Source organism: Eleutherodactylus coqui, chromosome 4 (genome assembly GCF_035609145.1).
Source record: "Eleutherodactylus coqui strain aEleCoq1 chromosome 4, aEleCoq1.hap1, whole genome shotgun sequence".
Classification (NCBI taxonomy): Eukaryota; Metazoa; Chordata; class Amphibia; order Anura; family Eleutherodactylidae; genus Eleutherodactylus; species Eleutherodactylus coqui.
In genome coordinates, this window is record NC_089840.1 from 131,789,029 (window position 1) to 131,861,117 (window position 72,089).

At 46.2% G+C, this 72,089-nt stretch overlaps 1 protein-coding gene across 1 annotated transcript; it reads right to left on the reverse strand.

The window, feature by feature from the left end:
* Nucleotides 1–769: 769 nt before the first annotated feature.
* On the reverse strand, nt 770–49,451 carry LOC136625694 (uncharacterized protein C6orf132 homolog). Its single transcript, XM_066600116.1, has 5 exons — nt 49,187–49,451; nt 10,234–10,337; nt 7,696–7,768; nt 3,237–6,654; nt 770–1,540 (listed from the first exon to the last, which is right to left on the reverse strand). Exons 1-5 carry the CDS (start codon nt 49,311–49,313, stop codon nt 1,447–1,449), a joined length of 3,816 nt encoding a protein of 1,271 aa, XP_066456213.1. The 5' UTR covers nt 49,314–49,451; the 3' UTR covers nt 770–1,446.
* Nucleotides 49,452–72,089: the final 22,638 nt, after the last annotated feature.

Below are 72,089 nucleotides of genomic sequence, written 5' to 3' on the forward strand. Positions count from 1 at the left end.
AAAAACAGACCTTAAAATACTGGGACTTGTCTAAAAAGGCAGAAGAGCAATATTAAAGCATTTTAAAAAACTAGATTGACCCGATGTACGCTGCACGACCATAAAGAGGTTTGGTAGAACGGTTAAATAATTTAGTATGGTGTGATGTTAACCTATTGGAGACACGCATTCGCTTGCAATTATAGGCTCTACGTTGTTGAGCCGAGTATTCAGCTTGAACTGTTCGCCGTCCCTGGCTTGGTCTTCCACGTTTTGGGGACGTGGCAACGGTCAAACTGGTAAGCACTATTCTTTATATTAACGCCGCTTAGCAACGGCTGACTCTCCCTAGCGGTGCTGCTAGGCTTAAAAGGAACTTTGACCTTGCCTGACAGTCACTCCATGTATCAAACACAAATTTTATGATTTTATGGAGGTGGCGAGGATGTCAAATCTGACACCAAAATCATTCAAAGGTCACGCGAAGGAGTCAAAGTGTGGCACAAAAAAAAGCCTGTAGGCTGTTTTACATTACTCTTTTGTGTAAATTCTATATGAAAGTAGTCAAACAGTGATCAAAAGGCGAAGGCGTTTAATTTTCAGCAAATGCAAGTTCAGTTTCGCTGAAATTTGACACAAACCATTTAACATTTTTGTAGCTTTGGTAACAAACTACTGCTTTTTATATTCTAATGACATACTGACAGTTTGTAGCCTGTTGCCATGGAGACCGAGAAGCAACTGACAATCTTAAGCGGAATGCAGCAGATAAAGTCAGAAAATGAAACACTTCGCATTAAAATAGTTTATTGCTGTAAAATAACATTGCAGAAATCGCATGCAAAAGCTTCATGCACCATTTTTAAAAAGCAAATTCAGACATTTTCTCTTGTAACAACTAAATATATATATAAACGGAGGTACATAAAAAGAAGTTATGTCACATATAAATATGCATTGAATATACAAAGAAAAGTGCTTTTTCTAGGGTTTCCTCCTTTGAGCTCCCCATTTTCTCAAACTTATATACATGTTTATACAACAACAACTTTTTTTTAATAGAGGTGTGTATATTTATACAACAAAATTAAGCGTATCAGCAAAATATTCAAAATAAAGGTAATAGGCACATAACAATAACATGTAAAATAAGACAAATAGCAACATTAAAAAAAGAGAAAGTAAAAATATTAAAATATTTGCAATAGCCACATATGATGAAATACACAAAACATATAGAATCCAGCTTGCATGTTCTAGTGGTATAGTTACATTGTTGGCATATCTTCTCAATTGTAGAAAAATGAACCAGCAGGAGGAAAAAAAATAAACTTTGTTTTTTTTGAGTTTACAGATTAGTTCCTTCTGCCATTGAGTCATTTCTAGAATATCAATTCCGATCTTAAAAGCTACTTTATTACAGTTTGTAGGCAAAATGGCAGGAACTTGGCATCCAGGAAGACATGCTTACAGGTAGCCTCCTTGATAAGTCTGAGAAATTGGCTGTCTGGTGCCTGGTCTGACAGTGAACGTCATGCCTTGCTGGTGTTTACTTTGTGACCTGGGGAAACCAGAAAAAAAAAGCTGTTTAAAAGCAGAACGCAATGTTATAACTTGCTAGATGTCAGTGTAACCCTCAGATATTGCTGCTCTTGTTCTCCATAGAGCCATTCTATATAACCCAAGTAGAGAAAAGGAAAATATCCTTCTGTGAATTCTACTCATCCATGTTATAAATAGACCTAAAAGATTACCTAAATATTGAAAGTCCTGAGGCCACATCAGTAAGAATATAGCACAATTATGGAATATCAGTTTATTTATCTGACGAAGGACTGAAAAGTTATACAGCCAGCCTCGCAGTGTATGGGGTGGCAGAAGGGAGAGGCCCGTATGGTGCAACTTCCCTCCTTTCCCTGCAATTTCTTAAAAAAAGAAAAAAAAACGAAAAAAAAAAAAACACACCTTTAAACACAACCCTCCGATTCAGAGCAAGCAAAGATGGCCATACTGCCTGGCCATCTGTTGCCCACTGTGAATTAGCATGCATCATTAGTATAAGACGCTACACCAGCTTTAGGCCTCATGTCCACTGCTTAAATAAAATTTAAAATCCGCAACGTTTCTCCCACAGCGTGATCCGCGCCCCGTAGGGTTGGATTGGACACCCGCAGGTAGTTAAATACCTGCGGATGTCATTTTCCCCTGAGGCGCGGATTAAGTGTGTGGGAAAACACCCCACGGCATGCTCCGTTTTTAGTGCGGCTCTCCTGCGGGGACGGCTCCCGCAGGCTTCTATTGAAGCCTGTGGAAGCCATCCAGGTCCGCGGCACACCCACAACTGAATTTCTGCTCTCTGTTGCAGGAGAGCAGGAGTTCAAAAGAAAAAAAATACAGTGCCCGGCGCATGCGCGCGGCACGCTGCTGGTGTGCCGAGCACATCCGCCGGGCTGAAGAAAGATCCGTCCGCGACAGGGAGAAGATCCGCAGCGTCTGGACAAGTGAGTTCATCTTTTTAGACCCCATGTCCGCGGGAAAGGAGGGACCCGCTGCGGGATTCTGCATGAAGAATCCGAGGCAGGCCTGATTTTCCAAGTGGACATGAGGCCTTAATTGGCCAGCGCCGCTCACGTGAGCAGCAAATATTGTATTAGACTACCGATACATACAGTGTGCAGCATGAAGTCAGAAGCTGTGTGGCCATTAACCCTTTGAGGACCAGGCACACTAAATGCTTGATTGCAGGAACAGGTTGGGTTCTCTGCAGTCAGGACCCGGAGAAGGGGTATTTTAACCGATTCTACCTTCTCCTTTCCTGGGTACATAGCGCTCACCTAAAAAGTGAAAACGGAAGTATTACTTCCACTATGCAACCCGGCGATCACGTGACCGCCGGCAGCACCCTATTATAGCAGAGCAGACCCAGGCCAGCTCTGTTTGTGATTATTACCACTACAGGGGGACATTTTCCCCTGTAACTGGGGCTCCTATGGACGCCCTAGCCACAGTGTAAAAGTGTGAAATTAAAAAAAAAAAAAAAAAAAAGGAGACCTAAGAAAATGACCCACCAACCAAAACAATCACCGTACAGTATGTGCCCTGTAATCTAAAACTACATCTTCTATATATTAAAGCAAAATAAGGAACTGAATTTTAAGTAATGACTGTTAGTTAACAGGTTCAGAACATGAAAGAAACCGTCAAGTAACAACTTTTTGCAACATCTATATGAAATATTTCAATAGAATCACACTAACCTAGCTGATGAGGTTTCCAGTGAAAAATCTGAATTTTGAGATCTGTACTTCATATCCATCATAGACGGTACCATTCGGCTAGCATTCTCAGAGGACACTCTCCTTCCCTGAGGTATGAATCTTGACATAGTGTTGGAACGCCATGAATCTGGAACCATATTCAAGCTAGACTGTGCATGCATACTACTATAAGATAGTGGCATTGTAGAAGACCTCATTGAGCTTGTATTTAGCCCATAGTTCCTTGAACTCTCCGGTTCAGGCATGTACAGTCGTTTCTTAATAAGAGACCCCCTCTGCGAATCTTGAGCTGCCATGCTGTAGTTGTCATTGTAATTGCTAAAGCCACTGTTGCTTGAGGTTGATAGAGAAGCAAAAGGCTGAATAACTGAATTATTTCTGTTGTAGTTTGGAATTACATCAAACTGATGGCTTGCATTGTAATCAAAATTATAGGATCTGTCTTCCTGCGGTATGCTATTCAAATTGCTATTGGAACCTACTGGACTGTTCATGAACTCCTCTGGAGGCGGGATTATTCCATATTCCATTTCATAACTCATCATTTTTGATTTAGGAAAAGGTGAAGGAAAAGAGGAGAGATTAAAAGTAGAGGATTCAGTTGAATTTGGCACAGTGGTAGAAATATGATCATTGACTATTGTTTTTGGCTCCAAGTATTCTTCATGCCTGTCTGTGGTAGACTCTAGTACAGCCGGTGAGTTATAAACATATGGTGTACTGGACTGGTCAACGGAGTTCTCGAAATTTCTATCAAAAGTCCTGCGTATACCAGAATACTGGGGCTCCGCATCTCTCCAGGCTGATGGAATAGAAGTAGAATCTGAACCATGGGATGAATTTGATGTAAAACTCGTAACTTCCTCAGTAAATTGTCCTACATTGTCTTTATTGGGAACAACAACAAATGTATTTACCTTCCTCTCAGTATATGGAGAGGCGGATGAGCTCGTAACAACCCCATTTGTAACAGAAATTTTTGGAAGGTTAGGTCTTTCTAAGGACTTTGCTTTTTGTGCTCGTTTCTGTGCTGCCATTAGTAAAGCCATTGGAGAATTGGCTTCAACTTTTTCTCCAGTAGTAGAAAACTTAATTGAACTTTTGGCTTGAGATGCAAGAGGTTCTTCCTTCATAGAGAGCTCTGAAGTTGCAGTTTCTGTACGTTGAGGAATACTATACAGGTTCATGCCAACATCCGCTTCTGGTTTTGAAGTTACTACTGGCAGTTCATCAAAGATACTACTTTCAGTTGATACCTTTGTTTTACGGTGTGGCTTGTAGGTTGGAATAGAGCTCTCCATGACATCTGCTGTATCGGTGTCTTGAGAGGAGGCAAGTGGGGAAGGAGGAACAGATATCTCAAGAGTTGCCTTTGGAATTTTGTTTTGTACCTCTGAATAGGTTGATTTCTCAGTTTTGAGAATGGGGCTTTTTGGTAAATAGTCTGGCTCAGGAAGCGGAATATCCATGTTATTACTTTTAGGCATCCATTCAGAATTGTCTGAATCAACATCATCATCATCTTTATCAAATTTAGCGGGTAGCAGAGGCACTTTCAACATTAATGAATTCACCAGTTTATTTTCTCCACCCTTCGAGTGTGAAAGATTTCCATTGGAATTCTTATTGACCTCTGGATCAGGACAAGGTTTTTTAAGCTTTTCCCCTCCCTCATCTTTTTTTGGAGAGAATAACGCTTCTAACTCACTCTTTATCTTGCCAACCCTGATTTTCTGCTCATCGCCAATACCCGAGATAGCACTCTTCTGTGCTGGTCTAACCTCTATAGACTTTGGAATATTTCTTAGGGTCTGCTGTTTTGCTTGTAAAGCTTCTAGCAATGGTACTGAACTTGATGGACCAACAGTGCTTGGCAGAGGGGGAGGTGCTGGTGGTGCTATTGGTGGTGGAGGTGCTGGTGGTGCTTTTGGTGGTGGAGGAACAAGAGCTTGCGGTTTTGGAGTGACAGTAATAGTCTTCGGCTTTGGAGAAAGCGCTGGTGAAGTCATAAGTGTTACTGTAGCAGGATTAAAAAGAGGAGCAGGTGGTTGAGCTGTTGAATTAATGACAGATGAAGTCTTTTGTGGTGCACCATTTTGCACAGGCAGTGGAAGAGGAGTTATTGATTGTTGATTTGGTAAAACAATCAGGGTTGGTGGAGGTGGTGGCGCCATCAAAGGTGGTGAGGGAGGACATTCCTTTACATTTTCTAAACTCTTTTCTGGTTTTGGTTTAACTTCATTATCCATTTTAGTCAGCTCCTGAGATAATATATCTGTCTCCTTTCTGGGTATAGAATCCTGTTTAGACCCATTTGGATTTAATAATGAAAGCTCACTTATAATAGGTTTCAGTGAAATAATTTTAACAGTAGGCTTTGAAGTTGGGTGCACTTCCTGTATAAATCCATGTTTTCTGGTTAAAGTATTACGTTCAGTTCCATTCTGGGAATCTTTTTGTTCTTCCTCATGTTTTACAGGAACTGATGTCAGTTCATATGGCTGATTTTCTTGAAATATTGATGCAGGTTCCATTTTATTATTTACAGCATCTTCAGTCTTAATTTGCTTCTTTAACTCTACTTGAGGAATTTGCTTCTTTAACTCTACTTTAGGATTCTGAACATTTGTGCTATCTTTTAGTGAAGAAACAGCCTTAGAGCCTACTGAATCTGTCACATTTGCCGATTTTTCTATTCTTTGATCAGAGTTTTCCATGAAATCAGGAAGATCTTCCATTATCAGCACAGATTTTCTTTTATTCAATGTGTCAAGAGATTGCTCTCCCTGTCTTGCTGCGAAAAGTTTAGCTTGAAAAGTTGGATTAAAGCTAGAGGGTACGGGAGATTGGGGAGGGTCTTTATAGCCAATGTTTAGTGGCTCTTGCGGCTGTATTGAGGATGTCCTGGTTGGAGCTGGAGGAGGTATTTTAAATGACTTTGGTAAAGTGGACCGAGGTTCCATGTCAAAATTGGCCTGCCCCTGAGTATATTGGAAAGCAGCAGGATTTAAGGAAAGTCTATTAGGCAAGGTCATGGGCGAGTCTTTTGATACAGCATTAAGTGCAATCTCAGATTTCCATTTAGCAACATTAGTTTGCTGCTGTTCAGCTGTTGGTCCTGCAAATTGATTTACTAAAAAACTAGGTGGCCTAGGTGCTGAAGAATTTGGAATTGGGGGTATAAAGTCTGGAGGGCTTGGAGATGATGGAGATGAAATAGCGGATGAAGGAGGACTTTTTTTCGGTGGCGGTGGAGGCGCCATGTTTGGAGGAGGTGGTGGCGGCATAGACGGTGGTGCAGGGATCTCCTCAAAATCATCATTATAATAGTTAACTAAATGTAGATCTCCGGCAGAACTACACATTCTGTAGTTTCCATTCAGCTTTGGGCCATTGCCTGGAAATCAAAAGTGAATACTTGTAATTAAAAGCATAAACCTGACAATGTGAGAAAATGAAACTTTGAAAGCAACCCATCTAAAAGCAAGTCAGCATTGAAAAATGTATCCAACAATTTAAAACAATAGTTCAGCATGCCTGCGGAGATTCTGATATTGCATTTCCACTATTTAAAGAGAATGTATCACCCATATATTTGTTTAAAAAAAAAAATTATCAAAAAAAAAAAAAAATAGAGTGTTCAAATCTATTTGCCCAGGCTGCTGCTTTGGTCTGTTGACCATTGTGTGTAACCACCCCACCTATTGTCAGTGGTGGATCCAGGCCTATCCACTGCCCAATTTTGCCTATGATGAAATGACTGCTAAGAAGTGTTTTGTACAGACTAGGAAGTGTCAGTCTATTATGAGGGCAAGTGGTCAGAGGGAAAACTGCAACATTTCAGGGTTTTGTTTTTTAAATTATAAAAACAGTAGCACAAATGGAAAAAAAAAAACTGCTAAAGGATATGGTTACCAAACATTTATGACAGTATTGCATTCCCCATATAACAGCTCTGGTGCAACTGTCTTAACTAACTCTGCATTGTGCCATTGCTCTGTTCTGTTATTCCTACAGCAAATTTACAAACAAGTTGACAACTGTGTGTTATCATTTGGGGTGTGACCCTACACTGTCTGATACAGTCCGATAGGTGTTGACACAGTCAAAGTATTAGGCCATGCCCCTTTGACAAATAGAATGTTAAAACCCAGTTGTCAATTTGCTCATTATCGACAAGTAAAGGAAATACAAGTGAATGTTGCAACACATGTCTAACAAAAGATACTCTAGAAATATTTAATGTAATGGGGAATATAAGCATTTACTACAACAGCCACATTAGCACTCCTAACAGGTACTTTTTAAATTCAATCATCAGTCTACCAATTTAATAAGGTCTTGTACTTCCTTCTTACACTCAGGGAAACTACTTTGCACCAAATCAAAAGTTTTCTACAACAAAATTCGAGTTTGAGAGAAAAAAACAAAATCATACCTATAGAAGCATTATCAGTAAAGCCTAGTGGCACGGAAGGGGTCGGTACAGCCAGCCCTTGTGCATCTGTGTTCTGAAATAAATTAAACAGTCACCAAAATGTAAGATTTAATCCAAGCTTTATACATTTAAAGCGGCAGACATTACATGGCATGTATAAGCAATCTTTCATTTTTCAAGGAAGTGGATATTTAAAAAAAAAAAACACAACCAAACAGCATGATAATTTAGTTTACGGTGAACAGAACTGACCTTTACCTTTAAAAGCTTTTTTTCCACTAGTGACTGCAAGGTTTTAAAATTTGACTTTTGGTTATGCAAAAGACTATTCCATCACATTTACACAATCTGACAACTTCTGTGCTGCCTCTAGTTGCCACTTCATTCAAACTGTATCAATAAGTCAAATATCTAGGCTCTGCTCTTTCTCTTGTCCTATCAGACGCTACCATAAATCCTTGCACCAAGGTAACTACATACATCGCTTATGGGAAATATACGTTGCAGAGTTTGTGGGCACAGAAAGTACAACCATATTTTTGTCACTATACTCCCATCGGAAAGTGGGCAGAAAATGCAGAAATAACTATATTTATCAAAATCATGGTTATCAGACATACATGGCATAGTGTTTAACCCATTTAGGACCAAGCACAGAAGCAGTGCTGGTGTACCTTGATGCCACCGGAAGCGTGGGGTGCGACAGGGCTTTCAGAGAGGGATGGGCCTGTCACACCCCTAGCTCCCAATTGGCTGTGAGTGTGCAGTTCCATCCCCCCAGCTGTGTAATTCACCAAGCAGCCGCTCCGTTGGCTGCTGCTTTCCCTACGTGTGCGGCTCCGTGGGCTGTGCTGCTATTGTGCCTGTTGCTTCGGCTCTTTGTACCGCTCCGTGGGCTGCTGTAGCTGCTGTGTAGGAGCGGTAGCGGGGGAACTTCGGCAGCACAGCTGCTCCGTCGGCTGCTGCTCTGTTGTAGCTGCGGGGTTGTGTCACCAGCACTGCGCTGAGCATCCGCTGGCCTCCTTTGGCAGCACAGCGGGGAGCGCGTGGGAGGCAACAGCACTGAGGAGACCGGAGGAAATCCCCCATCGGCAATTACCTGTCCTGCAGCAGGGGCACATCAATGCTGATTTTTGCTTACCCGGACAACACTGTGAAGGTGTCCCTAGACTTCTTGTACCGCATGGGGGACATGGCCCCACAGACAGCACTACTGATCCGGTGAGTGAGGGGGCCGAGGAGTGTAGCAGTGTTCCAGGGGAACATGGCCGCAGGGACAGCGCTTCCAGCTATTCTTCATGGAAACCCAGAAGCTTCTCAGACAACATCTTGCTGCCAATTGTGAGCTACGGGTGTGACAGGACCAAGCACAGAAGCAGTGCTGGTGTACCTTGATGCCACCGGAAGCTTGGGGTGTGACAGGGCTTTCAGAGAGGGATGGGCCTGTCACACCCCTAGCTCCCAATTGGCTGTGAGTGTGCAGTTCCATCTCCCCAGCTGTGTAATTCACCAAGCAGCCGCTCCGTTGGCTGCTGCTTTCCCTACGTGTGCGGCTCCAGGGGAACATGGCCGCAGGGACAGCGCTTCCAGCTATTCTTCATGGAAACCCAGAAGCTTCTCAGACAACATCTTGCTGCCAATTGTGAGCTACAGGTGTGATAGGGGCGTTCTTCCATGCTATCCCTGTCAAACCCCTCGCTTCTGGTGGCATGAAGATACACCAGTACCCACAGAAGCATTTTTTGGGTTGTCAGCTGTTAGTGACAGGCGAGAACCTGTGGGAGAAGGCAGGAATGGTTTATAACCCTTTCTGCCTTCTTCCTCTAGTACACAGCCCTTATTGAGCACTGTGTACGAAAGAGTGAAAGTGAAAATAGTTCTTCCACTACGCGAGCTGGCTGCCGGGATTCCCCGTCACAGCAGAGCTACAGGGTTCTAGCTTACCCTGATCAGCTGTGCCAGTGACTATTCTCACTACAGGGGATGTTTTCCCCTGTAACTGGGACTCCTATGGATGCCTCAGCTACACTGGAAAAGTGTCAAATAAGACATGAATGTCCCCCTTAGGTCTTACGTCCCCCATGATGTCATATATGTATGTAATTATTTTTAATATCTAAAGTAAAACAAAATTGCAGAATAAAAAAAATAAAAAATGCAATAAGAACGTAACGCAAAGCAGACGCCAAAACTGTCGCTGTATGCGCCCTGTAATCAAAAGCCATACATATGATATAGATCACAAGATCCGAAACAAGGAACATATTTTTATACTTTACTTTAGCGAAAATATACTAAAAAAAAAAAAAAGTTTCAGTGAAAAAAAATATTAAAAAATAAATAACTAGCAATGAAAAAATTAAATAGGGTATTAAAACCACCACATGGGTAAAAGCTCTAAAAGTGTCTGGTCCTTAAGGTACAGCATAGCCTGGTCCTTAAAGGGTTAAGATAGGAAAAGCCTCATTTTGTGACAATGCAAAAGCGGTTGCAAATAGGATTTCAAAATGGCCAAATTTACTGTAAAAAGATACTTACACTAGTAGAAAATTGAAGCATGGGTCTCACTCTGTGACCAGGCCGTGATCTCAAAGTTGCAGTGCCAGAGTCATCCAGGAAAGCAAATGAGCCATGCACGTCATCTATTATGAAAAATAAAGACTATATTAGTGCCAATAAATCTATTTGCCATGTGGCATGCTTCTAGGGTCCAAATGTAGTTAGAAGTATACAGGCCGAGCTCCGAAATAACTTGTAAAACCACACACAAGTGGATGTGATCAAAAGTTATCTGTATTTAAATTGACAGGCAGCAGTTTTTATAGAAACGCATGCCTCAATTACAATAATTCAAATTATAATTCATTTATTGCCATTGGTTCATAAGACTAAACTCATAAAATATGCATAATAAAGAATTTAACATCTAAAATGCCAAATAAACTTCTCGCAGGAGTAGTGGCTTCTCAGAACAACAGGTAAAGGAATGAAAAATAATCAAGTGTTTTAGGAACGAATGACGAACCGGAGCACTACAATCCGAGCGATGGAGTCTGCTTTCTCAATCTCTTGGTTGGAATGTTTCAGCCACCAAGGAACCCATTATTCTTTTGTACTTTTCCTTAGTCAATGTTTAGTACATTTCTGCAAATCTTGTTTGAGACAGCAGCATACAAAAATGGAAGGAGCATACTGTAAAATGAATAAGGAAAATAGAGTGGTTCATTTCACTAAAAATTAGAAAGCTTAATATTGTGTCCCCCTCTGATATTTTTTTTTCTCTCCCATCTCTCTAAAAACTCAAGTACATAATCTTTTGACAGGGGTTGTACCAAGCTGTCACTGTTGCCCCACTGCATTCCCGATATGAAATAACCCGTAAAGAATGCTCAGTCCTGCTAGGACACAATCCAAAGTCTGGCCTTAATTTTTTTTTTTTTTTAAATAAATGATTTTTCTTTAAAGGGGTTGTCCCGCGAAACAAAGTGGGAGTATACACTTCTGTATGGCCATATTAATGCACTTTGTAATGTACATTGTGCATTAATTATGAGCCATACAGAAGTTATTCACTTACCTGTTCCGTTGCTGGCGTCCCCGTCTCCATGGTGCCGTCTAATTTTCAGCGTCTAATCGCCCGATTGGACGCGCTTGCGCAGTCCGGTCTTCTCCCTTCTCTTGGGTCTCGGCAGCAGCGGCGTTCTGGCTCCGCCCCCTTCTACGCGTCATCGCGTAGCTCCGCCCCATCACGTGTGCCGATTCCAGCCAATCAGAAGGCTGGAATCGGCAATGGAACGCACAGAAGACCTGCGGTCCACCGTGGGTGAAGATCCCGGCGGCCATCTTCGCAAGGTAAGTAAGAAGTCACCGGAGCGCGGGGATTCGGGTAAGTACTATCTGTTTTTTTTTTTTCATCCCTGCATTGGGTTTGTCTCGCGCCGAACGGGGGGGGGGGGCTATTGAAAAAAAAAAAAACCCCGTTTCGGCGCGGGACAACCCCTTTAATTTCACAGTTTTTCACTATAACTTGGGCATCTGTAGGAGCCCCAAATACAGGTAAACGCATCCCCCTAGTGTGACAGTCACTGTAAGAGCTGGTCTGGGGTCTGGCATAAGAACAGGGGTTGTGATCTTGGCATAACTTCAACCACTGAAAGTGGAAATTAACAGGGACTGGTTTAACAGAACCACACCACATGCATGTTGCCAACTTTACTATGATCATCAAGTTGTTTGTCTTGCTTCATTATCCAACCCAATTATGCTAAATCAGTTTATTTAAAATGCTCACATGTAACTACTCAGAAAGTGTTCATTTGTCTACAGTATATATTAACCTTTGCAAATTCTTAGGTTAGAGCTCAGTTTTTGGAGGACGTAAAACTGAAATGAACTGATCAGTATTTTTCCACATTGATATAAATAGGTTCTCACCAAAAAAAAAAAAAAAACCACAACACTGAAAATCATTCAGTTTTACATCCTCCGAAAACTGGGCAGAGAGACGGAAATTCTAGACTGAGCCCCAACGCAGCTGTGAAACCACTAAGGCCCTCCCACACGGGAGTTTAGCACAGGCTTTTGCACATGTAAACAGTAACTAACTTTACATTGACAATAGTGCCTTGTGCGCAAAAAGAGAGCATGACATGCACTATCTGGGCGCACATACGGGCCAATATAGTGTGGAGATTTGTCGCCACGAAGCAGTACACAATGTGCTTGGCACTCGCCGTGCGAGAGATAAGCACTGGCGAACGCTCATATTAGAACCCCAATCTGAAATACTTAAATTTACAAATATACTACCAATTCACAGACGTGACTACCACTAAAAACGTATTTTATTAAATATATTAAAAGACATAAACTGGGCACTACAAAGACAACACACAGCAACCAGGTACCTCCAGACACAGATTCGTTATAGGAGGATAAGGACCTGGAGTTATTTGATACTTGATAAGCGATAAAAAAAAAAAAAAAAAAAAAATGTTTTATGATAACAAACAAAAACACTCTACCCAAGATGGATTCAAAAAAGCAAAGGATAATTCAATATAGGAGCCAAAAGAGCTGGTTTATTCTATGTGTAAACAAGGCAGGGTTACCATTTGGACTCTCACTTGTGATGGAACACTATCACTATCAGTGATCAGGACTCGGGCTCCAACAATTGAGCGTCCTGAATTGTTATGGGTGTCGACAAGACAGGATCACCATCTAGGTATTCACTTATGATGATCAGTACTTGAGTAAGCCAGTACAAATACTCAGATCAGTACTTGAGTTGGTCAGTACTTATACTCTACTCGTTTCACCATTAATTTGTTGGATCATCAGGAGATACAGTACTTGAGTCATAGGTTCAAAGGTAGAGGGAATGAGAAATCCCCGAGAGAACATTAATGCCAGATACGATTGGACGTCCTTTAAGGGGACTAGTGCCTTTGTGGATCTTGGGTAAGGCATAGAATATTGCTATTCTAGGTGTAGTTGGGGTCATGAATTTGAATTCTGTATCGCTAATGCATTTAGTTTCTTTAGCTGTACACAGAATTCGATTAAGAGCTGTTTGAAAAGTATTGGTTGGATCATCTCTGAGTATGGCATAGGTGGTTGTGTCGCTCAGAAGGTCCATACACATATCAATATATTTGTTTGTATCCAACAACACCACGTTGCCCCCTTTGTCGGAAGGTTTAATCACGAGCTGCTCATTATTTTCAAGATCCTTCAGTGCTGATTTTTCCGATCTAGTCATGTTTGAAGTTTTAACATATCCAGGCTTGATTTTTTTCAGATCTCTCAGAACAAGTTTTTCAAATAGGTCCAACTAAGGACAGTTAATGACCGGTGGATTTGATTTATTGCGGAGTCTGCAGTTAGTACTAGCCATAGATGTCTCCTCTTCTAAACTCTGAAGAGCTCTAATGGCTGGGATATCTGAGCTGGCTAAACCAAGTTCCTTAGCCAGTTTGTCATCCTTAATGGAAAAATATTTTTTCCACCGGAGTTTTCTGACGAAGAGGGAGATGTCCTTTGCCCACACGAACGGCTGAAAACGGGTTGTCGGGACAAAGGACAGCCCCCTCTTCAGAACTGCAATTTCATGACTCGTAGGTATGTATGCGGACAAATTTATGATCTTCATTTCTTCACTGATTGATGAATCACCGACAATCCCTTGGTGTACTTCAGGATTGTTAAGTAATGTCAGTGATTTGTCTGCTGATCCCTGCGCCCCCGCAAAAAATACTGTGAAATGGGGAGGTCTTGAGGAGGTTGTTGGTTAGAACGTCCTCGACCTCGACCTCGTACTCTATTACGTCCTTGATTATGTCGGGGATAGCTAGGTCTATGGGGGATTCTTGTTCCCTCAGTATCGGATTGATCCGTCTCTGAGGAGCTCAGTTCTGTTCCAGAGTGCCTGTTCTGGCCAAAATATGCCCTGTTTTCCTTAAAATCAGCTAGATCTCTTGTAAACAGGGAGTGTTTTCTGTCCTTAATATGTTGTGTATATTTGGAGATATTATCTTGTAGGTTTTTTTCCAGAGAGGAATACTCTGGATCAGCGAGAAAATTTTTTGATTTTTCTATCCAGTCTTCTAACTGTTTTTGATCTTTTATAAAGGTATTTTTCTCTTCTTCTAGTAGAAGCTTGATGAGTCTAAGAGAGGAGTTAGTCGCTTCAGTCTCCCACTTTTTGAGAAACTCAGTGTTGCGGCAACGGGGTGGGGGCAACACAGAGATCCTCAACCCTCTAGGTACAATTTTATACTCTTCATACTTAGACAACCCTTGTATCTCCCACCAACATCGAACGTACTCCCTGTAAACTTTGGTCAATTCTTTGAAAACGGATCGAATTGAGACGGTTTCTGGGCTGGGGGTATAGCCTTCTTCAGAAAACACAGAATTAGCCTCAGATACCCATTCAGTTGTACGGATATCCCGTGAAAGAAAGCCTGCCATAGGTAGGTAATTAACGACTTCACAGAGGGGGCAGTATAGAGTCAACTAGGAAATATAAGCCCAATTCACAGACGTGACTACCACTAAAAACGTATTTTATTAAATATATTAAAAGACATAAACTGGGCACTACAAAGACAACACACAGCAACCAGGTACCTCCAGACACAGATTCGTTATAGGAGGATAAGGACCTGGAGTTATTTGATACTTGATAAGCGATAAAAAAAAAAATGTTTTATGATAACAAACAAAAACACTCTACCCAAGATGGATTCAAAAAAGCAAAGGATAATTCAATATAGGAGCCAAAAGAGCTGGTTTATTCTATGTGTAAACAAGGCAGGGTTACCATTTGGACTCTCATTTGTGATGGAACACTATCACTATCAGTGATCAGGACTCGGGCTCCAACAATTGAGCGTCCTGAATTGTTATGGGTGTCGACAAGACAGGATCACCATCTAGGTATTCACTTATGATGATCAGTACTTGAGTAAGCCAGTACAAATACTCAGATCAGTACTTGAGTTGGTCAGTACTTATACTCTACGCGTTTCACCATTAATTTGTTGGATCATCAGGAGATACAGTACTTGAGTCATAGGTTCAAAGGTAGAGGGAATGAGAAATCCCCGAGAGAACATCAAACTAATATATAAAAAGCTGTATCTAAGATGAATACAGCAAAACTTGTGTAGTGATCAGTATAAATATCCTTATTATAGGAGAGTTCTATACTCTCAGTTAGGGCATTAAGGTAACTCTTAGGGTTGGGGGCCTGCCAAAAGGTTCCTCTAAACAAGGAAGCTTATCTTGTGTGCTAGCGGTTAATAGCTAGATATATGTAGGTACATAACGAGAGGTGTTTATTTCAAAGTATGCCCGTCAATACATGCACAGAGGTAGAGTAGAGCGTCCCCGAAAATATGGGGGGGCACTGCTCTCAAATATCTGAGCGCTAGAGAGATGGTATAATGCTTGTCATGCACAAGTAGGATACTCAAAGTAGTTAGCGTATCGAGTTAGAATTTAGGTCATCAATATGGGGATAAGGCATAAAATTATGTCCTGATCTCCTGACCCAATTAATTGCACTTAAGCAAACAAGAATAGCTAAAGTGCTAGATTCCAACCCAAAGTGCTCGCATTAGAGGTCATTGGTGTGGAGGTATGACATTAATATAAGTCAAACTCTCCTGACCTAATTGTAGAAGCACTTTTAGATGTCCAAATTGCTTGCATAGAGGTCATTAGTATGGAGGTATGACATTAGTATGAGTCAAACTCTCCTGACCTAGTTGTAGAAACACTTTTAGACGCTGTGCATGCTCTCAAGATAGACAAGCCATAAAGCTAGTTTCCTAGTAGTTAGATTTCAGGCAAGCAACCCCAGCAAACCCCCCAGATATAGGGCTCAAGAGAGAGCAAAGAAAAAGGTATGACCCATCGCCTTGATGGTAGGCTAGGGAATGAAAAATGCCCCATTTGGAGCTGCTTATATATCCATAGACACGCCTCCAAGGGGGCCGGCTTAATCGATACAGCCTATCGTGGCATGTCAGTCCATAAACAGAGGTTATCTGCGGCTAAGAAGCAAAGAAAATCCGGTGTAGTAGTCCCAATCCAGGAATCTGTACCTGAACAGCCCAGGGATAGATTCTGATCCTGGGGTGCAGGCCTTTAGCTTCTGGATCCATCCACCGATTGCCTATGCGGAAGGACAATGTAGCGGTGGGTATCCGGGACGCAAGCCATTACCTAGGTAACGGAATACGGAACAGAAGTCAACACGTAGCTGACGTCACTGCGCACGTAGCGCGCACGTACAGCTTCTTCTGTGGGGATACACCCACTACTTGATGTCGTTGCCTGTACTATGGCGTCCTGAAGGACACGCCCGCACATGCATAAACAAGAAAGGGGAGTGTCAAGGACCGAAGACTTACCGCGGGGCGGGTAGGAGGGACTAGACGGATGCCGGGCCGAACGGACAATCCCGTCGTAACGGAGGGAGCGGTGCCAGATAAATGAGGTCACACAGGAGGCGTGACTGATAGTTAACCAAGCACAATTCTAGAGTATAAAACTCCTAATTAAAACAACATAAAGGACTGATGTCTCCCTTTTTCCTTGTTTAGAGGAACCTTTTGGCAGGCCCCCAACCCTAAGAGTTACCTTAATGCCCTAACTGAGAGTATAGAACTCTCCTATAATAAGGATATTTATCCTGATCACTACACAAGTTTTGCTGTATTCATCTTAGATACAGCTTTTTATATATTAGTTTGATGTTCTCTCGGGGATTTCTCATTCCCTCTACCTTTGAACCTATGACTCAAGTACTGTATCTCCTGATGATCCAACAAATTAATGGTGAAACGCGTAGAGTATAAGTACTGACCAACTCAAGTACTGATCTGAGTATTTGTACTGGCTTACTCAAGTACTGATCATCATAAGTGAATACCTAGATGGTGATCCTGTCTTGTCGACACCCATAACAATTCAGGACGCTCAATTGTTGGAGCCCGAGTCCTGATCACTGATAGTGATAGTGTTCCATCACAAGTGAGAGTCCAAATGGTAACCCTGCCTTGTTTACACATAGAATAAACCAGCTCTTTTGGCTCCTATATTGAATTATCCTTTGCTTTTTTGAATCCATCTTGGGTAGAGTGTTTTTGTTTGTTATCATAAAACATTTTTTTTTTTTTTTTTTTTTATCGCTTATCAAGTATCAAATAACTCCAGGTCCTTATCCTCCTATAACGAATCTGTGTCTGGAGGTACCTGGTTGCTGTGTGTTGTCTTTGTAGTGCCCAGTTTATGTCTTTTAATATATTTAATAAAATACGTTTTTAGTGGTAGTCACGTCTGTGAATTGGGCTTATATTTCCTAGTTGACTCTATACTGCCCCCTCTGTGAAGTAGTTACAAATATACTACAGTTACATAAAAACACAAAATTAAAAAAAAAAAAAAAAAAGGGGGGGGGGGGGGGTGGAAACAAACCACATGCAAATAAGCAAAGATGCTACAAAAAAATAAGAATAAATAAAATAAAAAATAATGAAACCCCCCAATCAGAGATTGGCTGTAATGACCGCTATGAAACTTTGACTAAACAAATGCATTTGTGGGTACACTCGACTCACTTATGGCCATGAAGGTGTTTGATAGCTGTAAGGTTGGCAGCCAGTGAGCTAGAACAGTGGTCCTCAACGTTGGTGTCATTGCACCCTGGGGTGCCAGGGGGGCATTTTGTTTTTGCTTTGTTGATTTTTCTTCGTCTAGTAACTACATTTTTTTAAAATTAGTAGTGATACCTCAGTTTGACGATCACCCGTACGAAAACAATCAATGAAAGCCGAAACTGACGAAAACCGAAGCAGCAATTTCCATATGAATCACTTACATGTAATGCTAGTTGTGTCAGCCTGCACGCCTCTATCATATAATGTATGACTTTTGTTACTACATGACTCCACTACAGAGCCATCACACTTCATAACACTGGGTAACCGTACAGCACAACCTAACCTGCTGTATTCCATAATGCCGCAGATCGGCTGGAACGGCTTCAAACTTCCACCTGTGAGTCTCTGGCAGTCATAGTCTTAGCGGACACAGTATCTTTTCAGAACACTGATTTAAACTACAACTCCCAGAGACCCACACAAATTCAAAGTTCAAGCCAATCAGCGGCATTATGGAATACAGTGGGTTAGGTTTTGCTTTAGGTTATCCAGTGTGATTGATCTGTAGTGGAATCATGGAGTTATAAAAAAAAAGTCAGATTATATGAGAGCGCAACAGTGCATTCTTAAAGCATACTTTATAAAAATGGCCAAGAAGAAATGCCATCAATATTTAAATGAATACTTGAAATACAGATTCATCTCTTCTCTTACAAAACAGACAGTTTCCCTTGTGTCTCGTTTATGAAAAGGCATTTTTTAGTGAAGCTATGAAGCAGTCAAGACTGAGTGATCATCTTGCAAAAATGCATTCAGACAAAGTGGGTAAGCCTATTTCATTTTTCCAAGGTTAAAAGTCAAAGTTTGAGAACCGCAGCACTGTAGGCCAGCTAGTCGGAAAACCTGATCTCAATATTGACAAAGGCCTCCTTGCTTCCTATAAAGTCTTTATTAATAGTGCAATGTGGCAAATCATATGCAGTGTTACCCGCAGAGATTTGTCAGTACAATGCTGGGGCCTCACAAGCGTGTCACAGTGAAATAGATTCCTTTGAGTAATTTCAAGAAGAATTGACGAGATGGCTGCAGATTTGAAAGAAACGCTTTTGGACATGTTAACACAGAATTTGTAATGCAAATTGACGAGTCAACGGTTAGAGACAATGAAGCATTGCTGCTAGCTTACGTTTGTTTCATTAAATCAGAATGAAGAGGTAGTGGAGGAACGGTTTACCAGAAATTTAATCATCGACACAAAAGACTCCTCTATACACAAAAGAGTGGAAGAATTTTTCCACACAAAACAAAAAAAAAAACAAAAACAAAAAAACACACACCATTCCTTTGACAAATGTACTTGCTTGTGCAAGTGACAGCTGTATCCATGATTGGTCGATATCGCGGATTTATAGCCCATTTAAAATCTGCTCTACCTGGCATAATGGTAGTCCACTATGTGATCCATCGGCAGCACCTAAACATTTAGTTGACAGATTGCATGATTCTTTTCGCTATATAAATAACGCTGTTAACAAGATAAAAGCGCACTCTTTGAACGAATGTCTTTTCTGCAAGCTCTGTCAAGACCATGACGTCTACTCCTACACACCGAAGTGAGGCGGTTGTGAAGAGGAAAGTGCCTATGACATTTCTACGAACTTTTTGACAGTCATCGAGTTTCTTTGGCCGATTGACCCACGCCTTTGTGATATAATCGAACTATGACGTCTTGATATTGCCCATCTCAGACATATTTGACATCTCAACTCAATGAGGTCAACACTAAGCTACAAGGAGAAAATGAATTTCATTAAGGCTAAAGGTATAATCTCTTCCTTCATTGCCAAACTAGACCTTTGTATCAATAGCCTGAGTCGATACGAGCGCCGTCAGTTTCCGAGTCTTCAAGAAATTGCACGCGAAGACAGAGACAAACTTCAAAAACGCAGACTTGGACATTTTTTGCTCACACCTCAAACAAGCCAAAGAAGACATCCAAACTAGGTTTCATGATCCACGTACCCTTGAAATACCAACATACATACTCAATCCATTTTCAGCAGATGCAGGAGAATGTCATCCCAGATTACAAGAGTAGCTGATCGACTTGAAACATGATAGCGAAGCCCAAGCACCTTTCCAACAATGTGGCTATGAATGTTTTTGGTTGAAAGTGAAGAATTCCTATCTTATGCTCTGGCAGGAAGTTAAGTTGCTAGTCTTAGCTTTTCCATCTACGTACTTAGTTGAGGGGGGCTTCAGCGTGGTTCAGGAGCTCCTGACAAAAGCGAGAAACAAACTTCAGATGTGTAAGGTGCGACTTGAAACTGCGGTTGATGAAGAGAGAACCAGATATCGCGAAATTGGCGTCCACTCGTCAGGCCCAAGGCAGCCATTAATGACACAGATGGATTGTGGCAAATATTATTGGTCAAATTTAATTGGTCTCCTGACCATTAAGGATTACGGTGTATCGTGCATGTTTCTTTCGAATGCTAATTAAAGTTGGTAGTATTGCTCGCTTCCTCAAAAAAAGTTATCTTCTGCAATAAAACCTACTTTTTCGAAGCTGACGCCGTGGTCCTCCCGGCGGAAATGTTGCGGTTTTTCGCTGCAGCCAAACCGCGACATTTACGTCGGGAATCTGCCGTGTGTGAACCCAGCCTAATAGACATTCATTTTCTGTGCAACTTAAAAAAATCCCAAACACTTAAAGGGGTTGTCCCGCGCCGAAACGTTTTTGGTTTTTTTTCAACTCCCCCCCCCCCCCACAATGCTGTACAGAAGCAATGAGAAATAGAATCCTGTGCCACCGCCATCAGGAGCTGCACACGTGGGCATAGCAATGGGGAACCTATGTGTCACACACTATTCATTCTGTCACGGTGTCTCTGCATGCCCCAGTCAGACTGGTAATATGTACCTTAACAGTAACCGCGTTGGTGGTAATGTGGTGGTGACTGCGGACCTAGTAGCGCGGTTTTATTTTGTTGGTTTTCGGAATGTGGCCAGGATTAAGTGGGCCGTGGCGGGGGGATGGTGGGGGGGGGTCTCTCTTGTAGTGTCGGTAAAGGTGAAATTCTTGGACTGCCACCAGACGAACCAATGCAAAGGCATTTGCCAAGAATGTTTGTTTTCCCTGTTGGAGGAGGAGGGGGATGTTTTTGAGGCACTACGTGTCCTCTACACGTGTCCGTGGTTATATGCACCTTTACAGTAACCGCGTTGGTGGGAAATGGCCTCGCCGCCATCATGTCTTTGGGAAGCCTCTGTTTCCACACCCCAGAGACATACCATTAGCAGCGGTATAGGCAGAGCCCAGAATTCGTAACATTTCAGCCGTAGCATTAGGACAGGCCCCACTAACATATCACTAGCAGCATTATAGCGGGAGCGCAGTCTTCGTTCCATGTCAGCAATAGTAGCACTCAAGACAGGCCCCACTAACATATCACTAGCAGCATTATAGCGGGAGCGCAGTCTTCGTTCCATGTCAGCAATAGTAGCACTCAAGACAGGCCCCAGTAACAATTCCGAAGCAGCATTATAGCGGGAGCGCAGTCTTCGTTCCATGTCAGCAATAGTAGCACTCAAGACAGGCCCCAGTAACAATTCCGAAGCAGCAGTATAGTGGGAGCGCAGTCTTCGTTCCATTTCAGTAGCTGCAGTATAGCCAAGTTACATTTATGTAGCTAAAGTGTAGGCCAACCCCACACACCTTTCTGTACCATGAGTGCAGGTGAAGAACATACAAATTGCTATGATTACACTGTAGGTGATGGCCCCAAAAAATTGGTGTACCAACAGTACTAATGTACCTCAGTAAAAATTGGCCATGCCCAACCAAAATGGCAGGTGAAACCCATTAATCGCTTTGGTTAATGTGGCTTAAGTGGTAACTAGGCCTGGAGGCAGCCCAGTTTAACGAAAAATTGGTTCAAGTTAAAGTTTCAACGCTTTTAAGAGCATTGAAACATATAAAAATTGTTTCGAAAAATTAGATGAGTGAGCCTTGTGGCCCTAAGAAAAATTGCCCGTTCAGCGTGATTACCTGAGGTTTCAGGAGGAGGAGCAGGAGGAGGAGGAGGAATATTAGACACAGATTGATGAAGCAGAAATGTCCCCGTTTTGGATGGTGAGAGAGAACGTAGCTTCCATCCGCGGGTGCATAATACGTATTGCTTAGGTATCGCTGCTGTCCGCTGGTGGAGAAGAGAAGTCTGGGGAAATCCAGGCTTTGTTCATCTTGATGAGTGTTAGCCTGTCGGTTGACAGGCGGGTACGCTTATCTGTGATGATTCCCCCAGCCGCACTAAACACCCTCTCCGACAAGACGCTAGCCGCAGGACAAGCAAGCACCTCCAGGGCATACAGCGCTAGTTCAGGCCACGTGTCCAGCTTCGACACCCAGTAGTTGTAGGGGGCAGAGGCGTCACCGAGGATGGTCGTGCGATCGGCTACGTACTCCCTCACCATCCTTTTACAGTGCTCCCGCCGACTCAGCCTTGACTGGGGAGCGGTGACACAGTCTTGGTGGGGAGCCATAAAGCTGGCCAGGCCCTTAAAGACTGTTGCACTGTCTGGGCTGTACATGCTGCTCGATCTACACACCTCCCCTGCTACATGGCCCTCGGAACTGCGCCTTCTGCCACTAGCGCTGTCGGATGGGAATTTTACCATCAGCTTGTCCGCCAGGGTCCTGTGGTATAGCAACACTCTCGAACCCCTTTCCTCTTCGGGAATGAGACTGGGAAGGTTCTCCTTATAGCGTGGGTCGAGCAGTGTGTACACCCAGTAATCCGTAGTGGCCAGAATGCGTTGAATGCGAGGGTCACGAGAAAGGCATCCTAACATGAAGTCAGCCATGTGTGCCAGGGTACCTGTACGCAACACATGGCTGTCCGCACTAGGAAGATCACTTTCAGGATCCTCCTCCTCCTCCTCCTCCTCCTCCGGCCATACACGCTGAAATGATGACAGGCAAGCAGCATGGGTACCGTCAGCAGTGGGCCAAGCTGTCTCTTCCCCCTCCTCCTCATCCTCCTCCTCCTCCTGAACGCGCTGAGATATAGACAGGAGGGTGCTCTGACTATCCAGCGACATACTGTCTTCCCCCGACTCTGTTTCCGAGCGCAAAGCGGCTGCCTTTATGGTTTGCAGGGAACTTCTCAAGATGCATAGCAGAGGAATGGTGACGCTAATGATTGCAGCATCGCCGCTCACCACCTGGGTAGACTGATCAAAGTTTCGAAGGACCTGGCAGATGTCTGCCAACCAGGCCCACTCTTCTGAAAAGAATTGAGGAGGCTGACTCCCACTGCGCCACCCATGTTGGAGTTGGTATTCCACTATAGCTCTACGCTGCTCATAGAGCCTAGCCAACATGTGGAGCGTAGAGTTCCACCGTGTGGGCACGTCGCACAGCAGTCGGTGCACTGGCAGATTAAAGCGATGTTGCAGGGCGCGCAGGGTGGCAGCGTCCATGTGGGACTTGCGGAAATGTGCGCAGAGCCGGCGCACCTTTACGAGCAGGTCTGACAAGCGTGGGTAGCTTTTCAGAAAGCGCTGAACCACCAAATTAAAGACGTGGGCCAGGCATGGCACGTGCGTGAGGCTGCCGAGCTGCAGAGCCGCCACCAGGTTACGGCCGTTGTCACACACGACCATGCCCGGTTGGAGGCTCAGCGGCGCAAGCCAACGGTCCGTCTGCTCTGTCAGACCCTGCAGCAATTCGTGGGCCGTGTGCCTCCTATCTCCTAAGCTGAGTAGTTTCAGCACAGCCTGCTGACGCTTGCCCACCGCTGTGCTGCCACGCCGCGCGACACCGACTGCTGGCGACGTCCTGCTGCTGCTGACACATCTAGATTGCGAGACAGAGGTTGAGGAGGAGGAGGAGGGTGCTTTAGTGGAAGAAGCATACACCGCCGCAGATACCACCACCGAGCTGGGGCCCGCAATTCTGGGGGTGGGTAGGACGTGAGCGGTCCCAGGCTCTGACTCTGTCCCAGCCTCCACTAAATTCACCCAATGTGCCGTCAGGGAGATGTAGTGGCCCTGCCCGCCTGTGCTTGTCCACGTGTCCGTAGTTAAGTGGACCTTGCCACTAACCGCATTGGTGAGGGCGCGTACAATGTTGCGGGAGACGTGGTCGTGCAGGGCTGGGACGGCACATCGGGAAAAGTAGTGGCGACTGGGAACTGAGTAGCGCGGGGCCGCCGCCGCCATCATAGCTTTGAAGGACTCCGTTTCCACAACCCTATACGGCAGCATCTCAAGGCTGATAAATATGGCTATGTGGACGGTTAACGATTGAGCGTGCGGGTGCGTGGTGGCGTACTTGCGCTTGCGCTCCAACACTTGCACTAGCGACGGCTGGACTGTGCGGTGCGAGACATTGGTGGATGGGGCCGAGGACAGCGGAGGTGAGGGTGTGGGTGCAGGCCATGAGACGGTTGTGCCTGTGTCCTGAGAGGGAGGTTGGATCTCAGTGGCAGGTTGGGGCACAGGGGGAGAGGCAGCGGTGCAAACCGGAGGCGGTGAACGGCCTTCGTCCCACCTTGTGGGGTGCTTGGCCATCATATGTCTGCGCATGCTGGTGGTGGTGAGGCTGTTGGTGGTGGCTCCCCGGCTGATCTTGGCGCGACAAAGGTTGCACACCACTGTTCGTCGGTCGCCAGGCGTGTGTGAAAAACTGCCAGACCTTAGAGCACCTCGGCCTCTGCAGGGTGGCATGGCGCGAGGGTGTGCTTTGGGAAACACTTGGTGGATTATTCGGTCTGGCCCTGCCTCTACCCCTGGCCACCGCACTGCCTCTTGCAACCTGCCCTGCTGATGCCCTTGCCTCCCCCTCTGAAGACCTGTCCTGAGTAGGCGTTGCACACCAGGTGGGGTCAGTCACCTCATCGTCCTGCTGCTCTTCCTCCGAATCCTCTGTGCGCTGCTCCCTTGGACTTACTGCCCTTACTACTACCTCACTGCAAGACAACTGTGTCTCATCGTCATCCTCACCCACAGAAAGTTCTTGAGACAGTTGGCGGAAGTCCCCAGCCTCTTCCCCCGGACCCCGGGAACTTTCGAATGGTTGGGCATCAGTGACGATAAACTCCTCTGGTGGGAGAGGAACCACTGCTGCCCAATCTAAGCAGGGGCCCGAGAACAGTTCCTGGGAGTGTTCCCGCTCCTGAGCAGGTGTCATTGTAGTGGAGTGAGGAGGCTGGGAGGAAGGAGGAGCAGCAGACAGAGGATTCGGATTTGCAGCACTGGACGGCGCAGAACTGTGGGTGGATGATAGCTTGCTCGAAGCACTTTCTGCCATCCAGGACAGGACCTGCTCACACTGCTCATTTTCTAATAAAGGTCTCCCGCGTGGACCCATTAATTGGGCGATAAATGTGGGGACGCCAGAAACGTGCCTCTCTCCTAATCGCGCAGCAGTCGGCTGAGACACACCTGAATCAGGAGCTCGGCCTGTGCCCACACCCTCACTTGGGCCTACGTGTCCTCGGCCACGTCCACGTCCTCTAGGCTTACCCCTACCCCTCAGCATGCTGTATTACCAGTGATTTGATTTCCCAGGCAGGAAATAAATTGGCGCAAGCCTGCAGGCCAAATATAATTTTTTGTCCTTTTTAGCAAAGGGAAGACCCCACTGCGTATATTCAATGAAGAAGAAGTTTAATATCTGTGGTGTGGCCCTCAAAAAGTGTCACACAACTATAGTGTAGCAGAGTTATTAACTCTAGCAGAGCAGGTATTTGCCAGTCAGGAAAGACAATGGCGCAAGCCTGCAGTAAACCGTAGCTGGTTGCGTCTGATTTTTGTACGTTGTCCACGCAGCACACACGTACACGGAGACCTTAGGACTGACACAGGCAGGCCAAATAGAATTTCTTTTCCTTTTTTGCAAAGGGAAGCACCCACTGTGTATATTCAATGAACAAGAAGTTTAATATCTGTGGTGTGGCCCTCAAAAAGTGTCACACAAGTATAGTATAGCAGAGTTATTAATTCTAGCAGAGCAGGTATTTGACAGTCAGGAAAGACAATGGCGCAAGGCTGCACTCAACCGTAGCTGGTTGCGTCTGATTTTTGTACGTTGACCACGCAGCACACACGTACACTGAGACCTTAGGACTGACACAGGCAGGCCAAATATAATTTTTTGTCCTTTTTAGCAAAGGGAAGGACCCACTGCGTATATTCAATGAACAATAACTGTGTTGCGGCCCTGCCTACACAATTCTGTCCCTGTAGTATCAATGGAGGGTGCAATGCTCTGCACAGACGATTTTTAGAAAAAAAAAATATGCAACACTGCTAACAGCAGCCAGCACAGTACTGCACACGCTTCAATTTGGCCCTAGAAAGGACCGTTGAGGTTCTTGAAGGCTACACTCACTCCTAACACTCTCCCTGCCTATACACCACTTCTGTCCCTAATGCCGGGTGCAATGCTCTGCACTGCCGATTTTGAGAAAAAAAAAAAAAAAAAACACTGCTAGCAGCAGCCTGCACACAGGTAGATGTGGCCCTGAGAAGGACCGTTGGGGTTCTTGAAGCCTACACTGACTCCTAACGCTCTCCCTACAGCAGCACCAGCACGATAGTACTTTCCCTCAGCTAACTCACAAGGCATGTGTGGCGAGCCGCGGGAGGGGCCGACTTTTATACTCGGGTGACATCTGATCGCCCCAGCCACTCACAGCAGGGGGGTGGTATAGGGCTTGAACGTCACAGGGGGAAGTTGTAATGCCTTCCCTGTCTTTCAATTGGCCAGAAAAGCGCGCTAACGTCTCAGAGAGGAAACTGAAAGTAACCAGAACACCGCGTGGTGCTCGTTACGAGTAACGAGCATCCCGAACACCCTAATATTCGCACGAATATCAAGCTCGGACGAGTACGTTCGCTCATCTCTAGTCTCTAACAATAATGGCATAAGCACCAATAGTCTGAACTCTAAACAGATAACTACAACCGTAGTAACCTGCACAAGCAGACACCGAATGTAATGAAATAGGCAAGACGACCATTTTTAATGAACTTTTTGTGAATTTCAGGACTGTTAGGGTCGTTTCAAGTGGGCAATAGCAATATCGCTGCAACCAAATCGCATCTGTTTACACTATTTGAGTGTCAGCACTGTTTCTCGCAAAAACATTGCACATTTTTCTTAGTGTGAGATGTGATTAAACAAAGGCTCCATAGGGAAACATGGGTGATTAAAAGAAAGTTGCAATTTTTTTCACATAAAATTGCATGAGTGAAATCACAAATATGAAGGAAACCATTGAAAAGCATGGGTTTCATAATTCTGCGTTTTCACACGCTCTTGCATGGTACAATTTTATTTCCCGTGTGAAACCGGCATTAGAGTGGATTCATATCTGTATCTAAGGTTCCGCTTCCTTGCATGTTCGGGGAGACCTGCCAACAATGGGGTCTATTCGTTTCTGCTCAGCCGTCTGGCTTTTGGATTGGGGGGGGGGGGGGGAGGGGGGGGGTGTTTTTAGGTGGATCTGTAATGGAACCTCTGACTGGAGGAGTTAAGACAATAAGAAGAAATATGGGATCTGTCCCACAGGAAGAGTGGTTCTAAAAGAAGCAGTGGAATTTGAAGTTAAGCGTAAAATTCCATCCCAAAATGCTCACACTTGCATGTAGATTTTGATGCAGGATTGAAAAATCAATTCTGCATCAAAACCCACATTTAGACATGGTGCCGATTTCCGTAATGGCCAATTCCACTGTGTGTTCTGCCAAGATTCTGTTCCACGTGAAAGGTCCCTAAGACAGGTTGCAACACAGACCTGAAGGCGGCGAAGGAACTGGACCTCAAACATTTCATACTTTGAACAGGAATGGTTGAAAGAGGTTTTCTACGGAAAAAACAGGGAAGTGCAGCAAATAATTCATGTGAAACCAGGAAGATCTAGGAGGTAATCATAGAATGGTAGAGTTGGAAGGGACCTCCAGGGTCATCGGGTCCAAACCCCCTGCTCAGTGCAGAATTCAGTAAATCATCACAGACAGATGTCTGTCCAGCCTCTGTTTGAACACTTCTTATTGAAGGAGAACTCACCACCTCCCATGGTAACTTGTTCCACTCATTGATCACCCTCACTGTCAGAAAGTTATTTCTAATATCGAATTTGTGTCTCCTCCCTTTCAGTTTCATCCCATTGCTTCTAGTCTTTTCTTGTACAAATGAGAATAGAGCTGATCCCTCTGCACTGTGACAGCCCTTCAGATATTTGTAGACAGCTATTAAAAGGGGTTGTCCCGCGAAAGCAAGTGGGGTAAAGCACTTCTGTATGGCCATATTAATGCACTTTGTAATATACATCGTGCATTAAATATTGGCCATACAGAAGTTATACACTTACCGCCTCCGGTGTTGGTGTCCCCGTCTCCATGGCGCCGACCGAAGCCTTCTTCTCCCTCGATTAAACGCGCTTGCGCAGTCTGCTCTTCTGTTTTGTTGAATGGGGCCACTCCGGCGTGCTCACGCCGCACAGGTCTTCTGCGCATGCACGACCCCTTTAAGGCTCCTCTCAGCCTTCTTTTTTGCAAACTAAACATTCACAGATCCTTTACCGTCTTGGTAGCTCTTCTCTAAACTTGCTCCAGTTTGTCTTTTTTTAAAGTGGGGTGCCCAGAACTGGACACCATATTCCAGATGAGGTCTGACTAATGAAGAGCAGAGGGGGACAATTGCCTCATGTGATCTAGACTCTATGCTTCTCTTAATACATCCCAGAATTGTGTTAACTTTTTTGTGACTGCTGTTTATAATGTTTGGTTCGATAAGCTATGTATAAGAATTATCAAAGCTACCAAAAAGGAAAAACCCATCCCCCTGCATCTAGATGTGGGACACTCTAAGCTGTAGGTCGCCTGGTCATCTGCTCTTCTAAGTTGATCTCTCAGACAAGTGGTCCTTAGTACTTTGATTGGTCTGAAGAAGTTTAACCCCAGAGCCCCCCCCCCCCCCCCCCCCCCCGAGGTTCATTCCTTCTGCAGGACAAGGAAATTATAGTTGGTCGAACAGAACTCGTTCTACTTTAAACAGCCGTAGCTCCGGTTCCATCAGGGCTACCAACATGGTTTTGAGGGCATTAAAATTTCATGTTCGAAGCCCTTAGGAAATCGCGGCAAAAATAGAGTCTTTGTCCCCGGATTTTTCAGCGATATCGCTGCTTTTTTGTGAGAATAATCTTGCATCACATCACGGCCGCTTGCGATAAAAATCTTGCGTTTTACCATCGTAAAAGTCATTAGGCGTTTCTAAAGTAAAAAAAAAAATAAAATAAAAATTTTTTACCTTGCAACATAGCATCACTGAAAACATCGCTAATGTGAGGGAAACCATTGAAAGGTGTGGGTTTCACAAACATGCATTTTCACACTGTCGCATCACAGGAAAATCGTGCGATTATATCACCCGTGGGAAAGTAGCCCTACAGACCCAGAGCTACAACTGTTTGAAGTGGAGTTGGAATACTGAATTTACAGTGGTCATTCTTAGGATGTCGAGCTAAGAGTGGTTGGAAGGGAAAAACAGCCAGCAGCAAAGAAGCTCTGTGAGCCTCATGTATATCTCCCTGTCAAAGGAGACAAGTGGCATGATGTTCTGCTCATGTCATCAACCCTCCCCACCCCACATACAAGTCAGTCAGCATACATGCTGTCACATGTTTTTTTCTTTTGCTAGAAAAAGGAGGGAAATGAGGATTTGCTTATCTTATCACTCCTATACATCATTTAAAAAAAAAAAAAAAAAGCCTACACATAAGGCCTCATGCCCACGGCATGACGCGCTGGGCTGCGACACGGATTTTCGCACTTCCTCTGCAGTGAGCCATTCCCATTCATTTCAACTTGGCTGTTCACGAGAGTCAAAACACAGCATCAAAACGCTGGGCTTTGACAGCGATGCATATCCTATCTTTGGGTGGTTTCAGCCCTGCGTCATCCATTGACCTGAATGGGCAGCATTAGCAGCACTACTGAAAACGTGGCACAACTTGGTGCAGCATTTTGAGCAGCGCTAAACACAGCGCTAGCCACGAAAAAAAAAAAAGTTATCACTCACCGATGCAGCCGCCATCAGGTCACTGCAGCTGCTTTCCAGGGCTCCGGCACTTGTCAGAGGATCTTTTGCTAGTGACGGAATTTGAAGACCCCGCCTCCAGCAAGAGATTGGCGCTGGATTAGGCAATCGGAGCAATCACAGCCAGCGTTGCATACACAGATCACAGCCATTTAATGAATGGCTGGCTCGCGGCTCAGCCAATCAGAGCAATCTCTTGCTGGAGGCGTGGTCTTGAAACCTTGTTACCAGCAAGAGATGCTCTGCAGGTACAGACAAGTGCCTGGAGGCCTGCAGGGATGGCAGACAGCACCTACTAGGTGAGTATTTGATTTTTTTTTTTTAAAGCTTCCTTGGCTGCCTTATCAGCTGCACTGAAGACACAGCCAACACGCTGGCAATGCATGCCAGCGCTGCTGAAACCGCAGCATTTACTGCCTGTGTGAGGGAGGCTTAAAACTCAATTATATATCTTAATATGGTTGTCCCAACCTCCCCCCCCCTACACACTACAGCTCAGTCAACTGAAAGATGCTCTGGTCCTCTGAAAATGTATATTGTGCAAAAGGGGTTAAACCCAAAACCTATAAATTTGGTGTTGTAGTAAGGACTTGTAGAAGGTAACAATATTTACATCACACTAATGGTGTATTCAGACGACCGTATATCGGCTGGGTTTTCACGCCCAGCCGATATACGGCGTCTCTCTGTGCAGGGGGGAGGAGGCTGGAAGAGCCAGGAGCAGTGCTCTGAGCTCCTGCCCCCTCTCCACCCCTCTGCACTATTTGCAATGAGAGGAGGCGGAACGGAGGCGGGGATAAGTCCCGGGAATTAGCTCCGCCCCGCCTCATTGAAAATTGTGCAGGGTGGTGGAGAGGGGGGCCTTCCAGCCTCCTCCCGCTGCAGAGAGACGCTGTATATCGGCTGGGTGTGAAAACCCAGCCAATATACGGTCGTATGAATGCACCCTGAATGCCATACAAAAACTGCCAGAAAAAAAATATAAATAAATATAAAATAAAATACAAGGTGCCATACAGCTACACTGATGAAATGGAAAAAATATATATATATGACCACTGGAGCACAAAAATGGGATACAGTTAAAGGGGTTTTCCATGGAAATACTATTAGTGACCTATCACCAGGATAGGTCATCAATAGTTAATCGGTCGGGGTCCCGAGTGGCGGACCCTAGCCAATCAGCTGTGTGGTGGTGCATGCTGTAAGCATTGCAACACAGGTAGGAGCAGAAGCCTCCACGCTGACTTCCGTGTAGTGGCCGGTGATCCTAACTGCAGGAACGGCTCTCATTGAAATCAATGGGACTCATGCCTGCAGTTACAAGCGCCAGCCACAACACGGCACATCTGTGCGGAAACTTCCGCTCTAAGTAGCATAGTATGTAAGGCCGAACGAAGACAATGTCCATCTAGTCCAGCCTGTTATCCTCCTGTGTTGTTGATCCAGAGGAAGGCAAAAAAACTTTAAGAGGCAGGAGCCAATTAGCCCTTTTGGGGGGAAAAATTCCTTCCCGACTCCCTAATGACAATCACACTAATCCCTGGATCAACCTCTAATAGTTCCTACCTGCCTGTATACCCGGATTAACAGTTAACCTAAGATTTATATCCTGTAATATCCTTCTGCCCTAGAAAGACATCAAGTCCCCTTTTAAACTCCTCTATGGATTTTGCCATCACCACATCCTCAGGCAGAGAGTTCCACAGTCTAACTGCTCTTACAGTAAAGAACCCTTTTCTGTGTTGGTGATGAAACCCGCTTTCCTCTAATCGTAGCGGATGTCCTCTCGTTACCGTCGCAGTCCTGAGTATAAACAGATCATGGGAGAGATCCTTGTATTGTCCCCTCACGTATGTATACATAGTTATTTGATTGCCCCTAAGATGTCTTTTTTCTAGAGTAAATAATCCCAATTTAGATAGCCTCTCTCTGTATTCCAGTCCCTTCAAGTACACAGATGTTGGAGCGGAAGTACTTCGTTAAAGAGGGGCATGGCCTAAATGCACCATCATGTTCCAAAAATTTGTGCCAATGGCGCAAAACCGGGCACATACTTAGCCAGTCTAAAGAGAAACCAGATTAATCATCCAGCAGTCACTGAGAAATGTGGCACATTTTAGGACTGTCTAGTCTAAAGGCCTCCTTACACTGGACGACAGCTGGGAGCATAAGCGCCTGCCCCTTGCTTTACACAGGTACAATAGTCCTTACAGTGAATGGAGGTGGAGCTAAGTTGGGATAGCTCCGGCCCACCCACCTCCATTCAACGTGAATAGGCCATTGCTCAAACACTAAAGGACTCCGGTTTACAACAAGTGAGAAGCCACTTAGCAGTCGTTCAGTGAGCTGAAAAGGAACGTCTAGCATTATTAACTAGTGCCCGGTCTGTGGCCATGTATACATGGGCTGACAGTTGCACGAAATTGCTCATGTGAGCAACTATCAGCCAGTGTAAGAGGTACCTTCGGTTTGCACTGTAAATATTTGACACTTAGTAAATCCACAACAAAAGGTCAATTTATTTATTTTTTTTATTATAAAACCCAATAAAAATGATTGAAATGAATACTGGGCCATATTTTCAATATGCAAAAAAAAAAGAAAAAAATTATTAAATCATAAAACTGAAAACCACAATAAATTGCAGCGGGCAAAACACAAAAATTTGGTCACGGGTAACATTTACCACTAAATTTAAGTCCAGTGGGGGAAAAAAAAAAACAAAAAAAAAAACGAACATATGACAGCTTTAAGGCAGTTTCAGGGACCTTTCTCACAGATGGAATTAAGCCAAATCCAAGAGGTCTAACAGTATTGGTGCAAAATGTACCTCGGCTTGCGGTGCGTCGTGCCGCCTATTGTATCCCGTGTGAAAGGTCCCTCACACACCGGTTTTTGTGGCAACTAGTGCCAAAGCCTGCAGTACAAGTATAAGGCCATTATATTTCTCATGTCTTTTGAACCCAAGTGTGGAGTTATGTGCATTATTAACGGGTTAATAAAAGGGGGAAAAAAAAGCAAAAAAGTCATTCATTTCATGGCCAAATACAGTTAATACACATGTTATCATGCCTATTTGTGCAATCCCATTTGCTTTAATAGCCTATTTTGGAGCGTAACATGGATCAAAATAAGGCATGCTGTATATTTTTTAAACCACGTGTCAAATACACCCATGAATAACCCCAATTAAATCAATGTTTCCTTCACTGCATATAGCGCAACGTATTTACACCCATGTGAATGAGCCATATGAGAAGTGGGGAGGGGGAAGAAAAAAAAGCAGCAACAGCAGCCAATGTGTGATTGATGCAAACAAAGCTTCATCAGACAGTCTGTCATACACGCCAGAATCACCCAGCACAGGATTTATGATAAAAGGTGCGGCCGCTACACAACATTCACTAGTTTGGAGGTTTCATATAAAATGCCTACTGGCCAACGCCTCGGAAACAATGGCTCATAGCAGGGTGTAGATAGGAACACCTATGGTGCTGAATCGCTCATTATCTTTTACAGTACAGAATATACAATCACTTCTGCACAACACATTCACAGAGTGGCAGAAGCTGAACGCAGTTTACATTAATGCCATAATTTTAAGCCACCATTAGGCCAAGATATTGGAATCTCCGTGTCCAGGGCAAACACAAAACGTAAGGGATGGGGAAAAAGAAACAAAGGCAAGCACTTAAAATATGGCCACCTTTTAAGGCTTTCCCAGACAGAAAAAAATCCCTGTACGAAATCAGAGATGTATAGGGACACATTAAAGCCTTACTTACATATATGGCACCCCTATGACAACACTAAGGGGTGGGGAGGGGTGGTGGGAAAAAGTCATGTGTTTGAGCCTTTGGATATTGGCAGTTTAATAGGGGGTGTCTGGTTTTTGAAAGGTTCTTTGAGAAAAAGCTGATCTACAGGCAGTAAACAAACAGAAGCAAGTGCATGTCACCTGCAGCAACATTACATTGCTGTCATTAAAAAACGGCCATTTGTGTAATGCAGGAATGTGATGGGTTATCCAAAATGAGAGACTTCCTTTGCACTTACTCTTCAGATTAGTATCCTCAATAAGACTCCTTTCTGTTAAATCGCCAACAATTCCCTAATGAGGTCCTTTGAAAGAGAATTGCCAGCAAACCCTTTAGAAAAAGCAGAAAGAACTGCTATGTATGTCAAAATCTGCACCGCAAGTCAGTTTACACGCGGAAAAGAGCGTAGATTTGGTAAATCTCGTCCCTGCTAGCCTAATCAACCGCCCCCTGCAGTCATCCCGATTCAGCCACTATACGGTCTGACCATTGTCTGTGTATAGCATCCCTCACTCTCCACCTCGCCATACCGTGCACATTCCCAGCCCCTTTACCTTCTGTATCACCCCATTATCTGTAGTATGCAAGATTGTTGGAGCAGGACCCTCACCCCTCTGTCTCCATCAATTTATTACTTCATGTAACCGTTGTCTTGTTTTATCTCCCTTGTATTGTAAGCGCTGCATAGTATGTTGGCGCTATATAATTATATTATTACTACTTTATTGGCTGCAGGTTTTCAGAGCGGAAATTCTGTACTTTATACTCAAGGTGTGCATCTAGCGTAGGCCTCCCGCCCACCGCACGCATGGATTACCACTGCAGACCTGTGTGCCAGTGTGGAAGTTTTTTAAATGCTTGCCGGCAAATTGCAAATGTGATCACAGGTGTACTGCAGATCACCCGTGCGGAAAAATACCACAACCCCATCCCCCAGCCTCCCAAGTGATTTGAAACTTCAAATTCAGTGCAGCAGCAATCATATTTTCGATGCACTGCGGATCATCTGTAGCTATTGACTAATATTGAACCCATCCGCATGGAATCTGCACTGAAAGGGAGCATGCTGCGATGTTGGCTGCACCAAACGGTCCGCAAATCAAATCCGCATTCTTAAATTCAGTTGCGGATGCCAATGCTTCTCTATGGGCACTTTAAATTCCGTAAATAAAATATGCCTGTCGACATTGAGCGCAAGTGTATTAAATAAGAAAAAAAAAAAAAAGAAAGAAAAAGCAATGAGGAATTTCCGCAAACGTATAAAAGACACCAATTTTAAAAGTACACGAGAAAACAATCGATATTGTATCAAAATCCTGCCAATCCCGTCCAGAACATGCAGCAGACACATACGTAATCCAGCTGCCGGAGTCACTAGGATGCCAAGCCACAACATAAACACAAGTGGGAATTCAGGCAGCTAATGAAAGCGCAGAGAAACCAGATCCCAGGCAGCAGTAGCACATCCGTGCCTCTCAGCTAACAGGTACAATAGTTACAGTATAAGGTTCAAAAGTGTCAGTCTCAAGCTGGGGCCATGCAAGGGTAACGTCTACACCCAACCAAGGGTCCCATGACCCCAACAGCGATGTAGACCCCATTAGCTTGGGGCATTAGGCCTGCAGTCAAGCTAGAATCATGTCCACGGGCAAAAGAAGAATTAAAATCCGCAGCGGATTTTAACTCTTCTCCTGCACGCGGATCCGCACCCCATAGGGATGCATTGACCACCCGCGGGGTAGATAAATACCCGCGGATGGTCAATAAAAGGGATTTTAAAAACAAAAAGGAGCATGAAAAAAATCTGGACCATGCTCCATTTTTGTGCGGGTCTCCTGCGGGGACGGCTCCCGCCGGCTTCTATTGAAGCCTATGGAAGCCATCCGGAGACAAAAAAAAAAAAACACAACACGGAATTTACTCACCCACTCCGGATCTTCCCTTCGCCGCGGCTCCATCTTCTCTCCGTCGCGGCCGGATCTTTTTTTTCTTCGGGCCGGCGCATGCGCGGGGCACATCACCGACGTGCCCTGCGCATCCACCGGGCCGAAGAAAGAAGATCCGGCCGCGACGGAGAGAAGATGGAGCCGCGGCGAAGGGAAGATCCGGAGCGGGCGACAGGTGAGTTTATTCTTATTTTCAGCCCTCATGTCCGCGGGGCAGGAGGGACCCGCTACGGATTCTTCATGGAGAATCCGTAGCGGGCCTGATTTTCACCGTGGACATGAGGCCTTAATGTAAGTGCAAAAAATGCAACTATTATGAATCTATGAAATGCACTTCGCTGTCAAGGATTAGCATCTGCAATGTAATAGGACAAGTATTATAAATGCCTCAGTACCGTCCTGGTTAAAAAAGTGGTTTCCCCAGGGCAAAAAAAGTTAACGGTTTTAAAAATGAATACTCAACTAATCCTGCGACACAAGCCTGGAAGAAGCGGCAGGCGGTCATGTGCCGTTCATTGTGCACGTGATCACTTAGCTACTCACAGGCTTCAGCGGCCACAAAAGAATCAGCGCCGAAGCCTGTGAGCAGCTGAGCGCTCATGTGCACAACCAATGTTACGTGATCACCGGCTGCTGCTTCAGAATTCTGTGTGGCAGGCATCGGGACTGGAATGGGAGAGTATTCAATTTTTATTCATTTTAACCCCTTTTAATTTCTCCTCTTAGACCCAGAAACCCCTTTAAATGTTGCAAGTGCTTAAAGGGCATGAAATTTAGCATGATAGTAGCTTGCAGAAAATAGGGTAAAGCAGCGGATACCGTCTGCTGCTACTTTGTGCTAGAAAGATACAGAAAATGGACAAATCCATCTGTAATAAACTAGCACACTGGGGCTGCTCGGAGTGTGTTCTGCCGCTGCTCTGTGCTCCCGCTTGTCATCCACTGTCAGACACCGTCCGGCCCCGCCTTTGATGGATATGGGGGGGTGGGTGCTCATGCCACAGCCCCAGGGGTCGCCATGCCAGAGAGGAGCAGGGAAGTTTGATAAGGGCCAAGGCAAGCATCCGAGGGGTGAGTGCAACGAGGCAGGAGGGGAGATAATGGGCTGCCATTCTCCAGCACAGCCAATCAAATTGGGGGAGTTTTCTTGTGGGCGTGCATCTTGTCACCACCCATTTTTCTGGTGGTGAAAAGATACAATAATGCACATCATTGCTAAGCAATGGGCAAGAAATACAAAGGTAAACAAAGGGAGGAAAAAACTAGTACACATGACCACCTGTGTGCCTCTGTGGTCATCCGCAGCACTAGCGTAACTATAGGGGATGCAGTTGCACCTGGGCCCAGGGACCCTTAGGGGGCCCATAAGGCCTCTCTTCATGTAGGGAGCCCAGTACTATGAATAAAGACCTATAGTTGGGGAGAAATTGGGGGGGGGGGGGGGGGGGGGCTGTTACAGGTTTTGCATTTGGGCCCAGGAGCTTCAAGTTATGCCTCTAATCTACAGTACAGTTTTCAATAAGGTATGCAAGGTCACTGGCCAGAAACCGACCATGTGAGCCTGACCTTACAGGGGTTTGACTTTGCGTGACAATTTCTTAAAGACACTTTGACATGGAACAGAATACTGTGTGGGGAGCTGCAGAATATTGTGCGGTTAGAATGCACAGGTGTAAATGTGGGATTGTCAGCGAAATACCGCCATCTTTAACTTTGTATCAGAATCCTCGTGGGATTTTGGTGCAGATTTTTCTGCTCAGTGGAATATTCTCGCTTGTGGACTTCATTTGATTAGGATCCTTCTGTCCTTGCTGTAATGGAAATTTCCTCTCTGCACTGATTTCCTGCAGGGTTTGTGCTTCTACACAGCAGCTAATGTGAACAAGCAAAGCAATAGTTGAGAAGGATTGATCAGAGCCTAAGCTGGGCTCATGCAAACGGACTTGCATTGCATATTACGTGTGCGTAACGTGCAGTAAATGGCGTCAATGAATGTACATTGATTTTCATTGTTACACTCACTTCCATATATTTATTGCGCATGTAAACCCCCACCACCACCACGTTCTGTTTTACCGCACAAGAGCCATATTCTCTATGGGTGCATTCGAAACACAGTGGATACGCAATTGAGGCTTTTTTTTTTTTTTTTAAACACATTGCTAGAAGACATAAGGAAATTGGAGGAAAAACAAAACAAAAAAAGAACACAGGAAGCGGTAGTACAGAACAGCATTTGTAAAATACAAGCGCAAGCATACGTGACCGAAAACGCATCCGTACACAAGGATCTGCAGTTCCCTACATCTGTGAAATGGTGCAATGCACAGTTGTGTGGGCCCAGCCAAATCCTAAAATGTAACACAAGGTGCTTTTTTTTTTTTTAAGACTACCTCAGGCTCCTTATAGACGACTCTATACAGTGTACTGCTGATTTCTAATATAGCAGCTGCAAGAAATAGGCAAGTGGCCAACACTGAAAATACACACTGATTATCATATCTTATATGCTTATTAGAACCGGTCACATCTTCCTTAAAGGGGTGTCCATCTTCCATAGTATGGCATATTTACTTCACTGTGTATGTGTAAGGGGGAGGGTGTCCTCTGCTCAGGACGCCCCTTTCTGAGTGCTGCTGAGGTGGCTAATGAATTGCAGGGGAAATGTCTGACCAGAAACATCTGTTCCCGATTATAACAGGCAATCTTCGCGGGTTAAGGTGGTTTTCCACACAACTTAAAATTGTTCACAGCCACTTTGTACTTCCTGGTGACTGCTGCAGCCAATCACCAGGCTCAGCGGAGACTTTCTATAGGCAGTGTTGGCTATAACAGTCACATGTCCTTTGCAACCAGGAAGTGCAAAGTGCTGCGACGCAATTTTAGGCAGCAGGAAAACCCTTTTAAGCTAGCCTGACCAGCGGTGATCAGATGCATGTCTTTACTTTGTAGGTGAGTCACCCTATGTTGGCACTTTAATTCCAGAAGTCATATTTATGACTCCTGTATTAAGGCACTATAATGTTTTCCATTTGTATATATGGACGTACTTTTTCAAGACAATTGTTTGCTTAAAGGGGTTGTCCCGCGGCAGCAAGTGGGGTTCAGCACTTCTGTATGGCCATATTAATGCACTTTGTAATATACATCGTGCATTAAATATGAGCCATACAGAAGTTATTCACTTACCCAATCCGTTGCTGGCGTCGTCTAATTTCTGTGTCTTCTGGCTGCTTTAGACACGCTTGCGCTGTGCGGTCTTCTGCCTGGTGAATGGAGCCGCTCTGGCGCGCTCGCGCCGGAGAGCTGGTCTGCGCGTCGTCATCATAGCTCCGCCTCCGTCACATGGTGCCCGTCAGCCAATGAGGTGGCTGTATCGGCAGTGGAACGCAAGATAGGAGAAGAAAATCCACGGTGCACCATGGGAGAAGACCCGCGGTGCACCGTGGGAGAAGACCAGCGGCGCCATCTTTAAAAGATGAAATGAAGAAGCTGCAGAACGCTGATGCAGGTAAGCGAAATGCTATTTTTAAAAACTAACAAATGCTTTTTTTTTTTTTTAACAAAAGCATAATACAGGGGTCTATCGAAAAAAAAAAAAATTCGATTTCGCCGCGGGACAACCCCTTTAATTTGCACATCACCGGCAGCATGTTCTCTGTCTCGGCGGTTACCAGACATTATTTATCCCATAGCTTCTTATATATAGTTATTTTCCTGACTGTGATCTCCACCACCGCTGTACTCACCCAGACGGCTGGAAGTATGTTGTCATGGCAATTCATGTATGAAAATTAGTTCAATCTATAGCAATCCGGTATAGCCGGTTATTTTCTACAACAAACTTGAAGATGAAGGAACACGGCTTGAATTTAAGTTCTATTCACATGCAACAAATTTTCTGCAGCCTTTCCATTCATTTGGTGCTCGTTGTATGGGGGAACAAGGGGCAGCCAGGCACTTGCCCTGAAAGTGTGGAGATGGACACAGGATGTTGGTCTCTGGCAGTCCTGCCTCGCACATCCCTCTTCTGTACTGCAGAAGTGAAATTGCAGAGCTGAATCCCGGCACTGTACCATGTAGTAGTACTATACACTGGCCACGTCTTTTGGACACCCCCATGTAGTAGCACATTGGACCTCCTTTGATTTTTAGAATTGCAGCAGTTCGTCGTGGTGGCCAGTATTGGAGGTTGTGGGCAATGTTTTCTTGGCACATTATTCCAGGTCACCAGCCTGAAGTCTTGACAACTGACAGAGGGCTAATCAATTCATGTTGCTGTATACGAATCGCCACCCATATGCAATGTATTGCCTATAGACAGTATGCATACGTGGCCATATAAAGTTTAGGGCTCATGCTGCGTAGTACGCACAGAAACAGCACACAAACGTGAACGGATCAATAAAAGTGTATGTATTGCATCGCAGCCGTAATATGTGCTGAAGTCAAGGTCGTCTGAATGGGCCCTACGGCTTCACAATCCGGATGACTGCTTGCTGTATTTACTCAATGAATGGCATTTAGGTAAATTAGAAAGTAAAGTCTGCGCCTTCCACAACACAAAGATCCGTACTGCAGCCAAGTGCAATGAGGTAATTATATAAACAACCAAATACATCAAGTGATGAGGGAAATTATTTAACCCATTGCTTTACATTAGATATTCTACCTCACCTTAACCACATGTTCACTGGATTAACTGAATCTACAAGCTTCTGATTGTCTAAGCATGTTCCCAACGTCAAGAGATTAAGCACATGCGTCACAGAAGGATGACATGCCGGTTACGTAAAACTATACAAACATGAAGGGCCATCATGGATCACGGGCCGCTGAAGCCTACAACCATACCGCAATATGGTCTGTTCCAGAGGGGCCCTACCTCTTCTGGTCCAAGCGCAACACTGCCATACTGAACCACTTTTGAGGGCTGTAACATTGCTCCAATCTTAGACATTTAGGGTATATCTGAAGAATATGCCATAACAAATTCAAGTTCCACTTCCGGGACCTCCCTCCTATTGGGAGAAGGTGACCCCCATTCTCCCTCAGTCAGCACTTCAGAGAGGAGGAGACAACACCTTTGGCTCTCTCCATTGTAGATGATGCATACCGAGGCAACAACCTGGTATAAAAAGCACATACAGAATGGGAGAATTGAGCTAAGCAGCAGCACATGTGAAAAAGACTTGGGTATACTAATGGATCAGACTGAATATGAGTCAACAATGTGATGCAGCAGGCAAAAAGGGAAACAATTCTGGGATGTATTAAGAGAAGCATAGAGTCTAGATCACATGAGGTCATTATCCCCCTCTACTCTTCCTTAGTCAGAACTCATCTGGAATACTGTGTCCAGTTCTCTGCGTGCACATCATACAGTATGTGAGGAGTGTCCTACTGAAAAAAAGTGGGTCATGCTTTCCAAGCACACAGAAAAAAAAATTTAAAAATGACACGTAGCGATTTTTTATCTCGCAGCATCGCTGTAAGGGAAAACATTGCTCATGTGTACAACTCCATTCAAAAGAATGGAGTTCATATTTGCACAAGTCTTGTACATCTCGAAATGTACAAGCCGCATGCGAGATTCCCGGGCGCATGAATATAACAGTGGAGGGCGAAGACATTCTTTACAGGTCTTAAAACAGTTGCATCTTCAGCCATATTAGTTTACAATCCCTATGAGCTTAGAGTCTGTGCCCTTGGGTGCCAAAATCTGTCTAAACGTGCTTCAGGCGCATGGGCTCATGTCCACGGGCAAAATGAGATTTAAAATCTGCAGCGGATCTCCCGCGCACGGATCCGCACCCCATAGGGATGCATTGACCACCCGCGGGTAGATAAATACCCGCAGATCGTCAATAAAAGTGATTAAAAAAAAAATGGAGCATGAAAAAGTCTGGACCATGCTCCATTTTCATGCGGGTCTCCCGCGGGGACGGCTCCCGCGGGCTTCTATTGAAGCCTATGGAAGCCGTCCGGATCCGCGGGAGACCTAAAATAGGAATTTAAAGCATTTACTCACCCGCAGCGGGCCGCGAAGCTCTGCTCTTCCTCACGGCCGCATCTCCCTTGCTTCGGCTCGGCGGATGTGCCCGGCGCATGCGCGCGGCACGTCGACGTGCCGCCGGCGTCAGGAATTCATCCGCCGGCCGAAAATGAAGATCCGGCCGTGAGGAAGAGCAGAGCTTCGCCGCCCGCTACGGATAGGTAAATGCTTTTAAATTGCTATTTTCAGCGCTCATGTCCGCGGGGCAGGAGGGACCCGCTGCAGATTCTCCATGTAGAATCTGCAGCGGATCTGATTTTCCCCATGGACATGAGGCCTAAGCCAAAGTGCAGACCTCACCCCACTGCCTTTGTCCAGTTCCAACTGAGGCAGAGGGCGGCACAGCACAAGCGCAGAGTTTTACCATCACTTGTACCAACGTCAATGGGAGGCGGACATCCGGTGGAAGCGACACGCTTTAGTTAAACTCCTGGCTTATAGAATACTACTACTTTGACATCTAAAACTTGTCTCATGACTTAGCAGGGGATCCGTGGCAAAAGATGAGCATTGTATAGTGTGTAAAATTACTTTTTTGTTCACACTCGGATACGAACTGTGTATTCCGCGAGTGGAGAAGGGAAACAAATTAAAACGGAGCATGCCCTGTTTTGCCACAGATTACGGTCAGACGGCCTCGATGGAAGTCAATGGGAGTCGTCTGACTCATAGGCCATACACAATTAACAAGGCATATGGGCCACTGGTACCAGCGTCAATCGCTAAGTGATGGCACAGGAAACAAACTTTACAAAAAAAAAAAACATATACGGCGCATGAATGACAGCGAGCCACTGCGGCCATCCGCAATACAGAAAAAATAAAAATAAAAGTCAGGCAAGCAGGGTCGCTGGCTGGGCTCACAGCCAGAATCTGCTGCAGGCCTCCCGCAAGCAGAATCTGGTCCTACCCACTTGCGGTTTTTTAATGTTTGTAGTAACGCTGCATTTTACCGCAAATGTCAATGGGACTTTCTAATGTTAAAAACGCATTGCAAGCTTGTGATTTGCGATTTCTGTGCAATGCGGTTTTAAACATAAGAAAGTCCCATTGACAGTTGCGTAAAAAAAAAAAAAAACGTGGGTAGAGCCCTGAAGGTGGTTTCAGATGTGCTCTTTATTAAAACAAAGCAAAATATTTTCTTATTCTACAGCATTCCAGACTTTTTATAGTACAGTAAACCCTTGAGTAGCATTGCTCTTAAATAAAGCTGTTTTCAACTAAAGTCGATGTGTCAGGGCAGCGGTGGTCCCTCAAATAAAGTTGCATTCCTCAGATAAGGGTGCCAACCGCTCCATGACCTCAGGCGCCGCTCAGTGAGCTGGTGTGCAGCTGATGACGGTCACTTCCTGCTTCTCCTGCATCAGCACGCGCCTACTCCTACCCTCACCACAGTGCCGGCTGAACGTTGCTGTGTCTGCCTGCCTCCTAACAGTACAGTAGCTGAATTACCAAAGTGCCAGCTGAATACTGCCTGCCTCCTGAATCCCCACTGTACTGCAAAATGTAAGTACTGTACAGATGAGTACAGTAAAGAAAGGTTTGCAAATAAATACTGCAGTCCTATGTCAAAGCACAGATAACAGTGATACGTACTGCTAGAATGATGTCCCTGCAGTCCTATGTCAAATCACATAACGCAGTGATACGTACTGCTAGAATGATGTCCCTGCAATGTTAATTTATTCTTTACAGTTGTGTTTTATATTCATTCGGTATTGTTATTGTTTTTGGTATTAAAGACCAGAGTTATTCTCTATTAAATGGGGTTTGGTGTGTTTTTTGAAACGTCTAGAACCAATTAATTGGATTTACATTAATTCCTATGGAAATAGATTGATTTCTACTAAAGTCCATTGCTTCCAGATGGATTAATGACTTTAGTTGAGGTTCTACTGTAATTCATTTATAAATTGCAACAAAAACGTCACCACTGACGTGATGGCTCTGTCCATGTGCCTGCTGGGCAGCAGCCGGCACAGCAGAGCGGAGGAAGAGACGCCACAGGAGGCGAGACGCGGGTCACTGCTGGGGCATGGGTCGGATCTTGCTGCGAGAATTCTCGCAGCGAGATCCGACCCAGCAGTCTGCTGGAGCCCTTAGGCCAGCTACACACGACCAGATTTGAATTGCGGAATCCAGGATAATTTCCCACTAGGATGATTTGCGGCATTCCACACTACGCGAGTGGACAGCGACTGATTTTCCACTTGCGAATGGGGTAAGGAAAAAAAAAAAAAAAAAATAGTTTTTAAGTAAGATATATATCTATTAGCATGCTCCATTTTCCTACAAGCTCCGCACAGACAGCTTCCATTGAAGTCAATGAAAGCCGTCCAACCCGCAGCCATGTCGCAATTGACATTGCAGAAAGGTAAGAAAAAAAAAAATCTGTACTGCGCATGTCTGATGGCTCACCAGCGGGACCATCCGCAGTACAAAAGGCTGCCTGTACACAACAAGAAATGACAGGTACACGCGGGGGGTCACCGGCTGGACACTAGGCGGTCTGAATTCCCTTGCGGGATCCTCAATGGTATCCGACCAATTCGTGTGCAGGTGGTTTCACTGAGCATACGTATATGTGGCTCAAATCCCTCCTCAGGTATACTTTTCCCTGAATGCAGCATCCAGACATTCTTTGGAAATCCACCAAGGGGATATATCCTCACTTCAAGTCACTGGCACTGAAAAGGTGTTCAGCCCAGCAGGAGGGGGGAGATTTTTTTTTAACCAATCAAAAATCAATTAAAACTCCTTTCAAGAGAGGCTTGTTAGATTATGCGGTTAAAAAGCAGATTTCCATGTGGTCATTACCCTAGAGCGGAGCTTACGTTTATATACTAATGTTTTTGTGTTGTCATGCGGCTCATTTGCTGGTTATTAGTAGGAGTGGCCATGCTTCTGTTATGTCATATCCTGTTCCCTTTAAATTACTTGCTTCTTCTACAGGCTACACACTATGATTAAGGCTTCATTTTTTTTTACTGAAACGTGTAGCTGCCCGTTTACACGTGTGAGCGGTTTTACTTTTCTGTTGATATAGTCTAATAAAAAATTTTATTCACATTGTTTTTTCACACATTACATTCTTGTGAACCTGACTTGGCCTTTCTCTCTGTACAGTTCCCTTATTGGAGGTTGGCATAATGCTGTGGATCAAGCTTTTTGCTGAGATCTAGATATATACACATACCACCATGACTCCGGCTGACTGCGCTGTGACTTTAAACTAGGGTATTTACATACTAGTTGCCGCATTTTAAATGTAGGTTTTTTTAGGCAGACTAGCATTCTTCTGTTGCATACAAACATTCGTCCATGGTGTATGACATGCAAATGCTATGGTGCCAGTTTAAAGTCCAAAATCCTGATGACCGTTTTCCTTTAACTGGTTAATGGAGAGGGAAAACATCTAGTCAGAAAGTGTTTGGAGAACCACGACTAGGGTTCCACAATTATATGAACACAAGGGCAAATGGAAGCGAGCCAAGACTATTCCTCCGGTAATGATGCAAGGTGCGCCATTGGGGAGCAATAGTTGTTAGACACATTCACATTGTTCTAGCCATCCGAGTCACATTAGTGTGCAAATTCCAAGCAGGCAGTCATTCAGGACATTCCATGTATTCTGGATGAGGTCATAGGGTAAAGGTATGTTTAAATAACACGCGCCTCATTTTTCCTCATATTGAAATGAATGCGGTTTGCTCACCACAAGTAATTTTATCTCTCAGGGCTAAAAGCTGGATGACATGACCCGATGCACACTGGCATGTAGCAATCATATCTGCCCTCCAAAACAACATTTTGGGAAATCAGCCACAAAGTTTCCCATTGGCTTCAGCTTCTATGATATCCAGCACTGCACTTCAGCAGCTACACTGCAACCTATTAGCAGTATGTTAAAAGGGTGTTTTCAGGAATATCCATGGCTTGCCCACCTTGGGATGTGCCACTGTCTTACGCTGGTTCTGCACAAACATTTTATGGCCACATTTCTGTGTCTGTAACACAGATGTCTCCCTGCCCAGTTGCCAATATCCTAGCCCAAACCCCAAGCTTCAGAGGAACCTTTGATGCTCAGCGTTGGAGTCAGGATACCCACGGTCGGGCAGGGACACTCATCCACATTACAGATTGAGACATGTAGCCGGAAACTGTTCAATGTGAAACCGTCCCTAAACACTGAACAGGCTTCAGCGCTTACTGGAACCTTCATTCTGATGAGATCCCGTGGGCTGAACGCCGACAGCGATCACTCATTCATGGCCTACATTAAGGAAGCAGGATTTGTTTGCAAAAGCTTACCTGAAATGTAAATATTGTACGGCATTAACTAGAGCCATCCAGGAAAACAAAACAAAGTTACATTTTTGCCATTTTCAAAAGACATTCAATATATTTACTTTTCCCCCTGAATATTAATACATATACGTATAAGAGCAGAGGGCCCAACATAACCCAGCAAGTTGTACCAGTTTCAATGTACTTAATTTCTGACAAACCTGGAGCAATTTACTATATTTTTGCCAACTAAGAATTTTACGTATCCGGCAGCAGTACAGTTCCCTAAATAGTTAAACGTGGCATAGGATTAAAAAAAAAAAAAAAAAGCTATAGACAAATCCATATGTCTCAGGGCTAGAGTTGAGCGAACTTACTCGTTTAGGGCGTTTTTGCACTCGAGCACCGCTTTTTCCGAGTAACTGACTACTCGGACAAAAAGATTCGGGGGGCGGCGGCGTGGTGGAGCTCTCCCACCCACCCCACCCCACCCCGCTCTGCAACCCCCTGCATCTTTTCGCCCAAGTAGTCAGTTACTCAGAAAAAGCAGTGCTCGAGTGCAAAAACGCCCTAAACGAGTAAGTTCGCTCATCTCTACTCAGGGCCCTTTTAGACTTCGGCTCCTGTAGGCTCAGCTCCCCCGCGCACAGCCCTTTACACCAGCTAGCGTAGATTTATAGTATAATTTGACAGTTTCTGGCTTAAATTATAGATGTCAGTCGACGGCAGTCATGCCCCTTCATTGGAAAGTAGTGCACAGCAGAATTCAATTTTTCCCCATTTGTTATCTGGTCTCCCTAGCAACGCGGGAACGAACTCGCATCCATACGCAGTGTTAAATGCATATGCACCGCAGATCAAACGCATCCATAAAGATGAAAGGAGTTCATACGCATGTAATCTGCGGTAAAATACAGCACGCTATGATTGTCTTCTGCTCGCGGAAACCACAATTCCTGCCCATAAGAGTGAGCGAGAAACGGGGAAAGTCAATACATGTCAATGTCTGCGTATCATACTCGCAGACGGTGATCACGGAATCCGCAATTCAAATCAGCTCGTGTGACACCCCGCCCCCTTTTTAGGGTAGCTTCACACAGGTGTATTCGCAACTGTGCATGACTCAGTGCAAACTTTTGCCTCCATGAACTATGTCCGGCGCAGATGCCGGTTTTGTCAATTAGTGCAGATTTCGTTGCGTTTTTAACTGCGGAATGTCCTTTACAATTCCTTGTGTTTTTTCCCTGCAGCCTTGTGGAATTACATCTCCTGTCTGTTAAAAGTCCGCAACAATTCCACAAGACGTCCTTAATTCCACAGCAGAATATACATGCGGTTTTGAAGTAAAGCCGCGCAGATTTTATCAAGTATGGAATTCAAGCCCCTTAGGGAGAAGATTGTGACACAGAAGTCCGTGCGGACTAATTCCATCCCGTGCGAAAGGTCCCCAATGACTTCCACCTGCACACTGGGACACATCCGGTGATGGAAGGAGATGCGAAGTGCGCAAAAATACTGAATGCTTCGGGTCACCAATATGATTCCACAGGATCGCACACTGGCAAAATGGCATCCATATGATCTGAAGAGCATTGCCATGTAATAAGAGGACACTATTACATCCCCAGAGCATTCGCTAGGATATATTTACAAGTGAACCAAAACCAATATGCCAAATCCCAATGTCTATTTACCTGGGTTGTGCCACGCAGCACAGAGACTATCATGCCTCCAGACAAATGGAAATTATGGAAGTTGGTAGAAGAGAGGCCGCAGGCGTCATAAAGATGGCGATTAGAGGAAAAATGCAATTATATCAGTGTAATTACTTCAGAAAGCGGTCATAAAACACTGATAAATTACTATAACTCCCTATAATCCCATGCGAGTACAAACTACATCCTGGAGAGACAACTATGTCCGCTGCTCGCCTCCGCACTGGTTCCATCGCAGATCTGCCACAAAACACAGAAATAGCGCTGCAGTCAGCCATTTTCCTTCCGGTAACATGCCTGGCAGCTTAGCGGAGACCACGCGGACCCCCTTTATAGTCAGCAGGGTGTGTTCAGTTCCATCATAAGACGGACACATTCGGCCGGGAGAGTCCCATTTCCTGCACCTCGAGGGGAGCAGGAAAATGGATCCTTGCCGCCAAGGTGAACGCGACCGTCCCAGTCAGGCCTCGCTTAGACGGGAGCGTGGAAGACAGTCATTCATTTCATTGGGTTTGTTCACTTTAGCACTTTTTTTTTTTTGCAATTGTGTAAAAATAAAAAAATAAATAAAATTACACGGCACGAGCCACCATGCTGCGTATAATACACCATAGAAGCCAATGGGTGTGCGTTAATATGCGCAAAATACAAGAGAAGCCTGCGGAGACACCATTTACTAACAAAGTCAATGCGGATTCAGGCATCCTTATCTACGTGCAGTAAAAGACTGCCGCCAGGTAGAAAAACCGCAAACCGGAGCATGTCGGCCCACGAATATACTGCGCATCCGTGGACCGAAACACGCGCGTATGTCTGTGTGACCATACCCTGAGGCTACAGTCACGGGAAACACCACAGCGGGCAGAGAAACCTGGGGCTTTATCACTCCGGTCAATATATGATTGTCACGTGCGCTGGAGGATCCAAGCGGGACTTCAATGGGAAACATGGCGCTCGGATGTGTGTGCCAGGCGATGTCTTTTATGGCACTATTGAAAACAACAGGAGATGCCTTCCGAAACAACGCCTGAAGATAAATAAATCGCGGCGCGTTCTTTCTCGCAGAACAATATATATTTTAGATCTCACTTGTCTAAAACGAATCCATAAAAATAAATAATTTTATATAATAGGCGTGCGAGTACCGCTGTGTGAACGCGCCCCTAGCCCCTCAGACACCCTGCCTGCCACAGGTATAATGGAGGGTAGCTGTCTTTATTCAGGGACTCTCCAGCTGTGGAACCAGAAGCCCCAGCACATGCTGGGCATTGTAGTCCTACAACAGCTGGAGAACATACGGCACTCCAGACGGCAGGTTTCAGTCAGGGCTGCTGAGGAGTCCCGTCCCCGCACCTGTCGGAGCGCCTCCCGCCCGCCGCTCACCTGTGTAGTCCTTGTCCCCCTGCGGTAGGATCCATGACGGGGGGTTGGCATACAGCGAGTTGTTATTGGCGTTCTTCTTCCCGAACAGCCTGTTGAGGGTCCCCTGCATGGAGCTGTTCTTCTTCATGGTGTAGCGCCGTCCTGGCAGCTGCAGAGTGGAGGTGCTGCTGGTCCTAGTAGGGCATTCTCCTGACGGACTGCCGTGCAGTCCCTGTAGGCGCGGGCGGGAGGAGATGAAGCCGGAGCCACCTTCCCGCAGGTAAATAGCTCTTCCTGTTGGTAGGTGATTCTCCTCCTCCTCACAAACCGCCCCGGTGACATTCCTCTCACCTGGCAGCTCAGCCGGGCGCCGCCTCTCCTTTACTGCAGGGGTAACCTTCATGATGCCCAGCCTAGGAGTCATTAGGGCTTGTTCACACAGCGATGCAGTGGCGTGGATACCAAACCCGTTGTTTGTAAGGCTTCATTCCCACTAGCGCCCCTTTCCTCACAGCCATGTTCTATCGTTGGACATTCCCTCCGGAAACGCCTCGCTCGTTGCTTTCAGTGGGACCCCCGTATGGCGCTCACGAGAAAATCACTATTTCACAGAAGGTCGCCGTGCGCTTTTGAATCAAAAAGGCTTCGCATCGCCATGAAAAACGCGAGCCAGATATCAGAACGGCTATCTCAGCCTGATATCGCGCTCGCACGTGTGAATGCCGCCCCACAGGGCGCTCTCCCAGCTTTTCCCTCGACGCTATAAATGCGGGCTCACACTTGCGAGAAAATCGTGCATTTTTTTAGTAATTTGAGACTGAGTTAAAACACGGAATTATGAATCCAATGACTTTCAATGGTTTCATTCCCATTTGCGATGTTTTCACTCCTGCGATGTGGAGTGAAAACTAAAACGCTGCATGTCCTATCTCCCTGCGGTTTTTTTTCAAGTCTGCCATGTTTACCGTGGAGCCCCCATTTTATCACATCGCACAAACTTGCGATTTTTGTGTGATGCATTTTTAACATTAGAAACTTCTATTGTCTATCACGACAAAAACACGCAATAAAACACGAGCGGCAGCGATGTTTTTGAAAAAAAATCATTACTGACGCTCAGACGTCTCATGAGCACTGTTACGATTTCGCCATGATTTTCCTGTGGCAAAACTGCAATGGCCAGTGTGAAGGCGCCCTAAGGGCGGACGCAGACGAGCGTGATTTCATTGCGTATCACGTTCATTTTCATTGACTCATAGTTGCGCATATGCATTACATATAATAAACGCGTAAAAAAGAACGCGGCATGTTCTATTTTACCACGTATTTCGCGCGATAGATCCCATTGTCCTGTTCGGGCATATAAGAAGCGCTGTACATACGCAGGAAATAAAAAAAAGAAGTCAGACTGCTCTGACGGCGTGCGTGAGATACACTGTCATGCGCAGTACAGAATCACTGCCATACGTGGCGATTTGCCTGCACACCGCCGGCCCTAACGATATAGACCATCACATGCACCAATATTGCTGCAGCGATGTGCCAGATTTGCTGTCCCGGAGTCTGGGAAATCAGATGGCAGCCATTGTGAGAGCTCTTCCTATTATATGACTTTGGTCGGGCTCACATGTCCGTGTTTGCTGGCACGCCACGCGTGTATCTCTCGTGTCGCGCAATGCAAGAGCGTGTGAAGAAGCAGAATTATGAAACCCATGCTAGTCAATGGTTTACTTTATATTTGCAATGCTTTCACTCATATTGTGTGGAAAAAAGTCGCATTTTGTCCTATCTTTCTGCGATTTGCGTTTTTTTTGTATTGCCCACGCTTCCCTATGGAGCCTCCTTTTTATTGCACTGCAATGCGCGAGCTTGCGGTTTTCATGCGATGCGTTTTTAACATTCCAAAGTCCTATTAACTTGCACGTTAATAAAACACAGCAAAATTGTGTTTAAAAAATGCGCAAGAAAACATCTAGTGTGAAGGCGACCGCGGGTTTTCTTCACACGCTTTTTTGGTGGTATTATTTTACATTAGAAAACTCATGTTAAAAAAAACTATTTCTAATATGTTTTCTGTTTTCAGGTATTTTCACGTCCTGCAGAGAAGCTAATGCAAAAATGCCAAACCGTGCCGCGATTGTAGGAAAAAACCATAAAAAATGCCGTGTTGGCAGTGTGTTTAATGTTTCCTTATTGATCTCCAACTTTCACCCGGCCGCAGAATGTTCTGTCAAAATGGAAAGAAAATCATCAGAAAAAATGCTTTGTTTTCCCTTTGAAACGCCATAAGTGAAACCACACTAAGGCTGCCTGTCCACGGGCGCAACCCCCCCCCCCCCCCCCGTCCACGAGCATTGAGATTCACCGCTCGCATGCTGCGAATTGCCGCAATTCTCCGCGGTCAGCCCTTTCTGTCAGATAGGCTGACAGCAGAGATCCGTCTGCAGGGAGTGTTTCAGGCTTCTTCACACGAGTGATATTCCTGCGTAAGTCTTGTGCGATGCACACAAAGCTCGCACGTATATGAAATCCATTCTTTTGAGTGGATTCCTTCACACAAGCAATGTTTTTTCCTCGCACCATGTGTTATCTTTGGCCATTCCCTCAGAACGCTTTGCCCATTGTTTACATGGGGCCTTAGAAGTCATCGCATGGCACTCGCATGCCACGTGATCTGCATGTAAGTGTGATGTGAGGTTTCAGATTGAAGTCAATGGGAAACCTTTGTGATTTGTTTCACATGCATGAAAATCCCAATTTCACAAATGATGCATTTTTTAATCAGTCCGGTATCGGGCTCGCCCGTGTGAACCTGGCCTTGGTAAATCTACCGTGTAAATCTTTTGATTATATTTTTCATCTCTTTTCGACTAACAAAATTGTGCAAAATATTTACTAAAATTCTGCCATGGGAAAGTGGCCTTGAACCCAGCAGCAGGTTATTCCCCCATCCAGGCAATCACTTGATCAGTCACATGACTGGGGGAACCAGTAGAGGCAGTGCCAGTGTCATTAAGCCCTGTTTGTGCGACAACATACACTATCCTGCCAAAAGTAATAGGACACCTGAGCAAGAGTCAAACGCAGCATTTATTTCCATATGTTATTACTGAGTGGAGCTCTCTTGAACCTAATAACACAAGATACTCTCTGTGGCAGGGGCGTAACTATAGAGGATGCAGGGGATGCAGTTGCACCCGGGCCCAGGAGCCTTAGGGGGCCCATAAGGCCTCTCTTCTCCATATAGGGGGCCCTGTTACAAGTTTTGCATTGGGGCCCAGGAGTTTCAAGTTACGCCTCTGCTCTGTGGCATACTTTGTATTAATGTCTGATGCTGGTGTTTCCCTCTATTCATCCTGCAAACATCTTGCGAGTTCTCTCAAAGAAAATGGACACTGTTTCCTGGCCCATATTTCCTGGCCTCATGTTCCAGTTTGTTCCAAATCTGTTCGGTAGGGTTCAGGTCGGGACTCTGTGCAGCCCGTCCAATTGTACAACATTCATATCCTCAAACTAATGTAAACCAGCATTGGACTTGTGACAAGGCACGTTGTTTTGTAGGAAGTATGGCTGACCATTCCCAGAGTATTACCAGATTGCCGGCAGCACATTATTGACTAGAACGTCAAGGTACATTTCCGTGTTCATGGTTCTTGTTACTACAACCAACAGACTGAGACCATGCCGAGTAAGACATCCCCAGACCATAACGAAACCTCCGCCGTACTTAACTGTTGGCCCAACACACTTAGGCAAAAGGCGTTCCCCAGGATCCTCCACACCCAGGTTCGTCCATCTGATTTGAAGATGGAGTAATGTGATTTGTTACTTCATTGAACATTCTTTTATTGCTTAATTGTCCAATGACGACGCTCCTTTCACCATTTTAGATGGACTGATGCATCTTCTTTGAGATAACTCAACGGACGTTTGCAGGATGTTTGGAGGGATATATCAGCTGAAATGTATCAGACATTAGTAGAACATATGCGACGGAGAGTATCCAATGTAATTAAAGCCAAAGGAAGATACTACTGAAATTGTTGTTGTTAGCCATTTAGTCGTTCATGTCCCTCGGCCACCCTAAAGGTAAGCTCCCCCCATGTTCTTCGGTTTTGCACTGCTTCTTTCAGTTGTGTGATATCCATGCACGTGTCATCTTTGACAGTACCAGCCGTCATGTTCTTTCCCATTAATATTAGTATATGTTCATTTCTTGCTCAGGTGTCCAATTACTTTTGGTAGGATACTATAGGAGGCAGAAGCGGCGAAAACTTAAAGGGGTTGTCCAGGGAAGCAAAATCTTTATTTGGATCTGTGGTGTATAAACCTCTTCCGATTCGGTCTGGACACCAAGATATGGAGTCTTTCTGGGCCCGTGTCATCAGCATCAGGCGCTGTCCCGCTAATGCTCTAGCTATGGCGTTTTGTTCCTGACATTTTTCCATAGGCTTCTCTATAGGATTTTAAAAACAGCAGTACAATAACGACACTGGCTTAAAAAATATGCCCCTAAGAAGCCATAAAAAAGCACGTTATATGGGGAAAAGGGCAGGAGGTTTTTTATGCATTTTAAAATGCCAGAAAAAAAGACTAAAAGAGGCCTAAAAGTGCAAAGGCTCATGTGTAAGGCGAGCTGAAAGCTCCCGATGAGCAGAAGGGCTAATGTAAGTAATGCCTTAATGTAATGTACCTTCTGTAGCTGCAGGCTGGAACAATCTAAAAACAGAAGAAGACAACTGAGGGCTAACCGGATTCCTGTGGTCGCCCGAGGAGCGTGGCTGCAAGCTATACACAGCGTCTATGTGCTGCGCAGACGCCACGGGGAATCCGATTCTCCTGTGGTTTCCCTCATCTCGGTTTTGGATGATTTAGTTATACTGTAAATATTATATTAGGAAATAGCAATACTGTAACATCAGCTTGTACACGTTTAAACAGGAGGTAAGCACAGGAAACAGTGTTTTACTTCTCTCCGCCATTCCCAGGAGTCTCCCAAAATGAAAAATAGGGCATACTGCATGGCTTCCTAGAGGGTTCATACCCTTTAAAGCTGTTGTGCCACAATTACAAGTTAGGGCAACAATTACGGTCTGGGTTCCATTCCCTCTGCTTAAATCCTCTGTGCTGCTTGCTGTGAATTGTGTATTTTGCATTTCATCTGTTTGCATCGGTACGTTCATTTCTGCACCATCCCACTCCAAGCTGAACTCCAACTATCACCCTCTGCTTAAAGGGGTTGTCCCGCGGCAGCAAGTGGGTCTATACACTTCTGTATGGCCATAATAATGCACTTTGTAATATACATTGTGCATTAATTATGAGCCATACAGAAGTTATAAAAAGTTTTTTACTTACCTGCTCCGTTGCTGGCGTCCTCGTCTCCATGGTGCCGACTAATTTTCGCCCTCCGATGGCCAAATTAGCCGCGCTTGCGCAGTCCTGGTCTTCTGCTCTCTTCAATGGAGCCGCTCGTGCAGAATGCAGGCTCCGTGTAGCTCCGCCCCGTCACGTGCCGATTCCAGCCAATCAGGAGGCTGGAATCGGCAATGGACCGCACAGAAGAGCTGCGGTCCACGGAGGAAGAGGATTCCGGCGGCCATCTTCACAGGTAAGTATAGAAGTCACCGGAGCGCGGGGATTAAGGTAAGCGCTCCGGTAAGCTTTCTGTACGTCCCTGCATCGGGGTTGTCTCGCGCCGAACGGGGGGGGGGGGGGGTTGAAAAAAAAAAAAACGTTTCGGCGCGGGACAACCCCTTTAAATCCTCTGTGCTGCTTGCTGTGAATTGTGTATTTTGCATTTCATCTGTTTGCATCGGTAAATGAAACTTTACTTTTAGTCACCTCTGCCATCCACCTCCCCCAAATGGCATCTTTCACCCATCCTTGCAGAGATGCTTTCCTTATCTAAGGAGAGCAATACATTTCACTCCCCCCCCCCTTTTGGTCATTAGGTTTGCAATGCTAAAGTCAGCTGGCTAGTCAATTGGAACCTGATTAGCCACTCCCAGCTGTTTCCTAGTCGTACCTTAAACTTTCACTATAATATCAGTGTAAGCTTGCATGCCACGCGGGTGGCTGCCACGCGAATGAGCTGTATTAAAGTATGAGCTGAGAAAGTATGATACAGTTCAATCATGGCAGTTCGACAGGTAGGCCACAAACTCTGCCTTAATGCTTTACACTTAAAAGCTATCGCTACTGTTGTCACTTCTGTTCTCATTCTTGCTCTCAGTTTCAGAACCTCTTTCAAGTGCCAACCTCTGGGGCACTCTATTCACATTAGCCCCTCCTGTCCTCACCTATGCACAGCTCGCATGCACTCTTTACCTTCTTGCTTAGCCTCAAACCCCCTAGTGCCACTAACAAAAATAACAGTCTTCCTCATAAATCTCCTAATCATCTGCTAACCCTAACTATTCTGCTGTTACTAGCTGCTGGGGATATCTCTCCCAATCCTGGCCCGCCCTCCACTGCTCCTAGCTATTACCCCCTACCGGGCTCACTAATAAAATCCCCAAGCCCAACTGCTAGCCCATGCATACCCTCCCCTGACTCCTTTAAATGTGCACTCTGGAACTGCCAGTCAGCATGTAATAAACTCCCCACTATCCACGACATTTTTACTGCTAAATCTCTAAACCTGCTAGCTCTCACAGAAACGTGGATACAGCAGTCTGACACGACCTCCCCTGCTGCACTGTCCTACAATGGCCTGCAGTTCTCCCATACCCCGAGACCAGATGACAGGTGTCAGGGGTTAGTCTGCTCAAACAGACTGGTCAGTGATGTTGTCCGTTTCCAAATTGACCTAGGTAGGAGCGCTCCGGAGACAAAGCATTGACCTATACACACAGTATATGGTTGAAGCAATGAACTCTCTGTTTATTTTCTGTATGCCTTGGTTTTTATAGCCAGCCGCTCTCGCAGGATGCGACTTGTGGTTAAACAGGGAAAAACTTGTGACTCCACATATGACAAAAACTTATGACTTCACATATGACTTAGACAAGCACATTCTTTTTAGAAACTGCTAACTCTCTGTGGTTAAGCCATTTCTTGCTAAACTAAGGGACATCTGCTCTGGTGACCTTCCTGATTCCACTCAGGTCAGGTGTAGAACTCAAGACAGGAAACCACAGGCTTGTTCCTCAAAATAGTCATGAGTTCTCTTACACATAAAATATCGCAGTATATATCCATTTTCCTAAAATTGATTGCTAAGCAACATATATTAACCCTTTTAGCCCCTATCATTCCCCCATTTTGGAATCAGGGAGACACACGCAGGGTCCAGTTCTATCGCCCGATGGCGCTGACGGCCTAGTCAGGTCCCTGGACAGTATGTCTGCCTTCATCCAGCAGGGGTCGGTCTACACAGGGGCTGAAAATGCTTTTGCCGTACATTTGCCCACACAAGAGATTATGACTTTGATTACTATATATATACACAACAGCATGACAATTATCTGTACTATACTTTGTAGGATTCCCATGAACCATCCTCCCAGACCAGAAAACCAATTTGCAGAGTTAAGAAAACTAAACCATCCCTGATCTTTATCCTGTTTTATGCTAGTAGCTATTTTTCCCAAGGTATTGATCTTTTGGTGAATGGATTCTGAGTGATCAGAGAGGTTGAAACAACACATCCCCTCAAATTTCTCACATCCGTGGTTTATTGTGAGCAACAGGTAATCTATGGCGGCTCTATTTTGTAAAGCTGCTTTCCTGACTCCTTGTATGTCTAGTAGGAGAAGGTCCAAGGCCTGTGATGTAGCATTCAGGCCCTTTACCATATCGCATGCTAATCCATTGATTACTCTTGCGTTATATTGTGCCAACCCGGGAACACCCACAATACTGACCGCCAGTGCCGTATGTTCTGTGTAGCTAAGTAGAGTGGGTGGTCCTTCACAGTTGCTATCCAGTCCTTCTACCTCCCTCTTTCGTCTTTTGGTGAGTTGTGGGCTGTTAGGTTTTTGGTACATTAGTATACTTAATCTGGCCAGTGCACACGGCCCACCAGAGATATTACCAGGGATGTATGTGTAAGTCAGGTTACCGCAGGACAGGACACAGCCTAATGGTAATTTGACGTGCCTAAAATGGCTGGGGCTTCGGACTGTGTGGTTACAGAGCATAGGAGTCTGTACCTTTCTACATTGCTCGACTGTGCGATTACAGAGTCTCTGGGAATCACTAGTCACCCTGGTTCTCTGCGCACAACCTCCCATATGTTCTTTATTACACGTGAAGTTATAGCATACCTCAGCCGGAGCGACATTCCTGACTCGGAAACGAGTCATATTTGACCAAAGTGTATGTTCGACCGCATCACAATGGGGACAATATTCATATACATTAAGAAAGGTATTTTCCTGGACAACATTGCTCTCTTCCACATCACTATCGTTATGCACTATTGAATATATATCGCGAAGTGTCTTTATTGGGGTGGGGATAGACAGTAAGCAAGTCCGTAAAATATCTTCCCCACTCCGAAGGTTGGGCATGCACATGTGGGAGATATTCAGTACGTCTTTTGCAAAATATTCCCACATGTTGGGGTGTCCTTCCGCCCAAACAGTCCATCTTCTTCTTACATTGACAGTTGGTGAGGAGTTGTCCCGAAAAGAGAGTAGTCCAAGAAGACAAAGGGTAAATAATACACCTATCCAGACTATCAATGCTGGTGTCCAGGTTGCCATCCTCCTCCCCCACCCTGGGTTGGGCTTATTCTCCACCCCCCTCGTGGTGCTGAGGCGTTGGAACTTTCTTGCAGTGTGAGGCATGAATCCAAGTGGGTTTGCCTTCTAACTTGACCGAGGTGGGAGTGGTTAACAGTACCTGGTATGGTCCGTCAAAGCGAGGTTCCAGTGATTTCCTGACGTGTCTTTTTACAACCACCCAATCTCCGGAATTCAGAGAGTGGGAACCTTCCAAGCTATCAGGGTCTGGAATAGAAGAGAAAACTAGGTTGTGTGTTATTTTTAGTCTTTGGCATAAGTCCTGCACAAAGGAAGTAACTTTATCATGACCCAGGGATAGAGCTTGTGGGTGATACAGTCCTAGCCTGGGCACGGAGCCAAAGAGAATCTCATAAGGAGACAGTCCTGTTTTCCTATTTGGCGTGGTCCGTACTGAGTAGAGGGCCAGAGGTAGGCACTCGGGCCAAGGTTTTCCTGTTTCAACCATGGCTTTCTGTATCTTAAGTTTGAGGGTGCCATTGAGTCTTTCCACTTTTCCGGAGCTCTGTGGATGATAGGGGGTGTGAAATGCCTGCTCTACTCCTAAGGCGGACATGACTTCCTTCATTACCTCTCCAGTGAAGTGAGTACCTCGGTCGCTCTCAATGGTCTCTGGTACCCCAAATCTGCACACCAACTCTGACACAAGTTTTTTTGCAGTGGCCTGGGCGGTGGCCTTCGGGACCGCGTAGGCCTCGGCCCACCCGGAAAAGAGGTCAACGCATACCAGAACGTACTCATACCTTCCTGACCTGGGCAGCTGGATGTAATCTATCTGTAGTCTCTGGAAGGGGTACAAAGGTCGCGGAGTGCACTTCCGAGGGGTCTTTACTACTTGACCGGGGTTGTGTAGTGCACAGATTTCACAAGCCTTGACATATGCCTTTGCCATCCTGTCAAATCCCGGAGCGTACCACATTTTCTCCACCAGGGCTACCATGGCATTACGAGAGGCGTGCACCTTTCCATGAGCCAAAAGGGCCATACTAGGATAGGCAGCCGCAGGTAAACACATACGGGAACCCATTATCCAACCTTCATTTCCTTTTACTGCCCCTGCACTTACCCAGCGCTCCTGCTCTTTCCCTAAGGGGAGTAGGTCCACCTCCTTCTGTGGTGGGACACAGAGAGTCTGGTCCTTGGCAGGGGGATCAGGATCCTCCCCAGCTGGGCAGGACCTGGTCTGAACTCTGCACACGGGTGTCCTCCAGTCCAGCAGGGCTGCAGCCTTAGCTGCTCCGTCTGCCTTCTCATTGCCTCTGCTTTCCAAGGAGTCCCCTTGGGTGTGTGTTTTTACCTTTATTATGGCTACCTGCTTTGGGAGCATGATAGCTGACATTAAACTACTTACTGCCTCACCATTCTTTATCGGTCTGCCTTGAGCTGTTAGGAAGCTTCGCGCGCGCCAAATCGGCCCATAGTCATGCGCAACGCCAAACGCATACCTGGAGTCCGTGTAGATATTAGCAGTGACTCCCCGGGCTAATTTGCAGGCCTCGGTCAGAGCGCACAGTTCCGCTTCCTGTGCTGACATATGTGGGGGCAAGGCGCGGCCTATCAGTACTTCATTCATTGATACTACCGCAAACCCAGTCACAAATCTGCCCATCTCATTCTGGTATCGTGATCCATCCACAAACATTTCAAGGTGGGGGTTTAGGAGAGGTTTATCAGTGACATGTGCGAACCCAGCTGTCTCCTGCTCCATGAGTGCTGCACAGTCGTGCTGGTGTTCTGCGTCAAAGGCCTCCTCCTCATCAGTCAGGGAATTCGCGAAAAGCTGGTCCCCTGTACTTACTCCCCCATTTGAATCAGTGTCACCTAATGGCAGTAAGGTGGTCGGATTCAAAGTTGTGCAACGTTGAAATGAGACATTGGATGAAGAGTGTACTGCAAGTTCCATTTTGATCTGTCTAGCAAGAGACAGATGTCTACGGCTCACCTGTGTCAGAATTCCATGTACGTCATGGGGCGTGAGGACCACAAGTGGGTAGTCTAGGACCACCTCAGCTTTCTCAAGCAGTGCTTGTACGGCCAGAACTGCTCGTACACAGGAGGGTGAACCCCTGGCTACTGCATCAAGATGTGCACTGTAGTATGCTACAGTGCGCTTTTTGTCACCATGCTCTTGTGTGAGGACGGCAGTAGCATGTCCCGCCATCTCAGTCACGAACATCTGGAAGGGTTTATCATAGTCTGGCAGACCCAGTGCCGGAGCACTGGTAATCTGTATTTTCAGCTGATGGAAAGCTGATTCGGCTTCCGGGGTCAAAGCAAATGGCTTAGAACTCAGGCAGTCGTACAGAGGCTGCATGGTCATGGAGGCAGAGCGAATCCACGGCCGACAATATGAAACTAACCCCAGAAATGTCCGCAACTGAGCATGGGAGGGGGGAGTGGCATGTCCTCCACCACCTTGGTACGTTCTGGCGTGAGGTGTTTTGTACCAGGACCTAGGCAGTGACCAAGAAACACAACATGAGATTTGCAAAACTGTAATTTGTCTTTACTGGCTTTACACCCGCTGTCTGCAAGAAAACAAAGGAGGCTGAGTGAGGCCGCAACGCAGGCAGGTCTGTCCGGTGCACAGAGTAGGAGATCATCAACATACTGAAGCAGGGCCACACCCGGTGGGACCGTCCATGCATCAAGTACAAGCATCATACATTGGGTGAATTGATTTGGGCTGTTTTGTGCCCCTTGTGGTAGGACAGTCCAGCAGTACTGTTTTCCTCGGAACGTGAAGGCAAACAGGTACTGGCAATCGGGGTGTAGCGGGACTGAAAAGAAGGCATTGGTAAGATCGACCAGAGTGTACCAACAGGTTCCGGAGGGTATGGTGGACAACAGAGTGTATGGATTGGGAACGAGAGGTGTCTCTAGGATGGTCACCTTATTAATTTCTCTTAGATCGTGAATAGAGATGAGCGAACACCAAAATGTTCGGGTGTTCGTTATTCGTAACGAACTTCCCGTGATGCTCGAGGGTTCGTTTCGAACAACGAACCCCATTGAAGTCAATGGGCGACCGGAACATTTTTGTATTTCGCCGATGCTCGCTAAGGTTTTCATGTGTGAAAATCTGGGCAATTCAGGAAAGTGATGGGAATGACACAGTGACGGATAGGGCAGGCGAGGGGCTACATGGTGGGCTGCATCTCAAGTTCACAGGTCCCACTATTAAGCCACAATAGCGGCAAGAGTGCCCCCCCCCCCCCCACTGTCAGCATAAAGATCGTCCTCCTCTGGCACAGCTGTAACAGCTGTAGCAGAGAAGAACGATGTTTGCCCATTGAATTCAATGGAGCGGCAATACAGCATGTTCCACTGAATGCAATGGGCTGCCGGCGATCGCAGGATGAATGGTCGGAAAGGGGTTAAATATATAACCCCTTTCCTGCAATTCATCCAGAAATGTGTTACACTAAAAATATATACCGGCGTATAAGGCGACCGGGCGTATAAGACGACCCCCCAACTGTCACCTTATACGCCGGTAATACAGTGGAGCAAAGAATAAAAAGCATTACTTACGTTTTTAGATGATCTGCGGCGCTCCTGCAGGCTGTCACTCCCTCCTGGTCCACGGCAGACAAGCTTTCTCCACGAAAGACTTTAAATCCCTGCCTCCAGAAGCACATGTGCCTTCAGCCAATCACAGCCAATGACAATGATGTCATTGAATGGCTGTGATTGGCTGTGTTTCTGGAGGCGGGGATTTCAAGGCTTGAAATCCCCGCCTCCAGAAACACAGCCAATCACAGCCATTCAATGACATCATTGTCATTGGCTGTGATTGGCTGAAGGCACATGTGCTTCTGGAGGCAGGGATTTAAAGTCTTTCGTGGAGAAAGCTTGTCTGCCGTGGACCAGGAGGGAGTGACAGCCTGCAGGAGCGCCGCAGATCATCTAAAAACGTAAGTAATGCTTTTTATTCTTTGCTCCACTGTATTACCGGCGTATAAGGTGACAGTTGGGGGGTCGTCTTATACGCCCGGTCGCCTTATACGCCGGTATATATTTTTAGTGTAACACATTTCTGGATGAATTGCAGGAAAGGGGTTATATATTTAACCCCTTTCCGACCATTCATCCTGCGATCGCCGGCAGCCCATTGCATTCAGTGGAGTCGGCTGTATTGCCGGTTCCATTGAATTCAATGGGCAAACATCGTTCTTCTCTGCTACAGCTGTTACAGCTGTGCCAGAGAAGAAGGATTTGTCTTCTATATGTTCTCAATGGGGTCAGCGCTGCTGCCGCTGGCCCCATTGAGCGCATATAGAATGCATCCATAGCGAGCAGCGGGAGGGGCAGATTTCAATACTCGGGTGACACCTTATCTCCCCAGCCACTCACAGCAGGGGGGTGGTATAGGGCTTAAACGTTGCAGGGGGAAGTTGTAATGCCTTCCCTGTCTTTATATTGGCCAAAAAAAAGCGCTAACATCTCAGGGAAGAAAGTTTAATTTACCAGAACACCGCATGGTGTTCGTTACGAATAACGAACATCCCGAACACCCTAATATTCGCACGAATAGCAAGCTCGGACGAACGCGTTCGCTCATCTCTAATCGTGAACCATCCGGTAGGTATCAGGTTTGCCTTTCTTGCCTTTCTTTCAGGGGAGACCAGACTTCGCCTCTTAGGGAACTTTTAGTAATATTATAACAGATCCAGAGTAACAATATGACTGCCAGAAATGAGACTATAATAATGACAATTATTTCAATCTCCAATACAGACAACATGACTCTTTAAGTCCCAATGAGTGAGTTCTTCCGTCTAGGACAGTTAAATGAACCTATTCACTCTAAAATATGGGCGGGGCAGAAAATATATTGAAACAGGCAACAACTAACCTCTAGTCCGTTAGAGACACAGATCTAAAGAATCCAGACTGTATAATAGTAAGACAAGCTCTTACCTTTACACCGGTGTTTTCAGTCTGGGGTCTCAGGATCCAGTGTCCACGTCAACGGGCCAGGAGTTTGTTTCAGTCTACTGGTTGCGATGTCCCGTAAAGATAAGCCCCGCCCCCTAGTTGGGCGCCAAGAACTGTCAGGGGTTAGTCTGCTCAAACAGACTGGTCAGTGATGTTGTCCGTTTCCAAATTGACCTAGGTAGGAGCGCTCCGGAGACAAAGCATTGACCTATACACACAGTATATGGTTGAAGCAATGAACTCTCTGTTTATTTTCTGTATGCCTTGGTTTTTATAGCCAGCCGCTCTCGCAGGATGCGACTTGTGGTTAAACAGGGAAAAACTTGTGACTCCACATATGACAAAAACTTATGACTTCACATATGACTTAGACAAGCACATTCTTTTTAGAAACTGCTAACTCTCTGTGGTTAAGCCATTTCTTGCTAAACTAAGGGACATCTGCTCTGGTGACCTTCCTGATTCCACTCAGGTCAGGTGTAGAACTCAAGACAGGAAACCACAGGCTTGTTCCTCAAAATAGTCATGAGTTCTCTTACACATAAAATATCGCAGTATATATCCATTTTCCTAAAATGGATTGCTAAGCAACATATATTAACCCTTTTAGCCCCTATCACAGGCGTGGCGGAGGAGTAGGTGCTCTTCTCTCCCCGAAATGCACCTACCAGGTCATCCCCCCTGTACCCTCACTCACTTTTCCATCATTTGAGGTACATACGCTACGGCTTTTCCGCCCGCTGTCCATGCGAGTAGCAGTTATCTATTGCCCCCCAGGTGCTGCTCGCCTGTTTTTGGACCACTTTGCCGCCTGGCTCCCCCACTTCCTATCCTGTGAAATTCCAACCCTCATCTTAGGTGATTTTAACATCCCCACTAATGACCCTATCTCCCCATCTGCCTCTAAGCTTCTTTCGCTCACCTCCTTCCTGGGTCTCTCTCAACTCACAGCCTCTCCCACTCACAGGGATGGAAACACCCTGGATCTGGTCTTCCTCCGGCTCTGCTCTGCTGCCAACTTCACTAACTCCCCTCTCCCGCTCTCGGATCATAACCTCCTCTCTTTCTCTGTCACGCTCCCTAACATCTCTCCAGACCCACCTACCTACAGTACCTACAGGAACCTTAAGGCCATTCACACCCAGAACTTTGCTGAATCCCTACAGTCCTCTCTGTCCCCCATCTCTCTCCTCACCTGCCCCAACCTGGCTGCCGCTCACTACAACACCGCTCTCAAACATGCCCTGGATGAAGCGGCGCCCCCCAGGACCCGAGCCATCCGATGTAGACCACGGCAACCCTGGCTCACGCCTCAAACGCGCTTCATCCGGCGGTGCTCTAGAAGTGCTGAACGGCTGTGGAGGAAATCGCAAACGTCCGCAGACTTCCTCCACTACAAATTCATGCTCAGAACCTACAACCTTGCCCTCCACCATGCCAAACAAGTCTATTTCACCTCTCTAGTATCCTCACTATCCCACAACCCAAAACGGCTCTTTGATACTTTTCACTCCCTTCTCAGCCCTAAACCACAGCCCCCGGTGACGGATCTCAGTGCCGAAGAGCTGGCTGCTTACTTCAAAAAGAAAATTGATGACATCCGTCAGGAAATAACTTCCCAATCCCAGACTAGCCCTGACCCTAGTCTTGTCAGCACTGCATCTAGCTCCTGCTCACTTTCTGTACTCAGACCAGCGACAGAGGAAGAAGTCTCCAAATTGCTCTTCTCTGCTCGCCCCACCACCTGCGCTAGCGACCCCCTCGCCTCACACCTCCTCCGTTCCCTCTCCCCAGTGGTCATCTCCCATCTCACCACTATATTCAACCTCTCTCTGACCTCTGGCATCTTTCCCTCTTCTTTCAAACACGCCATCATATCCCCACTGCTAAAGAAGCCGACTCTGGACGCGACTGATGCTGCCAACTACCGACCCATCTCAAACCTCCCCTTCATCTCCAAACTACTAGAACGCCTGGTTTACTCCCGCCTTGTAAGCTATCTATCAGAGCACTCTCTCCTAGACCCCCTACAGTCTGGCTTTCGACCTCAACACTCGACAGAAACTGCCCTTACTGCCCGCTGTCCCTAACACCATGTCCTCTCTCTACCTAAAACTAAACCTCTCTAAAACTGACCTGCTGGTATTTCCACCCTCCACTAACCGACCTCCTCCTGACATCTCCATCTCAGTGTGTGGCGCCAACATAACTCCTAGACAACATGCCCGCTGCCTTGGAGTCATATTTGATTCTGATCTCTCTTTTACCCCCTACATCCAATCTCTGGCCCGAACTTGTCAGCTGCACCTCAAGAACATCGCAAGAATCCGCTCTTTTCTCACTGTGGACACGCTAAAAACGCTTACTGTTGCCCTCATCCACTCCCGGCTCGATTATTGCAACTCGTTGCTGATCGGCCTCCCCTGCACCAGACTCTAACCTCTCCAATCCATCCTGAATGCGGCAGCCAGGCTCATCTTCCTGTCCAGCCGCTACTCTGACGCCTCTGCCCTGTGCCGGTCACTGCACTGGCTGCCCGTTAAATACAGAATTCAATTTAAACTCGCCACCTTCATCCACAAAGTCCTCCACAGTGCAGCGCCCCCCTACATCGCCTCCCTCATCTCAATCCATCAACCAGCCCGGGCTCTCCGCTCTGCTAACGAAACCAGATTGAGCGCCCCTTTAATTCGAACTTCTCATTCCCGCCTCCAAGACTTCTCCAGAGCAGCACCGGTCCTCTGGAACGCACTAACAAAGGCTACCCAAGCAATCCAGGACTCGCAGAACTTCAGGCGTGCTCTAAAAACGCACCTCTTCAGGGAGGCATACCGAATTCCCTAAACAAACCCCATTGTACTCTGCCTGATAACATGCTCCCTGACCTACTGACTGCAATCCCTGCTAGCCATCATAAACCGCTCCTGCAGTCATACTGTTTCTGCCATCACACGGCTAAATGTCTGACCATTGTCTATGTGTATATCACCCCTCACTCTCCACCTCGCCATACAGTGCACATCTCCAGCCCCTTTACCTTCTGTATCACCCCATTACTTGTAGTATGTAAGCTCGTTGGAGCAGGACCCGCACCCCTATTGTTTCCATCAATTGATTACTATGTAACTGTGGTTCTGTAATGTTTGTACTTTTGTCTTTCTGTATCCCCTGTCTATGTAAGCGCTGCGGAATATGTTGGCGCTATACAAATAAAGTTTATTATTATTATTATTATTTCAATGGGACTGATGGAAATAACTGAGAGGCACCCGCTCGGCTATCTCTGCAGTCCCATTGAGTGAAGTGAATGGAGCGCTAGTATGACCACCGCTCTATTCAGTTTCCTCTTCGTTGTGGGGTGTATTGTATAGTAACCCTGCAGTGAGGAGGACTGAAGACACAGGACCGCCATGTTCGGAATCGGCGAGGTCTTAGCGGTAAAAACCGCACCAATCAGCAAGTTAATCCCTATCCTGAGGACGGAGGATAATTTGCAGTTTCTGGTACAACCCCTTTAAAGACTAGTGCAGATTTAAAGAATGGCAGTTCTCCAAGAAAACACTTTCTTCTACTTTGTGGATAAGGGAATAACTTGCTCTTAGATGGGGATCTCCCCATTGAGACCATCACCGATTTCAAGAATCCTCCTCACTGTGGGGTTACTGCAAGTGCACCAGCGCTCCATTTACTTTAAAGTGGACTGCCGAGATAGCCGAGCGGCACCCACTAGGGTATTTTCTGTGGCCTTACTGAAGTGAATAGAGCGCTAACTGTGAATGATCGGCTAGCAATTCATTCGTTGTGACAGTATTTCAGTAAGGGCTTATTCACACAAACAATATTCTTACGCGAGTTTATTTGTGATGCGGACAAAAAAAAGTGGTGCATGTATGAAATCCCTGTAAGGGTCTGCCCTTGGGTTAATAAACTAACAGTTGGACATGGTCACTTCTTATAGTATATCCTATATACCACACATGCCAGAGGTTCGCCACCACTGCTATATACCAATTCGGTCTCAGACAGTAGATCTCGGGGAGTAAGGGCTCTTTCATACGGGCATAGGCGTTTTTACATTTTCTTGCCGGCGCCGTAAAATTGTGCTAAAGGACTTTTTTCCGACAGGGTAATTAGCGTTTTCTCACCCATTCACACAACCAGGAGGGTGTTTTTTAGTGAAAAAATATGTTACACTTAAATCCTCTTAATTGACTTCTAATGCCCACATAGAGGCACCTGTAAGCTTTTTGCAGCATTGGCCGCTGCAGAAATGCCTTCCCTCCCTTTTTTTCCCTGCTCCCATAGGAGTCTATGAGACCTTTCAGCATATATTGGCCAAAAGATAGTTCCAGAACTATCTTTTTGCCCAATGTATATGCGCCGGCGCGTATTTTGGTCGTTTAACCATTTTTCACGGTTCTACGTTTTTACGCGCTGTATATTTGCCCATGTGAACAGATGCATTGGAAACCATTACTTCACATCGGTAGCGTATATACGGCCTGGCATGAAAACTCGCCGTATATGCGCTCGTGTGAATAAGCCCTAAGACTGCAGATACTAATGTTGGGAATTTAAAGAGATTGTATTGGATTAGAAAAATTTTGCTGCTTTCTACCCTTTTGGGTAGAAGTAGATGGAGCAGTCCATGAGTTCCTGTAGACCTTCTTCCTTGGTTGCCTGCTATATTGTGTCCGGCTCGTTGGCCCTTTGGGATTGGATATGATCTAGGCTCCTTCTGGAGTCTGCCCATAATCTGGCGGCACTAGTCTTTAAAGATTTTCACTTTGCCCCAGATCTTTGAGTTTTGCAATTTCTCCTGTGGCTTAACAAGGGTTTCTTAAAACCCCATTTACATGCAAAGATGATAGCTCAAAATTTGTTCAAAAGATAGCTTGAATGACAGTTTGAGCGATCATTTTGCATAAACTACTAATGAATAGAGATGAGCGAGCACCAAAATGCTCGGGTGCTCGTTACTCGGGACGAAATTTTCGCGATGCTCGAGGGTTCGTTTCGAGTAACGAACCCCATTGAAGTCAATGGGCGACCCGAGCATTTCTGTATTTCGCCGATGCTCGCTAAGGTTTTCATGTGTGAAAATCTGGGCAATTCAAGAAAGTGATGGGAACGACACAGCAACGGATAGGGCAGGCGAGGGGCTACATGTTGGGCTGCATCTCAAGTTCACAGGTCCCACTATTAAGCCACAATACCGGCAAGAGTGCCCCCCCCCCAACAACTTTTACTTCTGAAAAGCCCTCATTAGCAATGCATACCTTAGCTAAGCACCACACTACCTCCAACAAAGCACAATCACTGCCTGCATGACACTCCGCTGCCACTTCTCCTGGGTTACATGCTGACCAACCACCCCCCCCCCACGACCCAGTGTCCACAGCGCACACCAAACTGTCCCTGCCCAGCCTTCAGCTGCCCTCATGCCACGCCACACTCATGTCTATTTATAAGTGCGTCTGCCAGAGGAAAAGCAGGCACACACTGCAGAGGGTTGGCACGGCTAGGCAGCGACCCTCTTTAAAAGGGGCGAGGCGATAGCCCACAATGCTGTACAGAAGCAATGAGAAATATAATCCTGTGCCACCGCCATCAGGAGCTGCACACGTGGGCATAGCAATGGGGAACCTATGTGCCACACACTATTCATTCTGTCAAGGTGTCTGCATGCCCCAGTCAGACCGGGCTTTTTAATTCATAGACACAGGCAGGTACAACTCCCTATTGTGAAGTCCCTGTGGACCGACAGCATCGGTGGCTCCCTGGAACCCACCGGCGGTACATAAAAATATCCCATTGCATTGCCCAACACAGCTGAAGTAGTAATGTCGTGCTTAATGCAGGTGGGCTTCGGCCCACACTGCATGCCCCAGTCTGACTGGGGTTCTTTAGAAGTGGACACATGTAGTTACAACTCCCTGTGCACCCACAGCATGGGTGGCTCCCTGGAACCCACCGGCGGTACATAAAAATATCCCATTGCATTGCCCAACACAGCTGAGGTAGTAATGTCATGCTGACTGGGGTTCTTTAGATGTGGAAACAGATGCATTTATAATTCTCTGTGGACCCACAGCATGGGTGGGTGCCAGGAAGCCACCGGCGGTACATAAATATATCCCATTGCGTTGCCCAACACAGCGGATGTAACGTCAGCTGTAATGCAGGTGGGCTAAAAATTCATTTGATTACACTGTAGGCGAGGGCCCACAAAAATTGCTGTATCAACAGTACTAATGTACATCCAAAAAATTGGCCATGGCCAACCAAGAGGGCAGGTGAAACCCATTAATCGCTTTGGTTAATGTGGCTTAAGTGGTAACTAGGCCTGGAGGCAGCCCAGTTTAACGAAAAATTGGTTCAAGTTAAAGTTTCAACGCTTTTAAGAGCATTGAAACGTATAAAAATTGTTTAGAAAAATTATATGAGTGAGCCTTGTAGCCCTAAGAAAAATTGCCCGTTCGGCGTGATTACGTGAGGTTTCAGGAGGAGGAGCAGGAGGAGGAGGAGGAGGAGGAGGAATATTATACACAGATTGATGAAGCAGAAATGTCCCCGTTTTGGATGGTGAGAGAGAACGATGCTTCCATCCGCGGGTGCATAATACGTATTGCTTAGGTATCGCTGCTGTCCGCTGGTGGAGAAGAGAAGTCTGGGGAAATCCAGGCTTTGTTCATCTTGACGAGTGGAAGCCTGTCGGCACTGTCGGTTGACAGGTGGGTATGCTTATCCGTGATGATTCCCCCAGCCACACTAAACACACTCTCTGACAAGACGCTAGCCGCAGGACAAGCAAGCACCTCCAGGGCATACAGCGCGAGTTCAGGCCACGTGTCCAGCTTCGACACCCAGTAGTTGTAGGTGGCAGAGGCGTCACGGAGGACGGTCGTGCGATTGGCTACGTACTCCCTCACCATCCTTTTACAGTGCTCCCGCCGACTCAGCCTTGACTGGGGAGCGGTGACACAGTCTTGTTGGGGAGCCATAAAGCTGGCAAAGGCCTTGGAGAATGTTCCCCTGCCTGCGCTGTACATGCTGCCTGATCTCTGCGCCTCCCCTGCTACCTGGCCCTCGGAACTGCGCCTTCTGCCACTAGCGCTGTCGGATGGGAAGTTTACCATCAGTTTGTCCACCAGCGCCCTGTGGTATAGCATCATTCTCGAACCCCTTTCCTCTTCGGGAATGAGAGTGCAAAGGCTCTCCTTATACCGTGGATCGAGCAGTGTGTACACCCAGTAATCCGTAGTGGCCAGAATGCGTGTAACGCGAGGGTCACGAGAAAGGCATCCTAACATGAAGTCAGCCATGTGTGCCAGGGTACCTGTACGCAACACATGGCTGTCTTCACTAGGAAGATCACTTTCAGGATCCTCCTCCTCCTCCTCTTCCTCCTCCTCAGGCCATACACGCTGAAAGGATGACAGGCAAGCAGCATGGGTACCGTCAGCAGGGGGCCAAGCTGTCTCTTCCCCCTCCTCCTCATCCTCCTCATGCTCCTCCTCCTCCTCCTGAACGCGCTGAGATATAGACAGGAGGGTGCTCTGACTATCCAGCGACATACTGTCTTCCCCCGGCTCTGTTTCCGAGCGCAAAGCGTCTGCCTTTATGCTTTGCAGGGAACTTCTCAAGATGCATAGCAGAGGAATGGTGACGCTAATGATTGCAGCATCGCCGCTCACCACCTGGGTAGACTCCTCAAATTTTCCAAGGACCTGGCAGATGGCTGCCAACCAGGCCCACTCTTCTGTAAATAATTGAGGAGGCTGACTCCCACTGCGCCGCGCAAGTTGGAGTTGGTATTCCACTATAGCTCTACGCTGCTCATAGAGTCTGGCCAACATGTGGAGCGTAGAGTTCCACTGTGTGGGCACGTCGCACAGCAGTCGGTGCACTGGCAGATTAAACCGATGTTGCAGGGTGGCAGCGTGCGTGTGTGATTTGCGGAAATGTGCGCAGACCGGCGCACCTTTCCGAGCAGGTATGACAAGTGGGGGTAGCTTTTCAGAAAGCGCTGAACCACCAAATTAAAAACATGGGCCAGGCATGGCACGTGCGTGAGGCTGCCGAGCTGCAGAGCCGCCACCAGCTTACGGCCGTTGTCACACACGACCATGCCCGGTTGGAGGCTCAGCGGCGCAAGCCAGCGGTCGGTCTGCTCTGTCAGACCCTGCAGCAGTTCGTGGGCCGTGTGCCTCTTATCTCCTAAGCTGAGTAGTTTCAGCACGGCCTGCTGACGCTTGCCCACCGCTGTGCTGCCACGCCGCGTGACACCGACTGCTGGCGACGTGCTGCTGCTGACACATCTTGATTGCGAGACAGAGGTTGCGTAGGAGGAGGAGGAGGGTGGTTTAGTGGAGGAAGCATACACCCCCGCCGATACCACCACCGAGCTGGGGCACGCAATTCGGGGGGTGGGTAGGACGTGAGCGGTCCCAGGCTCTGACTCTGTCCCAGCCTCCACTAAATTCACCCAATGTGCCGTCAGGGAGATATAGTGGCCCTGCCCGCCTGTGCTTGTCCACGTGTCTGTTGTTAAGTGGACCTTGGCAGTAACCGCGTTGGTGAGGGCGCGTACAATGTTGCGGGAGACGTGGTCGTGCAGGCCTGGGACGGCACATCGGGAAAAGTAGTGGCGACTGGGAACCGAGTAGCGCGGGGCCGCCGCCGCCATCATGCTTTTCAAAGCCTCCCTTTCCACAAGCCTATACGGCAGCATCTCTAGGCTGATCAATTTTGCAATGTGCACGTTTAACGCTTGAGCGTGCGGGTGCGTGGCGTCGTACTTGCGCTTGCGCTCAAACTGTGGCGCTAGCGACGTCTGGACGCTACGCTGAGAGACATTGCTGGATGGGGCCGAGGACAGCGGAGGTGAGGGTGTGGGTGCAGGCCAGGAGACGGTAGTGCCTGTGTCCTCAGAGGGGGGTTGGATCTCAGTGGCAGGTTGGGGCACAGGGGGAGAGGCAGTGGTGCAAACCGGAGGTGGTGAACGGGCATCGTCCCACCTTGTGGGGTGCTTGGCCATCATATGCCTGCGCATGCTGTTGGTGGTGCCTCCCCAGCTGATCTTGGCGCGACAAAGGTTGCACACCACTGTTCGTCGGTCGTCAGGCGTCTCTGTGAAAAACTGCCACATCGTAGAGCACCTTGACCTGTGCAGGGTGGCATGGCGCGAGGGGGCGCTTTGGGAAACAGTTGGTGGATTATTCGGTCTGGCC

Bases quoted from the DNA above. Each gene is read 5' to 3' on its own strand.
- LOC136625694 (XM_066600116.1), bottom strand. From the start codon at position 49,313: ATGAAGAAGAACAGCTCCATGCAGGGGACCCTCAACAGGCTGTTCGGG. The intron at 6,655-7,695 runs GTATGATTTTGT...TTTGATTTCCAG, and splicing joins TACTGATAATGCTTCTATAG to GCAATGGCCCAAAGCTGAAT. The intron at 1,541-3,236 runs GTTAGTGTGATT...TGGTTTCCCCAG, and splicing joins CTGGAAACCTCATCAGCTAG to GTCACAAAGTAAACACCAGC.